This window comes from Phalangium opilio, unplaced genomic scaffold, assembly GCF_054372755.1.
Source record: "Phalangium opilio isolate 3A_F unplaced genomic scaffold, DU_Popi_V2 ptg000077l_1, whole genome shotgun sequence".
Classification (NCBI taxonomy): Eukaryota; Metazoa; Arthropoda; class Arachnida; order Opiliones; family Phalangiidae; genus Phalangium; species Phalangium opilio.
In genome coordinates this window covers 1,652,552-1,724,640 of record NW_028324185.1, presented here as the reverse complement: position 1 = coordinate 1,724,640, position 72,089 = coordinate 1,652,552, and the positions used below count along the sequence as shown (strand labels likewise).

The 72,089-nt window shown below is 39.6% G+C and overlaps 3 protein-coding genes across 3 annotated transcripts; 1 reads left to right on the top strand and 2 right to left on the bottom strand.

The window, feature by feature from the left end:
* Window positions 1-40,763: 40,763 nt before the first annotated feature.
* LOC149656721 (uncharacterized) lies at window positions 40,764-41,399 on the bottom strand. Its single transcript, XM_089844549.1, has 2 exons — window positions 40,912-41,399; window positions 40,764-40,836 (listed from the first exon to the last, which is right to left on the bottom strand). The coding sequence occupies exons 1-2, from the start codon at window positions 41,397-41,399 to the stop codon at window positions 40,764-40,766; spliced, it is 561 nt and encodes a 186-aa protein (XP_089700675.1).
* Window positions 41,400-44,049: 2,650 nt separating this feature from the next.
* On the bottom strand, window positions 44,050-46,275 carry LOC149656720 (uncharacterized). The gene is made up of 4 exons (XM_089844548.1): window positions 45,109-46,275; window positions 44,977-45,054; window positions 44,543-44,856; window positions 44,050-44,491 (listed from the first exon to the last, which is right to left on the bottom strand). The coding sequence occupies exons 1-4, from the start codon at window positions 46,273-46,275 to the stop codon at window positions 44,050-44,052; spliced, it is 2,001 nt and encodes a 666-aa protein (XP_089700674.1).
* Window positions 46,276-47,225: 950 nt separating this feature from the next.
* LOC149656719 (uncharacterized) lies at window positions 47,226-47,861 on the top strand. The gene is made up of 2 exons (XM_089844547.1): window positions 47,226-47,713; window positions 47,789-47,861. The coding sequence occupies exons 1-2, from the start codon at window positions 47,226-47,228 to the stop codon at window positions 47,859-47,861; spliced, it is 561 nt and encodes a 186-aa protein (XP_089700673.1).
* Window positions 47,862-72,089: the final 24,228 nt, after the last annotated feature.

Sequence of the window (72,089 nt, the reverse complement as noted above, 5' to 3'; positions counted from 1 at the left end):
TGTAAATCGATGTCTTTGAACGGGCTTCTATAGCGCGAGCAGCCTGCGTCGCTGAGTGCGTGATCGAGTGGGCTATTGTCAAATCAAATACACTGAACAATACTTATAATGAATTAAACCAAAGAGGAGGGAAATAGGGAGAGAGAATCAGCATAGGCAGCCGTGATCCATGCGTAGTGAGAAGAGGGGAAAATGGACGGTACACCGCGGCTCTTAACGCGCAACTTATTCGCTCACCGTTGACGTTACAGGTTTTCCTCTTTCGGGCTACCAATACTAGAGAAAAATTTCAGTTACGTAGGGGATGACAGAGAGAGAGGCGGTTAGGTCCCCCACCCGCGCGAACGAAGTGCATCCTAAATCTTATCGTACCAGAAATTTTTGTTACTACCCCCACCCCCCTATTTTTTCATTTTTCGGCGGATTTTATAGAGCGCGTTTCCATCCCCGTATTTCCTAGGCCTGTGCGAGTCCAGTTTTTTGGGCTTTGAGTCGAGTCTCGAGTCCTAAAAAAGCTCTTATAGAATCTCGAGTCGAGTCTTTTAACTGTTATCGAGTCCCCGAGTCCTAAAGTCAGCATCAAAACTTCGTCTCAAGCCCAGTGTCGAGTCCTGATAAATTAAATCAAGTCCCAGTCGAGTCCTAATAAATTATTTCACGTCAAAATCAGGGCTAAATATTTTCATATCTTTTATTTTTACTCTTCATTTGTTCAAATATCACAGCTTGGATATAAAAAGTAACATACGTCAATAAACATAATTTTAACTTTTGGTTTTGGTTTTTTCTAGCTGACGTCAAATTTTTGTCCAATCACCTGTCTTCTCTACAATCTAAATCAGTAAAACCCCACTAGATGCCACGCTTTACTAAATTCCGGGTCAACGAGGTCAGGGGAAATACATGGATAAAGGATGAGAGTGGGGAAAATTGTTTTCACGCTAGAGGGTAGGCAACTCCCTATATTCCGAAGGCAGCTTATTCGATATATACTTTGTTACAGCTTCGGTTGTCAGCACGGGAAAATTAAGCCACTATGTAATGTAGGTTTGTGCGTGCTGACAAGAGACGAAAGAAGAATAAATTCTTTATCCTCCTCGAGTCCAGTAGTGACGATTTTTGAGGACTCGAAATTATTCTCAAGTCCTAAAATTTTGATTTTCAAGTCTCGAGTCGAGACTCGATCGAGTACTCGCACAGGCCTGCTATTTCCCTCCTCTTTGTTTAAACTGGGCCCAGTGGTGTTTATATTCTAGCGTTTACAAAAATATCTCATCAAAAAGATGAATACATGAAAAAAATTAATGCCAAAGAATTCATTGCGGAATTCAGTGAAATCGTGTGCATACTTAGGAATTCAAGTGCATTCTTAAAGAATTCGTGCTAATTTTTATGATTTCGAATGAATTCATGCTAATTTTCCGGAATACATTTGAATTCATTAAAAATTTTGGGAATACGCTGGAATTCATAAGAATTCACAAAGTTATTTCGGGGAATTCAGAAAATTTGCCAAGAATTCAAAGACTTTGATCAGAAATTTAGTGTGAATTCATGAAATTTCTTGGGAATTCACTTGAATTCAAAGGGCTATTCTTTATTCGTTGGAATTCACTTGAAAACATGGAATATTTTGTGGAATTCAGAAGCTTGTTTTTGGAATTGTCATTGAATTCAGCCAGTGATGTACACCGAATTCACGAGTTAGAAGCCCCTCGGTTAACGCTGTATAAATCAATGCCATTATAACCAATAATGTGGAGTGAAAGGGTTTCTAACTCAGATGTTATAGATAGTTTCAATAGTATTAATGGTATTTTTTTTCTTTTGTCCAACGCCATATTTTTTTTTCTCGCTCCATTTTTTTTTATCGGAAATCACGGTGGGAAATTTGAAAATGCTAAGACTTGCCGGGCCTCATTCAGCCATTCAACAGCCATTTTGTCCAGGCACTTATAGACATAACTATACATTTGTTAGACTTGAAAACGGTTTTAAATGAAAGGTACAACATTTTACTTGGCGCTAAGCGATTTTCATTAACTTTAAATAAGTCGAAGTGTGTTTAATTTCAAATTTTTAAAACCATTCCAATCTGCGATATTTTAGCAAGGATATTCGCTGTAAAGAGTCAGTTTACGATGTTAGCACGTTTAAAGCCATTTGGTTCAATTTTCGCGGTGCTTGAAAAACAAGGGAACCTTGGCTTGTGTCAACTTACAAGTTGAGTTGGAAAAGGACCCTTACACTAATATACTAAGTTACAAACTGCCTTTGGGACAGTAACAAACAAGGTGATTTAACAAGATTACCGACGACTGGTAATTAAGCTAGATTACCGTCGACTGTAATTAATGTAGATTACCTTCGACTGGTAATTAAGGTAGAATACCGACGAGTGATAATTAAGCTAGATTACCGACGACTGATAATTAAGCTTGATTACCGACGACTGGTAATTAAGCTACATTACCGACGACCGATAATTAAGCAAGATTACCGACGACTGGTAATTAAGCTAGATTACCGACGACTGGTAACTAAGCTAGATTACCGACGACTGGTAATTTAGCCTGATTACCGACGACTGGTAATTAAGTTAGATTACCGTCGACTGGTAATTAAGCTACATTACCGACGACTGGTAATTAGGCCGTATTACCGACGGCAGGTAATTAAGCTAGATTACCGACGGCAGGTAATTAAGCTAGATTACCGACGGCAGATAATTAAGCCGGATTAACGACGGCAGATAATTAAGCCGGATTAACGACGGCTGGTAATAAAGCTTTTTCTCTCCTGTGTTTTCTAAACAATTTTAGTTAATATGAAGACTGAAGTATTATTATTATTATTATTGTTGATGAGGCGGGGCTCACGCCCTAGCACCGATGCCAAAGGCATATTGTGCAACCTCATAATCAGGCCTTGAATAGGCCCGTAGCCGCAGCGTAGCGAAGAATTCGCTCCACCGTAAAAGAGGAGACCCGCGAGGGCTCCACAGTGTGTGAATCAAAATGTTCTAGTCTAAGCGAGGCGAAGAAGTCGCACTCGCAAAGTACGTGAGCGGATGTTTCTTCCTTCTCCTGGCACGACCTGCAGAGGGGGTCGTCAGCAAGACCCATCAGATGGAGGTGCCTATTTAGCCGACAGTGTCCGGTCAGAAGACCGGTGGCCAGCCTAATATCCCATCTGCTGAGCGAAATTAGGTCTCTAGCACGAGACCTGCAGGGACCATTGACTAACTGTTTTGTCTGTCTCTGGCCATCCATGTCATGCCAGAGCTGGTTTTGTATGACAGTCATCCTGTCATGCAGGCTCCGTTTGACATGCCCGTAGGGGATGGGGACGGCCGGCTCCGGCCCCAAGAGCTTGGCCTCCGCGCCCCTTTTCGCAAATCTATCGGCTTGCTCATTGCCATAATAACCGCTATGCCCTGGCACCCAGTACAACAGAACCCTGTTGCAGGACGCCAGTTGCGCTAGCAGATCAAGGCAGCTACGCACCAGTTGAGAGGTAATCTGACACTGGTCCAGCGCATTCAGGGCGGCCTGACTGTCAGAATAGATCCTCACAGTCCGTCCGTTATACCCTTTGTTAATGCAGTAGTCTGCGCAATAACAGATCGCGGCAATTTCCGCTTGGAACACACTAGCAAAGGTGCCCAGGCAAGCAGAAAAACCGACCCTTGTAGTTTGGCAGTAATAGCCGGCGCCAGCGCCGGAATCAGTCTTGGAACCATCGGTGAACCAAATAGTTTCACCCCCAGTGCCAAGAGGCAGCAGGTTAGTCCACTCGGCCCGACTGGGAAAGTGGAAGCTGAATGGCTTAGTGAAATCAAAGCTGGTAACGGTTTTGTCAGAGCACATCGTTAACGACGGCTCAAGTGCAGCGTACTCCCGAAATAGCTTCGTATGGCTGTAATCCCAAAGTCTTGGAACCCAACAGCCATTAATGTGGAGCCTGTAGGCCCCCATGACAGCCTCCTCCTCAATGAAAAGATGAAGAGGTAGCATGTCAAGAAGAACCTCCAGGGAAGCAGTTGGGGTCGATCTCATGGCCCCTGTAACACCAATGCAGGCAAGCCTTTGAAGCTTGCGCAGGGCAGCCTGCACCGTCTTCAGCCGGACCCTTGTCCACCAGACAAGTGCCCCGTAAGATAGTATGGGTCTGATGATCCCAGTATAGAGCCAGTGTACAGCCTTGGGGTTGAGGCCCCAAGTCTGGCCGACTGAGCTCCTGGTCCTCCAGAAAAGCATCTTGGCCTTCTTGATACACCGATCAAGATGCGGCTTCCATGTGAGTCTGCAGTCAAAGGTCACCCCCAGGTATTTCACCTCGGAGGACTTTGTCAGGACCTGGCCAAAGAAGGAGATATCATTGAACAGATCCTTAGTATTCTTCCTCGTAAACGGAACAAGGACAGTTTTATCAGGATTAACGGAAAGGTTAACCGCCTGACACCATTGCTCCACGCTAGAGAGAGCAGATCTCATAAGTGTGGTGACAGTATCCGGGAACTTCCCGGTAAAGACTATTGCTACATCGTCCGCATACCCGAAGCAGCTACAGCCCCCAGCACCCCCGAGTCTCTCCAAGAGTTCGTCCACCACCAGGCACCACAACAGGGGGGAGAGCACTCCACCCTGAGGGCAGCCCCGGCTGGTAGTCACCCCTAGAGAGTCCCCAAGGAGGGACGCCGACACCTCGCGGTCGGTGAGCATGGACTTGATCCAGCGGCCAAGAGTGTCGCTGATGCCAAATCTCTTAACAGCTTCAGTAATAACCGAGCTGGAGACCTTGTCAAAGGCCCCCTCAATATCGAGGAAGACGGCCAGTGAAATTTCCTGAAACTCGAATGCCCTGTCCAGGCAATTCGTGAGGCCGTGAAGGGCCGTCTCAGTTGATTTACCTTTTTGGTAAGCAAATTGTGAAGAAGAGAGAGGAGTTACCGAAAGTACCTCGTCTCTAATGTACCTGTCCACCAGCTTCTCCAGAATTTTGAGGAAGAAGGAGGTCAGGCATATGGGCCTAAATGCCTTCGCCTCGAGGTAGGAAACCTTCCCGGGCTTGGGAATAAAGATGACCCTAGATCGCTTCCAATCACAAGGTATGTGACCGAGAGCAATGCAAAGTCTATAGATTTTGCATAACGGAGAGGCGATGTGGTCTAAGCCCTCCTGCAAAAGCCGAGGGAAGACCCCATCGGGTCCCGGAGACTTGTAGGGCTCAAAACAGTTGACAGCCCAACGAAGCTTGGGAATCGTAACAACCTGCCTGGCTACAAGCCAGTCCTCTCTCTTCGCCCTGTGCAGAACAGGGTATAGAGAGTCAGGGTTTGTAGGATTGATTGGAGTGGAGTCAGGGAAGTGGACCTCCAGCATATGCTTGAGAGTCTCAGCCCCAGACTTAGTGTACACACCCTCCTGCAACTTAATAGTGTTAAGACGATGTGTGTTGTCGTGCGCTAGGATCTTCATGACCCTAGCCGTGGCAGGGACATTGGAGACTTGCTCACAGAAGGTCCGCCAAGAGTCCTTCTTAGCAGCTCTAATGGCCCTGTTGTAGGTATTAAGGGACTGCCTGTATCCAGTCCAGTCTCCCGTGCGCTTGGCTTTGTTGAAGAGCCTGCGCGTGTATTTCCGAAGCCGGCTGAGATCCGCATTCCACCAAGGGACAAGCCTCGAGCGGTTAACGGTCTTGAGTGGGCAGTTCCGGTGAAACGACTCAATGATAGAGCTCTCTAAGTCACCAGCAGCCCTATCAAGTTCGTAAGGTGAAGTGAGTTTAGGGGTGTGACCATCTCCGTAGCGTAGGATAAGGTCTTCCTTATAGCCGGTCCAATTGGTCCGTTTTGGATTGCGTACCTCCGTCCCCGCCGGGACAGAGGTAGTCGCGACAGTAAAGCAGATGTGCCTATGATCCGACAGAGACGGCTCAGTAGACACATGCCAGTTAGACACGGAAGACGCGAGGTTTTCCGTGGCTAGCGTGAGGTCAATGACCTCCCTTCTATTAGAAGTAACAAAAGTGGGTTCATTGTTTTGATTAAGAATATGGAGTTTACAACCAACTAAATATTCTAGTAAATCATCACCTCTCCTGTTGCAGGTAGAACTGCCCCACGTGATGTGATGAGCGTTGGCGTCGCAGCCAATGATTAGTTTGTCCCCTCTCCTTTCACATTGATCGACCAAATTGATCACCTCAATTGTCGGGAGAGAGTCCGCGTCGTGGGCAAAGTAAGCAGAGGCGGCCGTGATAGTCAACTTGGCATTCCCAGTGGCCAGGACTAGCTTCACGGCCGCCGTGTCCTGGGACGTGTACAGCGGTAGAGAGATACAGCAAAGATCCCTCCGAACCAGAATACACGCCCTAGGTCTAGCAGCAGTATGGTCATAAAATAGTGACCCTGCCGCGTCAAGACCGAGGATTTTGCCATGGCATATCCACGGTTCTTGTATGAGGGCCAGATCAAGACCCTCTATAGCAAACCTCCTGCAGAGTACCGCAGAGGCCGCCTTACTATGGTGCAGATTGATTTGAATCGCACGTAGCGTCCCCATGGTCCTTAAGAGAGGGGTTCAGAAGGGACCTAGCTACACCTCATCAGTCCCGAGAGGGCCAGTGGCACCTCCCCCCCTGACAGGCAGGCTCCCAGTCCCAAGATCCTCCCCCTCACCAGGACCACTAGAACGCTCATCGGCTGAACCCCGAAGGGTCCCATCCGATTCTTCCAGTAGGGTGGACTCATCCATGGAAGAACAAACTTCCGAATGAGCCCCCCCTCCCCCTCTGTGCCTAGAGCGACGCCAGAGAGCTCCACAGCGAGATCCCCCATCTCGCTATTCCCACCCCCTGCCGCAGACTCGGCTACAGTGGTTTTAGTGGCTTCCGTGTTCTGAAGGAGTTTGAAGGAACCCTTGTCCACTCCAGTGTAGCCCACGAAGCCAGCATTCTTAATGGCGTCCAGCGAGGAGCCATCAATGGACAGTACCCAGTATCGCACTGCCCTGTCCACGTATGTCCGAATGCACTTCCAGTATTCGGTAGCAAAGCCATCGTTAAGGGCCTTTAGGCGCCGGAACAGCACCGCCGGCTCTTTAGTGATCTGGTCTCTGGTGCGGAACATTACCTTAAACGGCTTAGGGAGTTCGCTAGCCCTCATTACTGAGAGACTGAAGTAACAGATATAAATAAAAACTGTCATTGTAGACAAAGACCGGAAAGTGTGAAAATTAGAATATCTGTTTCTTCAGGCAGTCAATTTTCTAAACTTATCTTTCACACCATCCGGTCTTTGTTTACAATGACAGTTTTTATTAATTTATTGTGACTCAAGGGCCTTATATACCCCAAATTTCCAAAAATTGTTAAACAGGCATGCACTTGAATTCAAACGTCAACAATAGCAATGCTTTAAATGTTTTTAGAATAACGTTTCTTAAATCGATTTAACTAATATTTAGGTAAATTAAAGACGATTAATTTAATAATTATCAATTATATTTATTTGATTATAAGAAAAACCTCTTAATTTCGTCTCGACTTGGAGTAGTTTATTTTAGTTTCCTAAATTGTGATATTTTATCATAAGAAAATAACTCATAGTATGAAACTCTCCATTTAAGCTACCTTAACAGCATTTTCTTCCACATTTCCCGGCGCATCGTGCTTTTCGTAAACCCTTTAGTGTAAGAGCGCTAAATCTGGAAGCAAATGTTGTAGTATTGTAGTATCCCTACAAAGATATATTCAAAACTCCCGCTATTTATTTCCACTATTAACCGCTTATGGCGCCCCAAACTATCTTCCCCAAGTTTTATGAGAAAGTCTTAGAAAACGGGCATTCTTGTTCCGGAGCTGATGAGGAACACTACTTTTGTACCTGATCATCCTCGTATATCATTATCATTAAACTCGTATTTTAGTTGTAAATGTATTTATTATTTAACTCACGTACACAACAAATGGCGACGGAGATGGGATCTCAACACCAACGCAAGTAACTTAAAAATGTCGTTTTAACAGAACTGTTTGGACGAGATCATCTATACGACCACGCGGACGAGGCTTAGACGACCGTCGGTTCGGAACAAGAATAGAAATTCATCAGACACGGTGACTGAACTACAAGCTTTCGCGAACTAATTTTCGCATATAAACGACCCATACTTCACGAAAATCACGGATATTTCGCCAAGGACCATTTATTCTTACACTGGGTTTTCACTGGGCGTTTTTCGTTGCGCAAAAATATCGCAAAATAACGCAAAAACGTAAAATTTGCGGCAGTGGTTTTTGTTGACGCGTGTCGGTTTTCACTGAGTGAAAAACGAGAAAATAAATCCGCAAAGTATGCGAACATTGCGGCGATTGAAGTTATTCTCTTATATTTTATCCCAAAAGATATGGATACTTCATAATTTTTCCTATTAGTAATTTCGTATTGAATTTCGACATATAAATATCACAAAGCCACGTGGTTCTAATTTGTATAATTTCTAAATCACAAGCAAGTACCAACCACGGCTTAGCACATACGCTCAGCGTGTGTAGATTATAAAATGGCGACACAAATCAAAACCTTTACCCGTGTGTTCAATGACGTCAAACCAAGAAAGCCTATGATTGGTCGGTTAGTGCGTAAGAAAAAACGCAAAGGAAGAAAAAATGAAAAATAGAAATAGAGCCTTCGACGGCAAAACGCATATTTCGCAAAAAAAATGGTAAACGTTTTTGCATTTACGCAAAAGTTTGCGAAAAACGCCCACTGAAAACCGAGTGTTACGAGCTTTACGATAAAAGTACGGTCGACCCCTACGCGATAAACGGGCCTTGGTCACAACAAATGAGCAACTTTGGTATCGACTCAACTCAGTACTCGACAACGGGCCTAACAAGTTTACACCGAGCCCGGAACGTGGAAATATCGTCCCTTTCAACCAGCTACACTTGGTAAATCGCCCTACCACTATTCAACTACAAAGGAGATATATCGGAAATCTCCGCATATAGACATGGCAACGGCAGGCATCATCGGTAAATTAAACATATTCGATAACGAACAGGAATCATGGTAGCAGTATTCCGAACGATTAGACGCATATTATAAGGCGAATAAGATCGAGGACGTGGATCCCAAAAAGGCGGTCCTACAAACAATTTTAAGCCCCGAAACTTACACGCTTTTTCGAAATAGACTTCGGCCGGATAAAATCAGCGCGAAGTCCTATGCAGACTTGGTTGATGCGTTAAACAAACATTTCAACGCCACACCTCTATGATGCATAGCACGCCTTGGTTTTCATCGCCGTAACCGCCAACAAGGTGAATCAGCGGAAACCTACATATCAGCTCTTCAATCTCTCTCGGAAAACTGCAAGTTCGATAAACCCGATGAAATGATTGTTGACAAAATAATTTTTGGCATCAATAATGACGCGATGCAACAAAAACTCATAGCCGAAGAAGAGGAAAAGAAAGTGGTTACGCTGGTACGAGCCACCACACTTCTCGTAGTCATGGAGAATGCCAAGCGCAGTCTTGGTGAAATGAAGAATGAAGATATTAACCTTAAGGCTGCACATATGCATACTCCTCGGGAGTACCCTGGGCACACCGAATCTGAGCAACAAGGACGATCTAACGGGCAAAACAACGGCAACAGCAACGCCCTTCACAATGACAACCCTCGCCCGAACCTGAGAACACGACAAAGCAACCAGAGAGATGCAAAACCAATTCCCGACTTCAGTTGTTGTCTTCGGTGTAAAAACGACAACCACAGGGGTTCAATATGTCCCTATATTAATGCTATATGCGGACGATGCAATCTTACAGGCCATCTAGCGAGAGCATGTCTAAATCCACCTCTTCCTATGAAAAAAAAACTCCAACCCTCGTCAATCAAGGTATCGTCCACCGATATCAAATCATATAGGTGACATCGCACCCGACGGAACTTTCGAGCCTGTGGAACTTGATGAATATGATGTATCCATATACCACGGCAACATCGAGCCCGTGGCACTTAATGAGTATGATGTAGACGTATATCACGTTAGAGTGGCGCATGAGCCCCCTTCACCTACATCGCATACCATACACAATGTCGACACAGCTCCATCACCTGACGAGAGTGTTTCACCTCCGGAGGTGATAACGTTGACCGTTAATGGTACACCAATAACGTTTGAACTCGACAACGGGTCCGGATACACGATGATATCCGCACAGGGTTTCAAGCTCATCGGAAGCGAACAGGAGGTTCGCCCATTCTCCCGAACGCTGGAATCATATACGGGCGATGCGATCCAAATCATGGGCCATGCAAACGTCCAAGTATCCTTTGGAACACGAAAGGCCAGTCTACCTATCCTTGTTGTCCAAGGTAACAAGCCAAACTTATGCGGTCGCAAATGGCTGTACTCGGAATTGCAAATCCTCCCCTCAATCAACCAACACGCTGAACACATACACACTGTTCAGAATGCCGATCCGGAAATCGCTGCTTTATTGCAGAAACATTCAGACCTCTTTACGCCAGGGCTTGGCCATCTGTTAGGGGTAAAAGCTCATATCAACATGAAAGAAAACCCTACACCTAAGTATTGCAAGGCGAGATCTATCCCGTACGCAAGAAAAGAAGCCGTGGAAGAAGAACTTCGCCGGATGGCAAAAGAAGGTATTATAGAGCCAGTCAGTTGCTCCGTTTTCGCCTCTCCAATAGTTTCCGTTCAAAAGCCCAACGGAGGGATTCGAACTTGCGCCGACTTTAAAACAACGATTAACCCTCAACTCAACGTGGATCAATATCCCTTGCCCAAAGCAGAGGATATCTTTACCAAAATGGCAGGTTGTAAATACTTCTCAAAATTGGATCTACGGGAAGCTTACAACCAGATAGAGCTTGACGCAGTATCGAAGAAGTACACTGTGATTAATACGACTTTGGGCCTATTTCGATTTAACCGCCTCCCGTTTGGTATCGCATCGGCTTCCGCCATCTTCCAACGGATCATGGAAATGGTCCTCAGCAAAATAGAGCGAGTTACGCCATTTCAAGACGACACACTGGTGGGCGGTTGCACAAAAGAAGAACATCTTCGCTTACTAGACACTGTTCTCCAAACGCTGAAAGATCACGGCTTAAAACTAAAGCGTGAAAAATGCCACTTCCTTCAAACAAAGATAGAATTCTTGGGCCACACCCTGGATGCACACGGTCTACACCCTCAAGAAGGGAAAATGAAAGCAATCATGGACGCACCTGAGCCAGAAAACGTGGAGACCCTGAGATCCTTTTTGGGTCTCTTAAACTATTATTCACGCTTCCTGCCCAACAACGCTACTAGGCTTGCGCCGCTATATCAACTTCTTCAGAACGCTGCGCCATGGGAATGGAATGACGCCCAGCGAGAAGCCTTCAACGCCGCTAAACAATCTCTCAAAACATCGCAACTGTTGCTACACTATGATGTCTCTAAACCGATATCTCTTGCTTGCGATGCCTCTCCCGTAGGACTGGGAGCCGTCCTTTCCCACACTATTGACGGATGTGAGAGACCCATCACATTTGCTTCACGAAATCTAACTCCAGCAGAGAAAAATTATTCTCAACTCGAAAAAGAGGGACTCGCTATCATATTCGCTGTACAGAAGTTTAAGGACTATATCTACGGCACGAAATTTACTCTGTTAACGGATCACCAACCCCTCGTAACACTTCTAGCCGGTAATGAACCCGTTCCTCCTATGGCTGCTGCGCGGATTCAGCGATGGGCTCTGATACTGGCTGCCCACTCATATGAGTTACAGTTCCGAAAGGGGTCACTTAACGCCAACGCGGATGCCCTCAGCCGTTCACCATTGCCAATTAACACCACAAAAACTCCAGTACCCGCAGAATACGTCTTCGCTTTACAGGAAGTCACATCAAACGGACCACTCACCGTTAGCCAACTGGAAGAAGCAACCCGAACCGACACTACACTACAAAAGTTACAGAAATTCCTACGGAACGGTTGGCAACCTTCCATGATTCCGTCCGAATTAAAAATTTATCACGCGCGTCGTGCGGAACTTTGAACTTCCACGGCAATAGAGTCATCATTCCGGAGAAACAACGTAACATCATGTTGCAAGAACTACATGGCTCGCATCAGGGCACCGTGAAAATGAAAGCCGTGGCTCGCTCCCGCTTTTGGTGGCCACGTATCGACCGCGATATTGAGTGCCTGTCCGCAACATGTCCCACTTGTCAAGAACATGCAGCCATGCCACCTAAATCATATGTACCATGGCCAGCCACGACCACGCCTTGGGTACGAGTCCACATGGACTTTGCCGGCCCCATAAAGGGAGTATACCTCCTAATTGTCGTTGACAGCTTCAGTAAATGGTTAGAGGTTTGCGTTACCAAAAGTCAATCGTCTCACGCTGTCATAAAATTCCTTCGGGAATTAATTGCACGATTTGGCATCATGCTACCACTGGTGACAGACAACGGAACCTGTTTCACCAGCGCCGAATTTGCATCCTTCGTTGCAAAAAACGGCATTCACCACATGCGGTCGGCTCCGCACCATCCTGCATCTAACGGTGCCGCCGAACGGAATGTTCGCACTGTTAAAGACAGCCTTAAAAAGCTGTCCCCGAACACTTTTGAAGCTCTAGATGTTCTCACCACTGGCTTCACCATGTACAAGTCGGGCTCATTGGACGAGCGTCTCGCCCGCATTCTACTGAATCATCGCCGTGCACCTACTTCCAATGGACAATCGCCCGCGTAAATGATGTTTGGCCGTACCATTACGTCACTTGTTGACTTATGTCATCCCCAGACCGCGATTTTACGCGAGTCCACAGCATTACCACCTCCCACGAACCGCAACTTCGCACTTCACGACGACGTTTTCGCTTTCAATTTCGGAAAGGGGGGGAAAATGGTTTGCCGGTACCATTAGCGGTATAATCGGAAAAACCATGTATACCGTGAGAACACCACAAGGCGAAATACGCCGTCACAAAAACCAAATACGTCCTCGGTCTGCTTACGATATGGAAAATGGAACCACAGAGTCGTCGGAAATGGAATTCGATATATGGGATTCCGCATTCAAGAAAAACCTAACGCCAAAAACTCCCCCAAATCCACCTCACGTCAGGACATCACCCGGACCTCGGCGTAACACTGTCCCTGCATCATCCAACAGTAACATCCCGACGTTACCACGAACATCGAACCTTGACACACAACATAACGCCATGCCTCCGATCAGTCAAGTGCACAAGGATGTCATATCCCCAACGACAGAAGAAAGACCTTCATAATCTATAGCTACCACAAAAGCCACGAGACAAAAACGCGTACCTGCTCGGTACCTGAATAACTGAAATATGTCACTAAACAAATAGTAACTTACGTGCAATATCAATGTTATCTTAACTCATTATTGTAAACAAACAAAAAGGAAGGCATTGTAGTATCCCTACAAAGATATATTCAAAACTCCCGCTAGTTAGTACCTATTAACAGCTTATGGCGCCCAAAACTATCTTCCCCAAGTTTTATGAGAAAGTCTTATAAAACGGGCATTCTTGTTCCGGAGCTGATGAGGAACACTACTTTTGTACCTGATCATCCTCGTATATCATTATCATTAAACTGGTATTTTAATTGTAAATGTATTTATTATTTAACTCACGTACACCACAAGTATGAAAATGTTCTACGTTTCATACTTATAGGATGCTATATAATATTTTCCTATGAATTTGTTAATAGCATTTTGAATTGGATAACTAAATTGTTAAAAGTTTCAGGAACTCCAAGGTTTTTGAAATTCCAGCATTACCATCTAAAATTCTTTTTTCAGAAGTAAAAGAGTTTGTATTCACTACATTCGTATTATATGTTTTTTAAAATCGAAAGAAGACCCTCTTGCTTCTTTTTTAACTCAAAGAGATTTACAGTGTGTTCAACTCTTTTTAAACTCATTTGAAAACCCCATGTAAACCTTGTTTTCTAACAGTGAACCCTCAATGGTTTGCAGTTTTTTGTACGTACCACTTTTAAACCAGTAATGGTTTGCAGTTTTTTGCACGCACCACTTTTAAAATAGTAATGCTTTATTGTTCTGTATCCACTATTTTTAAACCCTGAATAGTTTTTTTTTTGCATTGCCATTTTTAAACCATCCTTAAGGAGTTATCTTTAGCGGGACTACATTGAAACAATTTTTTTCACAAATCCTTGGTATTTCTTATTATAAACCAGAAACGGTTTATCAAAGTTGTTTTAAACCAGTAATGGTTTGGCTGAGAAAATCATAAATCCTATATAAACCCTTTGAACACCATTATTTTTAACTGTGTTCGTACATAAATCGAAAAATATAAGAAAATTTTAGATTTTATTGTAGTACAGTGATATACTAGTGTGTATATGGCATAAATTCTGAACTCTAACATATTTAAAATATATTGTTATCATGTATATCCACCATTTTCTGAGCGTACATTGATAAAGCTGCTATGCAGCACTTGTTCATCCTAATTGATTTACAAATCTTGATAAGGGACCTTAGTGTATACAATATTTACAAGCATTTGGTGATTTTAATACAGTCAAAGGTAGAGGTCTGCCATTACTCTTTAGTGGAAAACTCATATATATCAATTTATTATGGACAAAAATAATCAAAAACTCTAGGATTTTGGTAAAGTGACCTGGTTTAAAACAAGCTATAAAATCTTGTTTCCACCAAAAATAATTATTGAATATAGAATTTTTCCAAACCGCTCTGAAATCCATAAAAGTACCAGTTTTTTGACGGCCATAACTGAAAATATATTTTCGAACTACTTCCGTAACTATTAAGCTACCCAAATTGCGGTGCCTATTTCTCAAAATATGAATTTTCACGAAGAAAACTCAAAAATAATGTAATAATTTATCAATACATAGAGGTACGCCGTTAAAGCTAACCTTTTTTACGCAAAGCTGAACCTGGTAAAGTTTCTCCTTGGATACAAGCAATGAGGGCACATGGGATGAAAATTAAACGTGCTTCGTGGCTTGAGTAAAGACCAGTGACAGATTTTTACCAATTGACACCTCTCCATGTTTTTCGTAGAATATAAGATCTTAAATAAACTTTGAATTGTTTCAGTACAAAAAGGACATTATCGCTCTCTGCAACTTTGTTGATAAAAATGTACCAATAGGACAAAAGTCACCTTCTCTTCTCACAGAACCTTATGTGTGCTTTACGGAAATAAAAAACATAATGTTAATTGAGAGGCAGCTAGGCGCAGAGTACAAAAATCGGCTTCACCTTGGCTCCGCTGAGTACTTGTGCGAACCAAAAGTACTTACCGCGCTTAAAACTCTACCACTAGAATCCTTCAAGCTCATCAATAGAAGGTTAGTTTCGATGAACCATACCCTAAAAAGCGGCCTGTCCATAATATTTAATTGTATTATCTTGATAAGACTGCGCTCTTTCGTGGAATGTAGTCAAGAAACTCCAATGCTTCGCTCCCTTGAAATGAAATTAGGTTGCAAAGAACAAGGATTTGAAAAGGAAGTACACGCAATTACCTGGAAGGAAATCAGAATGGCCTTTGTAATCTGGGGAGCAATGCTTCGAGGCGCTACTGTCGTGGCCACATTCGAAATGCTAACAATGATCCCGAACACTCGACGAAAAACATTTCCAATGTAATTTACATGAAGTTTGGGACAGTCTGAGTTTGAAACACAATTTTCATTGAACGATTAACATATAACTAGCAACAAGATCTCATTCACGTAAAGAGAGAACGTTCGAGTTTACCTTCGTCTTCGCTACCATCAAGTACTACCTAAGCCCCTCCCTAAAAAAATCCCGCCATTTTATCGATACACTTACACCGCCTGGTGGACTATAAATTCATTATTTATCGAAACTGTCGTTCTCGATCTCGATGTGAGGGAGACCGACTCTAGAATTAGTAGAAATGTTTATTAGAGCAACAGTTGATAGTGCTCGTTATGTCATTATAAATATTAATCAAAAATGTCTTCATTAGAATCAAGACCTAAAAAGTATCGATAAGACTGAGGTTATCACTTGTCTGAAGGATCAGATATTAGTTTTTCTTTTTAATTGAAACTTAAATGCATGCTTAAGAAAAACAACGTTCCGTTACCGTTTTCCGTTGATATAAATTATTTTACTGGCATCAATTTCAAAAATTTACTTATCTCGGATTTTCGACCACAATTCCTCAAGCACTATATAACCCTTTCGAGACAAGCAGGACCTGAGCAAACTATAGCTTAACCTGCTACTAGTACGACCAGGGAGAATTGATGTAAACTGGAGTTGAAATTTCATCATGTGCGACCTGCGGCCCTGAAACTCTCCCATAGTCCCAGTGTGTGTAGAACATAATTATTTCGCTATTATCTGCCAAAATCAATCTTTCTAGGTAGTGCCGCCTCCTCTCTTGAATTTTTCATGATATATTAAAGTTTGAACGAACGAAATTCTAGATTACTATTTTCACTACCATGTCCCTCTGCTAACTTGAAGCAAACTTTCCTCTCTTTTTGCTGCTCATTACCGGTGCCATTCCCTTGACTTTCTGTTCGTTATAACTACTCTCATGAGTTTATTTATTTATTTAATATAAAAAAATGGATTATTTTTCCTTTTGTGCTACTTAGAATTTACAAATGTATATAACGTTGTGCCGTGCTATATCAAATAGTCTCTAACCATTGTTAGAAACTAGAGAGAGAAATTGGGCAGTAACACTGATCATGCCCTGAACTATGAGAAAGAACAATACGACGGTTCACTAAAGTACACTTGATATTACATCAACAAGTAAAAATATTACTGTCCCTATTGAATTTGGCGCCATTGGTTTTAGAAAATTTAAAATTTTCCACTGCGAAGCGTGCCGGTCTCCAATGGGGATGTAACGTCTTTAGGAACCTTTCAACACGGAAAACCATACACGTACTCTCCCAAAAGTAATTAATGTAATGATAAAATGTTTTCGGGGAATGGAATTGTGGTCGAAAAGCCGAATAAGTAAATTTTTGAAATTGATTACCAGTTAAGTTAGCAGAGGGACATGGTAGTGAAAATAGTAATATAGAATTTTGTTCGTTCAAACCTTAATATATCATGAAAAATTCAAGTGAGGAGGCGGCACTACCTAGAAAGATTGATTTTGACAGATAGCAGCGAAAAAATTATGTTCTACACACACATGGGAGTTTCAGGGCCGCATGTCGCACATGATGAAATTTCAACTCCAGTTTACATCAATTCTCCCTGGTCGTACTAGTTGCAGGTTAAGCTATAGTTTGCTCAGGTCCTGTTAGTCTCGAAAGGGTTATATAGTCCTTGTAACTTTTAAAAGGTTGTTGTCATGGCTAAACAGACCGCTATTACATTTTTTTTATTGTTTTATAGGTTGTTTTGACACGTTATCTCCCAAAAGTAATTAATGTAATGATAAAATGTTTTCTGGGAATGGAATTGTGGTCGAAAAGCCGAGATAAGTAAATTTTTGAAATTGATTACCAGTAAAATAATTTATTTCAACGGAAAACGGTAATGGAACGTTGTTTTTTCTTAAGCATGCATTTCAGTTTCAATTAAAAAGAAAAACTAATATCTGATCCTTCACACAAGTGATAACCTCAGTCTTATCGATACTTTTTAGGTCTTGATTCTAATCAAGACATTTTTGATTAATATCTGTTCCTTCAGACTTCATTTTAATTAAGAATGTTAAGAAACTGTTTTACATTTTCAAAATCTGCACTAAGCAGAAACATATATAAAGGGGACCATAACTTTAGCTCAATCAGACATTTATTTATAATGATACTTCAAAAAAAACTGGGAAACGGCTGCCCGCTTTAAAGTAAACGTCCTATTTTCTAACAATATCCCTGTCTTTAAATTAATTGCCATTTTCAATGAACGTTTCCCAATCTTTTCCCTTTGGCCTTTTCTTTCCAACTTTTGACGCGCTTCCGAAGACAACAAAAACGAAAATCGAGAAGCTCTAACTCGGATCGTTTTAAAACAAGCTATTAGTGAATAAAATTTACTAAAGAGTATGTAACTCAATTATTTTTACTTTGAGCGGTTAAAACTTAAAGAAAATGAGAAACAAATATCAAACTCATTTAGATATCCAAGGTTTCAAGCCTGAATAGACGAAAAACTGAATTTGACTGAACATTAATATTGTCGCAAAAGTTCATTTTTGATCTAGAAAATCATGATTTTAAATGCGCCTTGAAAAATTAACATTTTAACTTCATGGCGTCAAAATGCTGTCGACCTTCTGTTTTAGATATCGCTAATGTGCGCGCACACCAAAGTGGACTCTATAATGACTTTAGTAACAAACTGTGATTGCTTCTTGTAAATGCCATTATTTCAAAATGTAATTGTTCTAACTTGGCGTCGAGGGGCCAGCCACTCATTGTAATCAGTGAACGGGACTGCACCCTTAATTGTTTTTCCCAAAAATGATTACGCGTAATCTTTATAGGCCCACTCTTGACAGCCCAAAAATTACAAAGCGTGATCCTTAATAGGTGGACCGGGAATCTGAGAGTGATGAACTCCTCTATTGGCGCTGTTGATCCAAGTCTGCTTTCGTGATTAGAAATGCAAATTTCAACAAAATTATGTCAAACACTAATAAGGATCTGTTTTGACAGGATAATGATGTCAACAAAATGAGTGTGCGGTAATAATTGGACTCTTCAGTCGATTCCGCAGGTAAAACTCGTTTTGACTTCTCATGGTGAGGACACGCTGTAGATACGGTCATTTTGTGACTTTAAATAAATTTGCTGTTGGACAAGGCTTCTTTTATGGTAGAAGAAGTCTATAACGTAAGCGTATTGAGTGAAGCTGCAGACGTAAGTTATCAACAGAGTCGTCTACAGGCTAAAATTTTAGGAAGGGGAGCGCTAGTTTACATGTTTGGACGAATCTACCTTATTCTCAATGCCAAGTCTTAACGCGAGACTTTGGCTCGACAAATCTGGGTCGAGATGATGAGTAGGGCAAAACTAATTTCGCAATACTCCTTGTGGTTTCCAATGCGCTAAGATTGTACAGCACCCTAAAAACGATCTAAGAATATACAGTGACTCGCACGAGGAGTCCGACATTGCCAAAAAAAGCTTACGGGATTTAATGACTTCTTTGATTTAGTGAATTCGGTAAACATTTCGTGATTTCTTCTTTGATTTCGCGATTTTGAAAAAGATTGCGAGATTTTTTTCTTTGATTTTGCTATTTCGTGATTTTATTTGTGATTTTGCCAAATATTTCCGAATTTTGTAGGGCTGTGCGAAAACTCGAATTTTCGAATAGTATTAATTTATTTAGAATCGATTAATCGATTCGACAAATCGAAATTGCCATTTTCAGAAAAACGATTATTTGAATAACAAAACAATTTTTCGAATAGAAAGTCGAATAACCGTTTTGAATATGAAATACAGTTGCCTAAACCGAGAAGTCGTTTCCAAGAGGTTAAAATGTTTTTATACATTTCAACACGCCATACTCAGTCTTAGCGTGGTAATCAGAGAGAAAAAAAAACTTCCATTCTATGCGGGAGCTGCCGTAATTTTAGTCTGCAACATTTTTAAAAAGAAAGACTAATCGTTTTGAAAAGAATATTCGTCTGATAAAACAGAGTATAAAAAAGTTTTTTAAGTACCTGTTTTGAAAAAAACTGGCACTGCTAGGCTTATTAAGAAAACGATTAATCGTTTTGAAACGAATATTTTTCAAAACGAGCACTCGAACTAGATTTTTTGAAAAACGGGTAATATTTGCTTGAACGAGTACTCGATTTCGGATTTCGAATAGGAGATTTATTATTCAATTCGATTCGGTTTGAAAATTCACTATTCGCAAAGCCCTAAAATTTTGTAATTTCTTCAAAGATTCGAAATACTATGTACAAAAATGGGTCAAGCGTCGCTTCGTGCCCTCTCTCCCATAAAACGTTCTGAGATCCCATGCAGAGCCAAGTCTGTCATTTTCTTCTCATTTAATCGCCAAATGAACAGTTATGTTATAAATTAAGTCCTTTTTTTAATTAAAAACCAATATTCTTTGACTCTATATTATTATACATCTTTGTTTGAGTCTACAATATCGTGACCTGGTAATAGCAGGTAACTACCTAATAAACTTGTACATATGGTTATGCCTAAACTCACCTTAGAAACTTGTACAAAGGGTTATGACTTACTCATCTTATAAACTTGTGCATATCCCCTCGACCATAAACGATTCTGTGAATATCCCTTCGATTATTTTAAAATTGGCAACGATTTATTAAATATCCCTAGGGCTGTGCGAGCCTTGATTTTTTGTGTTCTAGCCGAGCCTCGAGCTTTGCTTTTTCGGTTATCGAGCTTCGAGCCAAGCCTCGAGTTTTTTTATCGAGCTTCTAGCCTTCAGCTTCATGTTCAAATTCTGGTTTCGAGCTTTTATTGAGCCTCAAATTTCTATGGTGAGCCTTAACAAGTATCAATTTTACCTCTAAATTTGCAATGATATTCCTTTACACATTCAGTTATTGTCGTTAGTGCGGAGTCTACCCATTCAACCGAATACCATTGGAACGAATCCCATTCGTCCGAAAATTTCTAGCTAGTATATTAGTTTATTTGATTTCGAAGTGGTCTGCGTCCCACCGTAGTCTAGTGGTAAAGCGTCGGATCGTCACACAGAAAATCTTCGTTCGAATCTCCATTAGGAAGGTGAGTTTACTAAAATCGAATTATAAGTATAATTCTGTATAATCGATAATAATCGAATTTAATTTCCTTGCATGTGCTGAATTAGAAGGCGAATTTATAATTCAGCAGTATTAAGGATTTCACAACGAGAAATATAGCATTGTTAGGTTGAGTTAGAAATTGGATGTTATAGCTGGGGTATTTTATTTTCTTTTTTAGGTTAGGTTGGGTTATGTTAGGTTAGGTTTGGTTAAGTTAGATTAGTAATATTTTATAAATCATTTAACAATGTTACGCCTTTTCCAAAATATTGATGTTTAGCTTCATTGACTTTTCAAATAATATGCCTTTTCCAAAACATTACTCTTAAGTTAGGTTAGGTTTGGTTAAGTTAGGTTAGTAATATTTTATAAATCATTTAACAATGTTACGCCTTTTCCAAAATATTGATGTTTAGCTTCATTGACTTCTCCAATAATATGCCTTTTCCAAAATATTACTGTTATGTTAGGTTTGGTTTGGTTAGGAGGACGTCTCTTCCTCTTTGGAGCGGTTATACACTTCAAGTAAGTGTATCCCTTATGGAATGAAAAAATAAATAAATAAAAACCATCAAATTCTACTTTATTTGAGTCTTTTTGGGTATGCAAAATTGGGTTAATTGGAATAGGAGAACTGGGAATTGGGTAAATGGGAATTGGGTGTTTTATTTGGGTGAAATGGGGGGTAACCTTAATTAGTACCCAAAAAGTTATAAGTGCAATATGACCTTTAATTTTTCATATATTTACGTACAAAATATAAAAACATTAATTGCCTAAAACATTTTTATAAGAATAATAATAATAATAATAATAATAATCTAAGCTTGGTCTAGGAAGGGATGTCCACACTAAGTCAACTCGCGACTTATTTACAGGTGGGCCCCTTTACAATGCATAGAGGGGTGGTGGCTAGCCCCTATGCCACAGCTAACCTACAGCGCCCTATACTAACTACTACCGTTAACCTCAGCAAGTTTTGATGGAAAGGAGAAACCGGGTTAGACCGCGGAGGAAAACTCGTTTTAACAAGTGGGGAGAGAACTTGCAAACTCTATGCAGAAGGATTTGTTCCCAGATTTTCACCCGGTGCCACAGTCCGGGATCCTCTTGCTGCGAGGCGAAAGCGCTAACCGCTACGCCACCCCACCTAGATAGAGAGATAACTATATAGGCTTTTTAGACCAAATTGCCGCAATAATTTACCGCCAAATTCGGCTACATTTCGGTCGAATGGGATTCTGTCGAATGGATTTCGGTCGAATAGGTTTCGGTCGAATGGGCCAGGAGCATAATAACGTTATGATTTTTCAAAATAGTAGAAACACGGTTTTTTTAATTCTAAACCTTTGGATTTTCACACCCCTTATAAATGTTTCTGGAAAGTGTTTTAAGCTAAAGAGCTGTGTAGTGTTTGATATGGATTTTAGTGAAACAAACGAGATAGGAAAACAATTTTTTTTACTGTAGTGGGGAAACTGGTGTTGAAGTTTCATCCACATCATCTTTATTTCCAGAAGAGTTAAGTGTAGAGGTTTTAGGAGAGCAGATATACTCGCAAGAAAAACTTAATAGTGTAGAAATAGATAACGTAATAAATTTTGAATTTCCTAAAAAATGTACGAGCGCATGAACGAAGGGAGGATTACTAGTAAAACACTATCAGATAGTTACAGGGACATAATAACAGACGTTGTCAGAGACTATAATCCAAGGTGTATGTGGTATTTTCGAAGCCATTATGCTCCCGACCCTGTGAAGGGATGGATTTTGTTTAGCTGCAATGTGTACTGCACGAGTGCGAAGCCATCTGTGGCCTTACTATTTTTAGAAGTTTTAAAGCCATGCTTAAAAATTCTATTTCTAATATTATCACCATCGAGACACAATAACAATTCCCCAGCTAAGAGGGGAGAGGCGACGTCTTGTAAGGAAGGATTTCATAGATAACCCTAACTTACCACCTTGGAATATGCATTTTAAACTAAACGGGGAAATTTAAAAAGGGACGTGCTTATGGGGAATTTGAAAAGAGGTGTCAGTAATAAAGCCATTATTCGGCAAGTGAAATACGAGGCAAGGAAACTGAAACGCGATGACGAAAATATGCATTCGAGTATAATTGCAAAAAAGAATAACCCGGAAATGAACGGTTACATTAGAGATAAAGGGCGACTCTCCCTTTTTTATAGACTTGCATACAAAATCGTCTGTCGCTATATATCGCGAATATTGCTCCCAAGCCACTATGTACTGGGATGCAACAGGCGGGGTTTGCCAGAAATACGAGGGAAACGTATGCTGTAATACGTAATTAGTATGAGTTTCCCAGACGCGAGTAAAAAATCTATCCCAATACCATTAGCGGAACACCTCACAAGTGATCAGAGTTTAGCCGGTATAAAATGTTGGCTCAGACGGTTGGATAGAGCTCAACAATTCCTTTTAAAACAAAATAAAAGAAAAACTCCAGCACTTATTTCTAGCGACCGAAGTTTAGTCTTAATTTTGTCAGCTTTAGCTATTTTTGACATGGAAACACTCCCATCGTACTTGAAAAGGTCGCTTAGAATCCTGAGGGGATGAGGCCAATGATGAGGACTTAAAAAAAACTATGCTTCATTGTGGTACTTGTCACATGATGAAGGATGGATCTCGCCTGGCTAATTCGAGTTTGAAGCCAGGCTTTCCTCATAGAGTAGGACTATGCGCTCTTAGCGTTTTAATAAATTGCAGGCTTTTGAAAGATTTTGAGAAAATGTTTTACAGTATTGCCATAGTTCTAACTTTGGAATACCAGACTAAACTTTTTATGGATAAAAATTTTCGTGTGTCCAAGAAAAGACTCGCATTAGAGTCGCAACCTGAATCAGGATCACAAACTGAATCGGAAAGTACCGATGACGATAAGTTGATTATTTGACAAATTTAAAAGATAGTCCCGAAGATTATCTAAATTATTGTAGAGAATATATTCGACTAACAGATAGGGAGATGCAAATTATAAGTTCTAATGAATGGTTTGCAGACAACATGGTAGACAAGTATTTCACGATTTTACAACAAAAAAATGAAACAGTTCTGTTTTTGGACACCACCTTTTACCAAGGGGTGCAAAGGCGGTTAAAGTTAAAAGAGAAGGTCCACTTTGAATACATAAAAATAGTATATAACATAGCAAAATTCCAATTAATCCTAATTCAAGTTTGTTTTCATTCTCATTGTATCTTAGCGGCATTAGAGGTAATAGATAATATAACTTGTACAATAATAAAAATAAAGATTTACGATCCGTTTGGGTCGTGCGAATGTAATGAAGACGTAGCGATGGATATAGTTGCAGTCCTTAAACCAATTTTTGAACATATATTTCATTGTATTAAGCATGAATTTATTATCGAACGCGAGTTTTGTCATACATGTCCCACCCAAGAGGATAATTATAATTGTGGTCCAATTATGTGTCTATATGCTAAGTGGGTAGCAACTAGATGTCTCGGTCCTCAAAATATAAAGGATATTCAAAACTGTAGAAATATCATTCTAGTAGAATCTGATTAAGCTTAACCCTATCTTTGTAAGGGGAACCACCTGTAAACAAGCCCAAGGCTTAGTGTGGAAATCCCTTCATAGACAAAGTTTAGATTATTGTTATTAAAGAAATAAGTGCTGATAAAACGAAGCTAGATTAACTGAGGAGGGGTTGTATTAAATTCAATAATGCCGTTCCCCAGTATTCGCGAATCTAGTAGCGTTTCTTTAGCACGCGGGAGACTCTCTAAGGGCATTTGATTATATTTGTGATTAAATGCCCAAGTGTGTCAACCAGCCTTCACGTTGACGAGAGTTGTAAGTACCACTTTGTTTGTATTAAAATAGACCGAGGCTTAGTTCTGATAAAGTTGAACTCCAAACCAACAACCATCTCAATAACCTATCCTTAAATTTAGAAGCTCGACGGGAGAAACATTTCTACAGGCGCTCTTAGTAAATATATGGGTTCATAGATTCCTAGAATTGTGCTTTCCATCAATGTTATTCGGTTTGGAGCTTCAATACTCTGTGCATGGGAAATGCACGAGTACAAGACAAAACTCTTACTATTTTAAACTTTCAAAACGGGAAACTAATAGGTTGACGCTAAACTAACAGATAAACACCTGAAACTACGCCTAAAATGTATTAAGAATACAACATTTTGGTTAATTTCACAATAAAATAATGTTTCCTTATTCTCTAAAGGCTATTCCTGTTATAAACTAAACAGTTTTTGATAGGCTTAACAACATACTTAAATTTAATCAAGATTGTGTGCGCCAATTTTAAGATATTCAACATTTAAATTGAATGTTTCGAAATAATTATAGTCATTTTGCAATTTTCTTAGGTTTCATTGTCTTGATGACTAACTTCCGGGGAGCTTCGTGGTATAAACTAAACAGTTTCTGGTAGAGTTTTATACGCTTAACAACATACGTAAATTTAATCAAGATAGTGCGCGCCAATTTTAAGATATTTAAGTTTTAAAATTAGAGTGCAGCAATGTTCGCCTAATTTTGTTTTCAGTTTTCCAAGTTTGTAAGGCGATTCCTGCTATAAAAGCGATAGTCTTTACTTTAATTCAATAGGCTTGATAACTCATTGAAATTAGATTAACACATACACGGTCAAATTGAAGATATTCAAATTTGAAGGGCTTGTGTTTATATGTTTGTCACCATACTCACGCGCCATCTAGGGAAGAGCAGTGCAACTAATTTGTAATAATTGCTCTTTTAACTAGTTTTAATAGTTTATGTTATTTGAAAATACTCAATTATCATTGTCCGTGCTTCTCTTGTTTATAATTAGCGTGAATTATAGCTTGAAATCTATTTTAAAAGAATTGCTTAGTTAGGTCTGATATCAGGTTATGGCAATTTTTTCCGTCGCGAGGTCCCAAAATTCGACCCCCCCTCTCTCATTCTGCCAAATCGACGCTGGTACGACAGCCTTCTCGATTCTCGAAACGTGTTTCCCATGGACAAGGTCTCCCTGCTACAATCGACCATAGCCCACTTGATCACGCTGGCTGGCTACAGGCGCTCTAAAAGAACCCTCAATCGATCCTAAGAATGAAAATAACATAGGTTCGGTCTAAAATTCAAACCCGTCTGATCATGAGTTAATAATATGTTAGCTCCCTATAAGTTACTCAGGCTCCATAGGCGTAATGTATCCAGCGATTTCTTCTCATTTCGCCCACGCGGGAAAAAATCCGAATGTTGCGCTCTCTCTTGTCGAAAAAATTCCGCTCGCACGGCTCCTCGACCTTGAGTCGTCGGCTGATTTTTCACCAAGGGAGTGTTTTAGACGTGAATGTTTATATATTAACAATATAACATTAAATCATGGCGTTTGTGTCAGTACCGAGACAAAAAAATGCAGGAACTCAATGCAATTTGCCGATATTGATAAAGAATGCTAAATATAAGAGTTGTTATTGTGACTTGAAACCAATTATACAACTGAGCTAAATCCGATCCACTGATCTCTTAACTATTTTCTTAACCGAGGCTACTGAGCGAAATATTCGGTTGCTTAAATAGCTCCGATATCATAGGCTAGCTTACACTACACGCGCTTCTGGGGAAAAACCGGAAAGAAGAGTAAATAAGATTTTCGTTCACATGGCGGCCGCAGAGCGTCGCATATAATTGGGAAGCCGGCGGCGCGGAAGAAAACGCTGGAGCATAAAAATGAATTGCCTGAGTAACTTATAGGGAGCTAACATCATGGACTGATTTAAACATGGGCCGCTGGGCGTCTAAGAAAGGGGATTAGTTTTATCAAACTTTTTGGCCCAAATAGTGCATCCACTGGTTCAAATTTCTTGAATTTTTAATGAGACGTGTATTGAAAGGTTTGATATTATCCTGTTTTAAAGTCTTCAGCTTTAATAGTTTTTTTTATAAAAAATAAAAATCATTACATAGTAGAGAAATTGAAAGAGTTAAAACTGAAGTCCGAATTTAGATTTTTTCAAATTTGAACCAATGGATGCACTATTTGGGCCAAAAACTTTGATAAAACTGCCACTGGTCCCCTCCCATAGACGCCCATATTAAAACTAGACGGGTTTGAAAGTTTAGACCGAACCTATGTGACGCGCCGCATGCGCGAGTTCACATGTAAAAAAAATCGTTTGGAGGGGCTTCTAGAGCACGTGCAGCCAGCGTGAACAAGTTGGCTATGAATCGACCAACATACAGCCCAACTTTCCCGCCAAATTTTAAAAGTGATAGTGCCAGCATTGACAGAATTGAGTTAATGACCAAGGCTTAGTAAAAATTACTTTGAAATTGTTTATTTGAAATAAAAGTTTGCTAAGCGGTATTACACCAATAATAAATTAAAATGATGAAAACATGAGAAAATTAAAATATTAAATTATCCAAAAATAATAAAATGTATAGACTTTAATTTTTTCCAAAAAAAGTTGGTCATAACAACTTTTTTTTATAATTTCATAAACCATACGTCGTCGGAAGTATGGCATGTTTCTCTGCAAAATATAATATGTTAAGAACTTAATATTTAAATGTAGTAAATAAAACTTTAATATTTACTTGTGTAAAAGTTATTTTAGCATTTCGGGTAATATATTTCGCAAATTTGCAAGTAAACATTCCGCAATCACCGTCATTCATATGTTGTGGAATATTCTAGAAATAACAGGGAGTTGATTAACATTAATTGCAAAATTAAATAACAATATATATAAATAAAAAACAATTTAATACTTTTACCGCTTCTAGTTTCCAATCACTCATATCAAATTCAATTTTGCGTTTATCCCTGCTTTCCTCTGCCAAATAATTCTTTAATGCGTTCAAACACTCATTATTATTTTCTCCCATAGAGTCATAGTATTGGATTTTTTGTGACGAAAATCTTATCACCTAAAATAAAAATAAAAGACGTTACATTAAATTGATATCTTATAAGTTATAAACAATATAGAAAAAGTAAATATGCGAGGATGGTACCAGAGTATAAAGCTATTGCCCTATGTTCTTATCAGCATGAATCCGTTCTTGCTGATACGAATATGCCTAAAATTGCGGCACATCGTCACTATCCTTGTCCTTAGCAATGGCGTACCACCATTCTACTTTGACGACCTTAATTTTCCAGGACAACGCCGCTTTCAGTTTCCTCTCTTCGGGTACTTTCATGATAAAATGAGTGGTCCTTAGAATACCCTTTTCGTGTTGACTTTTCCTGGACAACGATGCCTGAGCAGTTCCACCCAGATAACGTATCAATTGAACCAAAGCCTCCATTTCAGCGGGGAACGCGTCAAGTGGACCCAAAGTGATGACGGTGTTCCTCAACGGTAAACTCGTTTCGGCTCCGTTTTCTACGATCATGGGCGCATTTAGATCGTTCGCATTTAAAGGTAGGATTTCCTCCAATTCCACGCACATTTTTAACCAACAAAATGTCGCGTCGGTTGTACTAGTTATCAAATTTCGACTTCCGTGTTCGTGCAATAAAAGAGGAACGACGGTGTAGTCGGATTTCTCTTTAATTCCACCGCCGTATTCTTTAACGAACTGTTCGATTTTATCCCGCGTTACTTGGGCGAAGCCGCAAACTTGAAACGAAATTCCTTTGAAAAGTCGAGTAGTTTCTCTTGTTGTAGTTAACGAATCACGACCTTCGTCTGCCTTGGATATGTTACCTTTCACAACGTTGATAATCTCAGCTTCATCCAAGATTTCACTGGAGAAACCCTTAGGGTTTTTTATTAAGTCGCTGGTAATGACGTGAGTAACTCGCGAACTCATTTTGTCGCAACGCATACCGTTACCGATGTTGATATGTTTGAGAATCTTTGCTAAGGCAATAAAATCCGTCCAAGTTATTGTTGGCTTTAATGCTCGAAATGTCCAGGTTTTCAAATTCAGGTGAGCGGGTTCCGTCATCATTCTGACCTCGATTAGGTGAGAGCGTTCCGTCATCATTCTGGCTTAGGTCAGGTGAGCGCGTTCCGTCATCATTCTGGCCTAGGTCAGGTGAGCGCGTTCCGTCATCATTCTGGCCAAGGTCAGGTGAGCGCGTTCCGTCATCATTCTGGCCAAGGTCAGGTGAGCGCGTTCCGTCATCATTCTGGCCTCGATCAGATGAGCGCGTTCCGTCATCATTCTGGCCTCGATCAGATGAGCGCGTTCCGTCATTACTGTGACCCTCATTTCCTTTGAGAGTTTCACTGGCGCTAATCTCTACCCCCAATGACTTCTTTTTGTTCGAACCACTAGTCTTATCTCCAATCAGGTCCAATTCCATGGTGGTCGCACTCCTTGCATTCGACGATCTACCAGGGATTCGTGTCATTGACAAGACATCAATTGGCACATTTTTAGAAGCTGGTGCTGGGGATGACGTCAACGCTCTCTCGAAACCCTTCACAGCAGCAAGTTGCAGAGCGACAGGTTCCGAAGCAGAGTGGAATTCTAGGCGTGGCAGGACATTCGGCCTTGAGCCAGTTATCGCCTTTGTGGGTCTCGGACTTGGGCTGCGTCTAGGCATCCGTTTCATTCCCATTTCCACGCACTTTATATATCTGCAGTATTTGCATGTATTTCTAGTATCCTAATTGATCAGGCAGTTTTTGGATTTCGAGCACGCGTACTCTTGATGCTTATGCAGGCTGCGTTGAAAAAACGCCTTGCACCCCTCGCAGCTTTTCACGCCAAAGGCTTTGGCGACGGCCTGGTCGCCGCAGACGACGCACTCTGCGGGTGCCTTGATATCGCCCATCTCCAGATAGGAACGCCTATGTAAAGCCAAGAATAGCCAAAGAAGTTACCTATACGTTCATGGCCGTAACATAATACAGAGTTGCCATGGAATTTTCAGAACCAAATTCCCTGACTTTTTTAGGTTTTCCCTGACCTTTCAGGCCGAAATTGTAAATATTTGCACCACGTTTTAAGTGCTTATAACTAAATAAGCTCTCTACATTAAGTTTTCTCATGAATTTGTTGCACCAAAATAAATAGGAAACATTTAACTATAAATAACAGTCTGAGAGACTTTTTAAGGGGCATTTACTTTACAAAAACAATTCTAGACATTTTTAAGTATTGCTCTAGAGTTTTCTGTGTTAAGAGAGGATGAGGACAAACTTTCATTACTCTCTCAATAAAGACATATCCCCAGAAATTTTAACCCACTAAAATCTAATTCCCTGACTTTTCAGAAATTTTTAAAATTCCCTGACTTTTCCCTGATCTTTTCGGCCCATTTTTAAATTCCCTGACTTTTCCAGGATTTCCAGGTACTGTGGCAACACTGTAATAAGTAAGGGGAAGCTAGGCAACGCGTCAAGTTGACCCAAAAAATCAGGTGACCGAGAAATGGCACTATCTAGTATCGGCCCGCGTAACTTTTCCCTCGTCAACTTACAGTTTAGAGAAACAATGGGAAAAACTTCAGAGGGAACGTGACGCTACACTTTAGCTAAATTGGCGCCCCCTTTAGTGGACATTAGCAGGGTGTCAATCGCTGGCTTTGAGAAAATATAATGGCAAATTGTGTTTGTACAATATATACAAACAGTCAACGCGGCATGTAAATTTGACAAAAAATTATTAACCTTTTGATCATTCAATCTAGTTAATTAAACATTGCTTAAATAGCCACAGTTTTCAAACTAGGAGGATTCGTAACAATTACACAAGGATGGAGTCAAAAGTCAAAATATTGTATGAATCCTTCTAGCGTGAAAACTAAGTGTAGATTACAGGCTGAGAAACAGGATTTTATTTTTAAGCTGGCCATATGACCAGTAGAGCCAAAGCACTTTTAATTAAAAACTGGCCACTTGAAATGGTTAAACCTCTGAACGTTTTTAATTAATTAAGTGGTCACAGGGCCAGTACACTAAACCCCAAAAGCATCTTCTTTTTAAAGTGGACATTTGTCCAGGCATTTGCCTCCTTAATTCGCAGCTTGAATTAGATTAGCCGCTCAGCGGGTTTGAACATAGCCCACTCGATCACGCGCTCTCGGTTTCGAAGCCCCCATACCAGAAATATTCTAAATAGAAGTTTGACATTGGAAATAAATATTTTTATTCTAAAAAACCCACAAAGAGAAACTTATTGCGACACACCTCTCAGTAAAAACAAACCTCCACCACCCCCAAGTTAATTTTTCCTCTTCTTTAGAATGTCACGCCTGTTAACAGCATCTGAGCGCGCACGATCGAGTGGTTCATGGTTTGAATGAATTTAAACTGCGGCAAAACACATTACCTACACTTGTATGCCTACGATTTTCAATCTTCTTTTGTAGTATTAAATATAAGAAACATTTATGGACCTTTAAATATAGAGGGGTTGAAATTTAATTGCTAAACATTTATTTAAACAAACAAACTGTAACCGTAAAATTTAAAACTAGGAAAAGGGGCCTCATTTCACGGCTCACAAAGAAATTAAATTAAACTAGTCAATTTAGAAGTTCCCAGGTTACCCGTTTAAAGGACTTATTGTCCATGACTAACTAACTATATTTACCAAATAAACGCAGTGGTAGAATAATAATACTTTGAGTTTATTGAAACAAAAAACACGTCCGAACTCGGAGCGCGAATACTATTGAACTACCCGCAACTGATTACTGACCGTAACTGCCGATAGACTACTGACTCTTTACAGATTGTAGGCGGGGATTTATATCCCCGCAAAAAATGTTTTTTATAAAGGTTGACAGCAATGGCGCTTAAGGTGCCACTTCGGGACAATTTAACATTATACAAAAATAATTGTAAAAAATGAAAAATGAGTAAAGCAGACGACGCGGTTTTTTCCCGGGAAGGAGGTTCTGGCTGTGGACGGTTACAAAACAAAAATTTCCCCCTTTTTTTAATTTTCCAAAATAACATTCCAGACAAACCCATTAAATAAACTTGGGATAATGAATGAATTAGTCTAAGGGACCGTCCATAAACTACGTCACACTCTTAGGGGGGGGAGGGGGTTTGTAAGTTTTTGACGGTCCGTGACGAGGGGGGAGGGAGGGGTCGTTCGATGCGTGACGTCACATTTAAAATTAATTTTATTACGAAGTCAGTAAGAGGTCGATTGACCCTTTTGTTATGGAAGAAAAAACGCAACGTTTCAAAGTCCACCGTGAGAACAACCTCTACAATAATTTAACAAAATTTCTATTCCATCATCGCTTAAATAGTAGAAACTGTAAGCTATGATCACCTACTTACTCGTATGTGTAGCCAATTTAAGCAGCGCATTTAAAATAAAGAGACCCGTTCACTGCAGAACTAGCTACACGTACGCATAAGGACTGCTAAATGTAGTGTCACCTTAAACAATCAAATGTCACTGTTTGTTCGCCACTAGCATTAGTAGGGATGATAAGAATCATCCATGCGATTTAAATGGTTTCGTTTCTTTCGCACATTTTTAAAATCTGAATCCCAAGCTCGATTAGCCTAAGGTTTTCAAGTGACAATGTCGAAAACTATTAAGTGTACCCCTCTTAACGAAGCTTTATGGAAACATTTTGGAAGGTTATAAAAAAGCACATCCAGAGAATAAAGTTCCAAAGCTCAATCAGAGGCAAACGATATTTGCAAAAGCTTAAAACGGAAATGAACTTTGACTTTCAAGTCGAGCAAAAAATTTCTGATTGGAAAAGAAAAAATCTCTTTTTAAATTAATGAAATGAAATTAGTAAATTAAGACAAATCATAGTCCGTTGGGGGGGTTAAAGAAATGTGACGTGGTTTTCAGGGAGGGGTCTTAGAAAACGTGACGAAGCGTGATCTGAGGGAAAGGGGGGGTCAGAAAATGCCATTTTTTGCGTGACGTAGTTTATGGACGGTCCCTAACCTGTTTCGATGTTGGACTAGCTAGGTTATCATTTGATCCTTGCGACTCTCTTTCCGCTTCGTTGCCTCCTATCTCTGTTGATCTAGCAAAGACAAAAAACCGAAAGAAAATCTCTTCAGATTGCTTCATTTTTCTTCTTGCATTTTAGAGTTTAAAAAAAAATAGAACTAAAATCATATTTATAAAAAAAATGTCTATACTGAACTTACTCGTCAAAACTGTCTTCATCATTGGAAGAATCCTACCTATCTTTGGTGTCATTAATTTCGTCTTCAATTTGGGCCAGAACGGTATCCAGGATATCTAAACACTGCCTGACAGGATCTAATTTCGCGCTGCAAAAAAATGACGGGACATTGCTCTTGGTTAGATTCACTTATTTCAGGTTTATATGCTCATTAGGCTTAATTTCAAGTCAAAAGTAGCTCAGAAACTTACTTAATACACTCTTAAAAAAAGTTGTCCAAATTTGGACAAAAGAGGATCCAAATGAATAAACTCTGAGACAAAACGTAACTTTGTCCAAATTTGGACTATAATGTTGCTATCCTAAATTGCACGTTTTTTATGTCCATTTTTGGACTTATCAATCCTAATTTCAACGATTTTTTGTCCATTTGAGGGAAAATAAACCTTCAAAAATGGTCTAGAATCTGTTCAATATGGTAGATTTTTGTACAATTTTATACAACGTTTTGTGCATTAATAACTTGTGCAAATCTGCCTTAAATTTTGTATAATTTTAAACAGAACTATGTGCAATATTAATCATAAATCTGTGCGATATTGATCATAGTTTTGTGCAATATTAATCATAAATTTGTGTGATATTGATCATAGTTTTGTGCAATATTGATCATATTTTTGTGCAATATTGATCATATTTTTGTGCAATATTGATCATATTTTTGTGCAATATTGATCATAGTTTTGTGCAATATTGATCATAGTTTTGTGCAATATTGATCATAGTTTTGTGCAATATTGATCATAGTTTTGTGCAATATTGATCATAGTTTTGTGCAATATTGATCATTGTTTTGTGCAATATTGATCATAGTTTTGTGCAATATTGATCATAGATTTGTGCAATATTGATTATACTTTTGTGCAATATTGATCATAGCTTTGTGCAATATTGATCATAGTTTTATGCAATATTGATAATACTTTTGTGCAATATTGATCATACTTTTGTGCAATATTGATCAAAGTTTTGTGCAATATTGATCATAGTTTTGTTCAATATTGATCAAAGTTTCATCCAGTTATGAACAGAAGTTTGTGCGATTATGAGTGAAATTTTGCTCAATATTGATCATAGGCTCGTCCAATTAAGAACAGGAATTTGTGTAATTATGAGTGAAATTTTTCCCAATATTATTAATAATTTTGTCTACTAAATACTGTATGTGAACGAATCGACAAGTTAGCTCCAGCTTGGGAGGGTCCCTATAGGGTTGTCGAGAAGATATCCCCAGTTTCCTATGTTATCATGGATTTGGAGTCAGGTGCTTTGGCCGGTACTTGGCATATTAATCAGTTGAAACTACTGTTGAACTCAGTGGTCCTCGAAACCCAGGAAATCACGGAGTTTGAAATCCTACCGGTAATACAGGAACTGGAGAACGATGTAGACCCAGGAGATGAACCAGAGCGTGAGTTGGTTGCAACACCGGACGAAAGATCATTTACTGAGGCAGATTCCCGGGACGGTCAGGAAAATAACTGGGATACGGGGCCCGTTCGAGTGTATGACTTGCGGCCTCGTCAAAACCAGGCAGAAGGGGTTGTCGATAGGTCGTCAATCTCGATGGATGTAGAACCGGATGTACCCGTTCCGAATCTTAACATTCCAGTAGATAACGACTCGGTTCCCACCCCGATACCACGGCGGGAATATAATCTCCGACGCCGGGGTCGAGTTTAGGAACAGGAAGAGCAAGGGGTAGACCTAGCGGTGGCAGGTCCTTCCGGGGAGGGAAGGCGGAATCGTGGCATTCAAAAGGACCCGGTGTTGAGGACAGTGGATCAGGATGATTTGTTAATGGCTCCTTTTCGATATGGGTGGAAAAGGGAAATAGTTTTGAGAAAGGATTCCGGAGGTCGAATTGGGGATGTATATTATTACACACCAGAACCGATAAAAGAAAAATTGCGGTCGTACTAACAAATTGCGGCTTTTCTTGGTACCCATCGCGACCAAGCCCGCCTATTAGGCATGCGCAACTTCAGCATGAAGCCCCAACCGTTTGCGTATCCCCCGTTTGAGATTGTTCGCCATGCTCTATGGTGAAGCACGACCAGTCGGACTAAGATTTGATTTCCATTTGCATGGACCTGTCGATTAAAACGTGATGAGACTAACTGTCTATAGTCCACCTTTTTACCTTTTTCAGGCCATGGCCAGTTCACGCCCAAAGACTTATTGGGCCCAAATTTTTGGCCTTATGGAGGCTTCGTCGAGCGACGAAGATGACATCCCGAGCTACACGCCAACTCGACCATTAGTAGCGGAAATTACCGGGGAGACTATACTACCAGAGGTAGTAGGAATTACCGGAGAGATTGAGAACGTGGACGCCGCCCAAGCGTCAGCTACGATATCAACATTGATAGTTGAGATTACCGAGGAAACGGAGGATGTGGCAGGCGCTCAAGCTTTAGGTACTACATCAACCGAAATAACGGGTTTGACTGCCTCCCCTACCCCATCAGTGGAGGAGCAGGCCCTAGTCCTCCCGATTATAAACGATAATTTGACGAACAATGAATATGAAGTGGTGCCACCTCCACGCTACGTGGACATCTTTTGTTCACTCACATGTTACGCTTCCCGGACTGGAACAGAGCTGAAAAATTTTTCCCGGCACGTCCGTGCCCTCCCGTAACGCTTCCCGGAGGGTTTTAAAGGATGTATATCTCACTTCGGTGCCATTCCGGATGAACTCAATGTGGAGTTCATTCAATCCGTCTTAGCAAATTCCGGGGTTCTCGGTGCGGTGGGCATCCCGCCCCTGTACGCTAAGGCGTATTTACAGAACAAGCGCATCGAACAAGATTTAATCAATGCCCTGGCCTTTTCCAAGGGCCGCGCGATCGGCGCCATTGGCTTGGATGCATCCCGGGTCATCGAACTTTGTCCCCCGGAGGTTCAATGTCAGGCGTTTCGGCGCCAGCTGAGCCTCGCCGCAACCTATGACTACCCAGTCTTCGTACAATGCCGAGAAGGGCGACAGGACAAAGACGTCTTTAGAACATGCTACCGCATGCTAGGTGAGGAACTCCCTCCCGGACACGTCATCATATTATTGAATTTCTCCGGCGGTCGTGACGTGCTGACAAATTCCTTGCCCGGTTCCCACGTCTATATCTTGCGCTATCCCCGGCCATGGATCCACAGTTTATGAAGAGATTTCTACATGGTATCCCGGTAGAACGCCTGCTAGCGCAGTCAGGGGCGCCGATGTTTTCCCTGACCCGAGCTTCCCCAGCTGTGCCGTCCCCTGGACTGGCATTGACCGTAATTGAACGGATTGCGCAGGCCAAGGCGTTACCGGTCGCGGAGGTGGCCGCTACCTTATGGTCCACTTCTCAAAAGTTATTCCGGTATTCGGATTAAGCGTTGTTTTCCCGGATTCTCCGATAATTGGGTCATATTGACCATATTTGTAACATTCCCTTTTTTATTGTTTGAGTGGAACCCAGTGTAGTTCCCTCTTTAGGTTTAGACAGTTAATGTTCCCGAAAACGTGGTTTCAGCCACCATCATTATTTTGGATTACTTAAGACCAGCAAAAAAAAAACAACATTAACACACATAATATTCTTTGTTTGTTTTGATTATTTGTATGCCACACTGGCTATTTTTGGTTTCCTTCCCCAAAGTGGGCATGTTCCCTTGTCCCCATCGGGACCTAATAAATATGTTTTCCCCTTGAATCCTTAGTTGTGGTCCATCCGAGTTTTTTGAATTTGGTTCCCTGGTTTTGGGTGGGGCTTCCCTCCCTAATATTTCTTTTCAGATACTCCCAGCGGCCTTACACTGCTGTTTCCCCTTTCACCCGGGGCCGCTGCTTCTTTTTTGCAGAGGGGGAGGATGTAACGGGGAGCCCGTTACCCGGGTTCACCACCAGATGGAGCAAGTTACACCGATACCAGAGTTCCCCGCTAGACGGCCCAGAAAGCTGAACCCTGGACCTGTCGTCTGCTCGCCCTCGGATTGGCTGATCCCCGGAGGCCCGAGGGGATATAATTCAAAGGTAGCCCGGAAATCAGGGCAGTTGGAGGAGTACCGGGCTCAGAAGCATTTAATAATATTTGTTAGATCGATTAACGTTGTTACTTGTTTATTTAATTATTTATTTACTAACGGACTGTATATATAAATTAACCAGATTAATGTTATAATAAATATATTGAGTTCACTAAAATTACGTAGTCGTGTGTTTTCGGGTTTCATTGAGAAGCGCGCTATTACAGCTTTGTGCAATATTGATCATATTTTTGTGCAATATTGATCATACTTTTGTGCAATATTGATCATACTTTTGTGCAATATTGATCAAAGTTTCATCCAATTAAGAACAGGAATTTGTGTAATTATGAGTGAAATTTTGTTCAATATTATTAATAATTTTGTCTACTAAATACTGTATGTGAACGAATCGACAAATTTGATCACAGAAAAAAATTTAATCGTTATGAATATTAAGTACAAAATTTGGCATTTTTACGTGAAATGTTAAACTTGAAATAAACCAAACATTAATCACAAAGACATCTGATTAAAAAAGTTAATTATTGGTGTAGAAATTTTCCTTGTATCGATTTTAAAAACGATTTTTTGTATATACTCGAATGTCTTTTTTAGAGCTGCTTCGTATTTCAGTTGAAAGGCGTAGTAGCCTGCTTAAAGGGAAACGACGCCATGCTCTATACAAACAACTTCAAATATCACTTTTTCTATTTCAACATCGACTAATGATGTAAAGAGGTCTTCATTCTGAAAACAAAGCGTTGGGGTGACCTTTTCTGGATCCTGAAAAATAAAAATAAAAATAAATATTTCGTAGGCGTGAAGTTTATATGAGGGGTTTTAAATATATAAAACTCTTTACTCCAGTCGTGTAAAGATATTTCACTTTTTCTCCAAACGCGCAAGGAAGTAATAGAATGCTAGCTCTCAATTCCATTACTAGAATTGATTTCAGATTTAAAATATTGATTTACACTTTTAATAATTTTTCCTTGCTCACTTTTAAATGCGTCCACTGAGGTCACTTCTTCCTTTTGACGTAGCAGTGAAAGTATTTCTTTGGCATTTGGCCTATTTTTTACAAGATTGAAGATTTTTTTTGCCAAAGGCTCAAAATGATGCTGAAGAACATTTTCAGCTGAAGGCCGTATGTTATGAAGAATATTAGTAGGTAAAAAGTGGGGCATCCAGCTCACCCGGGAGTCGGGAGTCCAGGTTATTTCTATGGGGAGTCGGGAGTTAATGTTATTTCTATGGGGAGTCACGACTCCCAGGTGAGCTGGATGCCCCACTTTGGTATACTATCTCTAAGGAGTTAATGTTATTTCTATGGGGAGTCTTCTTCTATGGGGAGTCAAGAGTTATAATGTTATTTCTATGGGGAGTCACGACTCCTACGAGTTGGATGCCCCACTTAGGTATACTATCCCTAAGGATAGGGAGGGGGTCAGACAGGGGGACAGACAGGTGGTAATATACTTCCGCGTTCTACTAGAGAATGAGTGTCCATAGGTGTATACTTTGCGTACGATCGAACAACATCTGTTTTAATAGGGGGAGGGGGGACATTGAGGAGGAATGTTGTCTGGAAATATATTTCCCCCTGTAAGAGTGATAACAGTTGTTCTAATAAGAGTCTGATGATTGATAACATTATTGAGGGGTATTTTAATTTGGAAGGAAGAATTTCTAGGAATTTCAAAGTTTTATTATAATGTTTTCCAGTTGATTACAATAGGTTTTTTGATCACACTACATTTTGAATTCTTGAATTTCGTTCTGTTCCTTGTGAGGATGTAACTTGGTGATAATTCGGAATTATTTAGTGCATCATCGAATAATTTTAATGGTGATTTACTGGTTTCATTCGTTTTTCCTGCTTTAATTTTAGGCTTTCGAGACACGTTGAGTGATTTTTTCCCCTTTTTCTTTTTTAAAGCTGTTTCAGATGTTGGAGTTCTTGTTACAGCGTTGTTATTAGGTGGGGTTGCCGTCCGTGGCTTAACATTGGGTATTATGTTTAGATTTGGTTGATGTGGTGATTGTGTTGTAGCGGTCGGAATCTGGGATGGAAGGTTATCGACATGAACTACATCTGGTTGCATTTTGCTTTTATTATGTAGGAAATTTTCTAGCAGGTTCATGTATCGTTTAGCCTTTTCCTGGGAGGACATTCCTGTCTCCCTCAATATATCATACATGTCACGATCTAACGCTGTCATTCGATTATCCAACACACTCTTGTTTGACTCCAATTGTCCATATGGTACTAAAACCATAGGTCGTGAGGATGTCATTTTACACCGAGTAGGGCTGATATCCCGTTTACAATGGAGGGTAACAAGGAGCTCAGTAATGGGAGAAAACCCCGTTTTGTGATTTAGAAAGTTCTTTCCGTTTGTCCTTTAGTGAAACTCTCCGCTTTGATAATTTTCTAATTAGGTTTTTATACCGCTTAAATCTATTTTTACTTTCACTGGAAGAACAACGTTCCCTTTCGTTATATTTAAGCAGATTTCACACACGGATTTTATTTGAGGGTTAGAAAGAGGATGAGAAATATCCCTCAAAGGGTGACCGTCTAAGGTGCTGTACCGTCTCATACTGCTGATCATTTAGAAAAACCACCGTCATTTATGTAAAATATCATCGACTCTTTCTCTAGAAAATTAGTTCTCAGCCTAAGCAGATCGGGTGTTTCTTGACGGGTATCTATGATAAGATAGGAGTAAGGTTTCGAAGTAGCGTGGTGAAATGCACTGGTTAAATGTTTGGGGTTGTGGCTATACATCTGATTCGCTAAATATTTTGTTTGCCCCTGATCCCTAGGATTCCGCATTAAAATTATGTAATGGGAGTTCAAAGAAACATCACGCATGATTTTCCCATTTTTGAATAAATTTTGAGAAAGCAATATGACTGATAAACTATTATGATGACAACCTCTAATAAATAAATTTCCGATGTTAACATTATCTTTGGACTCGTTAATTAAATCATCTATTATTATTAAATTGTTAATAGACGGATCGAAAAAGTCATCTAGATTTTGAGGGAGTCCATTGTGAAATTCTACAAGGGGTTCCACTTTCCTCAATTCCTCGAATTTACTCTGATAGGCTCCGTAACAATAGCAAACTCGTTGTATTTTAGGCGTGATGCTGTTCTCAAGGTTTCTTAAGATTTTGAAAACGAATTCCGACTTCCCACTTTGCGAACTCCCTGTAACTAACCAAGCTGAGGGGTGGATAAATTTCAAATACCACGTATCCATTTCATGACCCATAGACGAATGACATGGATTTGAGAGGTACCTATGCTTTTGTAACCTCGTTACTAAAAATCCACGAATTGAAAGATTCGGGGTAACCCAACCATTTAACGTATAATTGAACACCATTCTTCGTTTTTCTTTTCCTTAAAACCTTCTCGATTTTAAACGTGCAGTTCTTAAGATCTTTCCCAACTTTCTGAATTTCATTTTCATAAAAAATTCCCTCAATTTTATCCTCGTTTAAATCTTTTAACCGGTATACAGGCGGAGTCCTAGGGATACGTTCAATTATTCTAAAAAGTTCTTCTGACCAAAATGGTAGATAGCGCTTATCAAACACCCCTCTTGTCTTGCTAATCCGTACAATGTCACCAACATCAAACTGATAATCGGTGGGTGGGGAAAAGTCATGATCGCCGTACAAGTTTAACCACACCTCTTTCGAATTTTTAGAGGATACCATTATTGGCTTCATCTTAATTGCTCTGTGATGCTAGTTATTATAGGCGGAAGTAAGTTTATCTAAGATATGAATGTATTTCCTAGAACCCGATTTCGTAAAATATCTATACATACGTGCCTTTAACGTTCTTATTAATCTCTCACAAATTGATGCCTTTGTATCTGTACTTGTAGAGTACAATTTCATTTTTCGAGAATGGATGAATTTCTTAAAAGTTTGGTTGTAGAATTCACTCCCCCTGTCTACGTGAATGAGACGTGGGACTCTATTGTTAGAATTGGAAAGTATGCACTTAAATGCCTTAACAAGCGTCACGCCTTTCTCATTTTTCAACGCCTTTAAAAATGCGTATTTACTGAAAGTGTCAACACATACTAAGATGTAATTGTTACCCCTGTTTTCGCGTGATAGGTTTCTTAGATCCATTAAGTCTAATTGCCAAATTTCATCTATTCCAAACACTAAAGTACGATTTCGCTTAAATTTGTGAACAACTGGTTTATGAAGGGTATACACATCATTGTGCTTCAAATAATCCTTCACGTTTTTTAGAGTTACTTTTATCCCATTATCCTTAGCGGATCTATATAGTTGGTTTACACCAGCGTAGCTTCCGGCGTTTGCTATATCATGGTGTAGTTTCTCGAGTTCAGGAAATTTCTTCATTTATGATTTCTTCTAGTTTTATGTAAAATACGAGGTGTTTTTGAACTTAATGTTCTTAATAAGGACTTATAAGAATCCAAAGAAATACCCTTCACCCCTCTACGTTTTCTAGTTTTTCTAGCTGCTTCTAACCTTTCCACGACTTCAAGAGGAATGACTAACGTTCGCCTCATCCTCCTCCCTTGAAATGCGTCCCTCAATTAATTAGTATCACATTATATACAAGATACCTAGAACTAATTACCATAACGTTATATACAACTACATTAAAATATGACAAGTGATTTTTTTTCTCAAAGCAAGAAATAAACCATATTTTATTAATGATCCATAATTTCATATATTTTCCTTTAACCATTTTTTTACATTTTCCAGCGAATCATCGCAATCAGAATTTCGCCATTCATGACAAGGACACTCGCCCCTAATTGTATATTTGAACCCTCCACAGTGTTCGCAAAAGTTTCTCACGTCCAACAGTCGACGGGATGTAGCTCGCGTGGCCATCCAAACCACCTTTTTCGTCTGACTTAAAACGCATCGTCGAAATTTCACGCAGTTCCGAGTGGTGCAGAAATAATCTAACTGGCCGTCACCAGGCATATGTTTAAGCCCCCCTCGCAGTGAGGGCAGAGGAGACTACCTGTTCGAGGAACAGGCGCGAATCCATGTTTTTTCAGGGTTTCAAGAGTGTCATTATCATTTTCCATGGCCCTGAAACTAGATTAATAAAAATTCCAACACCACCACCACCACCATCAGAAACTACAATAACCTGGTCAATTTGAAATAGTGTTATTTCTAAAGAGGGGGGGATTTAGTTTACAGAGATAATGGGACTAAAGGGGGAGGGGGGGGAATAGCGAATTAACCACCTCCGAATTAATAATCAGCGAATTCATCCGTAATTTTATAATGGCCAAATGCTAACGTCGTAATTCCGTCCTTTAAAACATATCGTTTTGAATCAAAGGAATTTAAGCATTGTTTTTTTGATGGATTGTAAAAAGTTTATGTTTTTGGCTCGTTATGCGAATAATGTCCGTCGTAGTGTTTTTCTTAAAAACAAACACTTTTTGTAATCCTCATGACGTACATGCCTTTGAATCATTCTTTTACATATGCCTTTAGCTGTTTTCTTTTCACCCGCGAGGGATTTAATGCTATACATTTTTGGTTTAAGACCGCAGAAGGAAATTATTGGGATGGAATTTAATTCATCTTTAAACACACCCAACCTCTTCTTGTTAGACTCACTGAATAAGAAGTGGTTTTTTGGATAATCGGAGGTGTCCAATTTATCCATATGTTCCTTAAAATCCCGATATACATCCTCAGTTTGAATAGAATACAATAAGGAATCTGTATCCGTGAAATTTAGCAAAGCTCTATTGTTGTACTTCGCTTTGATAAAATCATAGTGGAATTTGTACATAGTGAGTTTTGATAATTCTAGAACACAGAAACCGGTATAAATGGGGCGATTTAAAACTAGCTTCTTCTTAATCATATGAACACCGACAAGGTTTTCATTAAAAACAGTAATTCTCTCAAAAGCTGGAGAGGCTGTTAGTTTCACCATTCTTGCGGGTGTATGGACTAGTTCGAAATTTACCCTACATCTTAGATTTTCCATTGTTTTCCCGAAAACTGAATTATTCAATAATTTATATAGATCTTTCTCAAAAGCGTTATTCGCACTCTTCCTTTTTAAGGTGTTAAAGTCAATATATTGCTTCAACCATTTCCCTTGTCTAAATTTAAGAGCTTTATGAATTACCCTAAGTTTCATCCCGAGTTCTAAGTAGTATTTTAAGTTACTGTAATGAACTACGTAATATTTTTTATCATACAAGTTAGGTACCAGCTTGGGGAATTTTAACTCCCCTTCACTCCCTGTAGCTTCTAGAATATCTTTCGATAATGGTGAGAGTTCATCGTAGCTAGTAATTTTTTTCTCGGGTGCGAGGGGATAATCATTGTGTAGATCATGCATTTCGGGAGGGTATTCGAGATCAACTTGAAATATGTATCCCGTCTCTGAATCATCAGGTATATTTCTAATTTCATCCATAAGCGATTTTAGCTCATCATTTTTAACCCAAGAAAACGAATCTATAGGCAGTGGTTTTGACATAGCATCGCCGTACAGGTTATTACAATCTTCAAAGAAATAAAATATTTTACAGCAAATCTGTTTTTCATTAATAGTCCACCCTTATTATCGTACCAAGATAGTTGGTTGGTTTAGAAGGGTCGTAAGATTCAGCAATGTAAGGGTTATTTGCCTCCTAAAAATTTATGGGAAATCACAGATACTCCCCCTCTTACGCCAGATTCAATAAACAGATGCATGTCTGGATCTTTAAATAATTCCAGTTTCACCTTGCTCATTTTGAGAGCAGCCATCCATGACAACCCCGGTCCGGTATATGTTCTGTAGAGGGGTGAAAGGTTGGGGGGGGGGGTTATACTACGTTAAAGCAAAAATATGAGGGGTAATATACCTATTACAATCAATTCCGTAGTTATCGCTAATCATCGACCTAAAATTTTCAAATACATCCGCCAATTGGAGTGTATCAGCTTGCACGTAAAGATCATGATAATCACCTAGGAGTTAGAAATTTCAAAATTACTTGAAATTACTTCAATTTTTTAACTGAAGAGAGCGGTCTATACCTAAAGTTTTCAATTGAAACACACTCCACACTTTAAGTGCATGATTATAATCCTCATCGCTAATATTTTCTCCTGTCAGTCTGTTAAAAAACTTATCCTTTGAGGGTAATCTGGTTTCGTTGAATTTTTCAACATCACTTATGTAATCGTAACAGTAAACCTGTTTACGTAGTAGTAACTCAGCCTTCTCCTTTTCATAAACTGAATTTAAAATTTTGAAGGAGGCTAAACCACCTTCCGCTAAATTTTCTACTAACGTTTGTAAACTACTCGGCATGAATCTATACGTATCTAAAAACCTTAAATTCCCTAAAGAAAAGGAGATATAGGTCTCGGAATTCGATGGGATACATTGTATACGCTGGTTTTTATACATCCTTATTTTCTGCATTAAAAGATGACCATCATACCTACGAATTATGTATTAGACGCTTATAATAATAAGTGTGAGTATTAATTACCGCGACATATTATGAAGTAAAACGGGGATGTAGTTAGGCAGACGAAGCTTTAAATTACACGATGAATGTGCACTACCCCTATATTCACCAGTTATGTGCGAGTGATCGCGAACAGGTTGGTTGTTTAAATCATCAACATAAAGTTCACCACATATGTAACAAGTTGTAGAAAGTTGGAACGCGAGTTCCTGTTGAGGGGATAAAGTTATAGGTACAGGATTACTGAGTTTCTCCTGTATAATCTCATCCTCCACTAGCAAGGAATCGATGTATTTTTCTTTCCCCTCTATATGTAACGGGTTTAGCCGGAACACCTATATCGAACCTTAATCTATAAATAAAACACGTCGGAGTTACCTGAATTAAAAATATCTACCATTAGACGGGACAACGATGTAAGAAAACCCTGAACAAATATGCTCCGAAAGTTTTACTGTAGCAGAAAGAGATTTTTCACATAAATCCGCTTTCGCCAGTACCGATTCAAAATCGGCGTATATCGACCATGGAACCTAAAAATATTATGGGTGAAGATACGGTCTTTCAAAATAATCGACGGAGTTTACTTTTTCTTGAAGCTCGTATTTATCGAATTGTAATATATTGTCTTCAGGCATTTCGATCTTTTGTGGTGAATAAACCGAACACTCCTTCACATGTTCATCACACCTTACTTTCGCATTGATACCGCTAAATCGGTGTAGACAATATCTACAATAAAATGAAGGTCCCTTGTGTCTCGCGAAACCGGATAAAAGACGGTCAAGATCGTCAATTACACAGTAATGTTTCATTTTTCCTTCACCGAATAGTAGTAGGTCAATTTGTCGTCCTTTTTCGCATTTATTGTCAGAGATGTATAGTGGGAATATATTTTCCTCATAACCAAAGACATTTATAGAAAGATTATTTAATTCCTCAAACTTTCTAAGTCTCACGGAGTTTAATTCAAAGGGGAAGGTTATATTTGAAGTATTGAGCGAGAGTTCGTATCGTTTATATTTAGAAACCCGTTCTTTGTTATGCCCTGACACGGGATGTAGTTTAGCTAAGATACTCCAAAGAAAGCACTTATCGTCTTTGTTTTGAATGTTTATAAAACACTTTTTAGCAGAAAGTTTTTTTGGTAATTTAATGTACGTTCCACCTATAAGAGGTTTATACGAACAAATGTTCAATTGAATATAAATTAAGTTTTTGATTTTCCACCCTGACCCCTGATTTTCAAACGCTTCCATTGAGTTTAAAATTTTTACTATGCATCTCGTTAATTGACCGTGGATTGCATCCATCATCATAGTGGTTTGGGTTAAACTGCGGAAATATGGTTCACACTCTACTTCATCTGTCGAGTTCGCTAATTGTCTATAAAATTTGACTTTAGCAACTAAATACCACTTAATTCCCTTTTTCTCCTTTAAATGTTTTTTAAGATAGTTAATTATTTCCCCTCTGTACTCGTTTATCAGAGATATAAAGTCGAGCGCGTCATTACCGTCAAAACGCGCCAAGAAAGCAGCACCCCCTAAAACGTTCATTGTTTCTATTCGAGGGTCGGTGTTCAGCTGTGTATTCGAGTTTTGTTGGGAGGTACTAGGAATAGGGGAAGAGGGGTGGGAAGACGTTTCTGTTGCAGGTGCATCCGCTGTTACCGACTGTGAAGTTCTCGAGGTAAATGGTACCGAATGTGTTGCAGGGGAAGATAAATTTGAGACTTCGGGGTGTTTTTTCATGTGCCTTGTAAAAAGATAGTGCCGTTTAAAAGTTTCCCCGCAAATTTGGCAAACTAAAGACGTCTTTTGATGAGTTTCTCGCTCATGCCGTAGACGGTTACAGTCTTCTTTAGTCCCATTATCTCTGTAAACTAAATCCCCCCCTCTTTAGAAATAACACTATTTCAAATTGACCAGGTTATTGTAGTTTCTGATGGTGGTGGTGGTGGTGTTGGAATTTTTATTAATCTAGTTTCAGGGCCATGGAAAATGATAATGACACTCTTGAAACCCTGAAAAAACATGGATTCGCGCCTGTTCCTCGAACAGGTAGTCTCCTCTGCCCTCACTGCGAGGGGGGCTTAAACATATGCCTGGTGACGGCCAGTTAGATTATTTCTGCACCACTCGGAACTGCGTGAAATTTCGACGATGCGTTTTAAGCCAGACGAAAAAGGTGGTTTGGAAGCCACGCGAGCTACATCCCGTCGACTGTTGGATGTGAGAAACTTTTGCGAACACTGTGGAGAGTTCAAATATAAAATTAGGGGCGAGTGTCCTTGTCATGAATGGCGAAATTCTGATTGCGATGATTCGCTGGAAAATGTAAAAAAATGGTTAAAGGAAAATATATGAAATTATGGATCATTAATAAAATATGGTTTATTTCTTGTTTCGAGAAAAAAATCACTTGTCATATTTTAATGTAGTTGTATATAACGCTATGGTAATTAGTTCTAGGAATCTTGTATATAATGTGATACTAATTAATTGAGGGACGCATTTCAAGGGAGGAGGATGAGGCGAACGTTAGTCATTCCTCTTGAAGTCGTGGAAAGGTTAGAAGCAGCTAGAAAAACGAGAAAACGTAGAGGGGTGAAGGGTATTTCTTTGGATTCTTATAAGTCCTTATTAAGAACATTAAGTTCAAAAACACCTCGTATTTTACATAAAACTAGAAGAAATCATAAATGAAGAATTTTCCTGAACTCGAGAAACTCTACCATGATATAGCAAACGCCGGAAGCTACGCTGGTGTAAACCAACTATATAGATCCGCTAAGGATAATGGGATAAAAGTAACTCTAAAAAACGTGAAAGATTATTTGAAGCACAATGATGTGTATACCCTTCATAAACCAGTTGTTCACAAATTTAAGCGAAATCGTACTTTAGTGTTTGGAATAGATGAAATTTGGCAATTAGACTTAATGGATCTAAGAAACCTATCACGCGAAAACCGGGGTAACAATTACATCTTAGTATGTGTTGACACTTTCAGTAAATACGCATTTTTAAAGGCGTTGAAAAATAAGAAAGGCGTGACGCTTGTTAAGGCATTTAAGTGCATACTTTCCAATTCTAACAATAGAGTCCCACGTCTCATTCACGTAGACAGGGGGAGTGAATTCTACAACCAAACTTTTAAGAAATTCATCCATTCTCGAAAAATGAAATTGTACTCTACAAGTACAGATACAAAGGCATCAATTTGTGAGAGATTAATAAGAACGTTAAAGGCACGTATGTATAGATATTTTACGAAATCGGGTTCTAGGAAATACATTCATATCTTAGATAAACTTACTTCCGCCTATAATAACTAGCATCACAGAGCAATTAAGATGAAGCCAATAATGGTATCCTCTAAAAATTCGAAAGAGGTGTGGTTAAACTTGTACGGCGATCATGACTTTTCCCCACCCACCGATTATCAGTTTGATGTTGGTGACATTGTACGGATTAGCAAGACTAGAGGGGTGTTTGATAAGCGCTATCTACCATTTTGGTCAGAAGAACTTTTTAGAATAATTGAACGTATCCCTAGGACCCCGCCTGTATACCGGTTAAAAGATTTAAACGAGGATAAAATTGAGGGAATTTTTTATGAAAGTGAAATTCAGAAAGTTGGGAAAGATCTTAAGAACTGCACGTTTAAAATAGAGAAGGTTTTAAGGAAAAGAAAAACAAAGAATGGTGTTCAATTATACGTTAAATGGTTGGGTTACCCCGAATCTTTCAATTCGTGGATTTTTAGTAACGAGGTTACAAAAACATAGGTACCTCTCAAATCCATCTCATTCATCTAAGGGTCATGAAATGGATACGTGGTATTTGAAATTTATCCACCCCTCAGCTTGGTTAGTTACAGGGAGTTCGCAAAGTGGGAAGTCGGAATTCGTTTTCAAAATCTTAAGAAACCTTGAGAACAGCATCACGCCTAAAATACAACGAGTTTGCTATTGTTACGGGGCCTATCAGAGTAAATTCGAGGAATTGAGGAAAGTGGAACCCCTTGTAGAATTTCACAATGGACTCCCTCAAAATCTAGATGACTTTTTCGATCCGTCTATTAACAATTTAATAATAATAGATGATTTAATTAACGAGTCCAAAGATAATGTTAACATCGGAAATTTATTTATTAGAGGTTGTCATCATAATAGTTTATCAGTCATATTGCTTTCTCAAAATTTATTCAAAAATGGGAAAATCATGCGTGATGTTTCTTTGAACTCCCATTACATAATTTTAATGCGGAATCCTAGGGATCAGGGGCAAACAAAATATTTAGCGAATCAAATGTATAGTCACAACCCCAAACATTTAACCAGTGCATTTCACCACGCTACTTCGAAACCTTACTCCTATCTTATCATAGATACCCGTCAAGAAACACCCGATCTGCTTAGGCTGAGAACTAATTTTCTAGAGAAAGAGTCGATGATATTTTACATAAATGACGGTGGTTTTTCTAAATGATCAGCAGTATGAGACGGTACAGCACCTTAGACGGTCACCCTTTGAGGGATATTTCTCATCCTCTTTCTAACCCTCAAATAAAATCCGTGTGTGAAATCTGCTTAAATATAACGAAAGGGAACGTTGTTCTTCCAGTGAAAGTAAAAATAGATTTAAGCGGTATAAAAACCTAATTAGAAAATTATCAAAGCGGAGAGTTTCACTAAAGGACAAACGGAAAGAACTTTCTAAATCACAAAACGGGGTTTTCTCCCATTACTGAGCTCCTTGTTACCCTCCATTGTAAACGGGATATCAGCCCTACTCGGTGTAAAATGACATCCCCACGACCTATGGTTTTAGTACCATATGGACAATTGGAGTCAAACAAGAGTGTGTTGGATAATCGAATGACAGCGTTAGATCGTGACATGTATGATATATTGAGGGAGACAGGAATGTCCTCCCAGGAAAAGGCTAAACGATACATGAACCTGCTAGAAAATTTCCTACATAATAAAAGCAAAATGCAACCAGATGTAGTTCATGTCGATAACCTTCCATCCCAGATTCCGACCGCTACAACACAATCACCACATCAACCAAATCTAAACATAATACCCAATGTTAAGCCACGGACGGCAACCCCACCTAATAACAACGCTGTAACAAGAACTCCAACATCTGAAACAGCTTTAAAAAAGAAAAAGGGGAAAAAATCACTCAACGTGTCTCGAAAGCCTAAAATTAAAGCAGGAAAAACGAATGAAACCAGTAAATCACCATTAAAATTATTCGATGATGCACTAAATAATTCCGAATTATCACCAAGTTACATCCTCACAAGGAACAGAACGAAATTCAAGAATTCAAAATGTAGTGTGATCAAAAAACCTATTGTAATCAACTGGAAAACATTATAATAAAACTTTGAAATTCCTAGAAATTCTTCCTTCCAAATTAAAATACCCCTCAATAATGTTATCAATCATCAGACTCTTATTAGAACAACTGTTATCACTCTTACAGGGGGAAATATATTTCCAGACAACATTCCTCCTCAATGTCCCCCCTCCCCCTATTAAAACAGATGTTGTTCGATCGTACGCAAAGTATACACCTATGGACACTCATTCTCTAGTAGAACGCGGAAGTATATTACCACCTGTCTGTCCCCCTGTCTGACCCCCTCCCTATCCTTAGGGATAGTATACCTAAGTGGGGCATCCAACTCGTAGGAGTCGTGACTCCCCATAGAAATAACATTATAACTCTTGACTCCCCATAGAAGAAGACTCCCCATAGAAATAACATTAACTCCTTAGAGATAGTATACCAAAGTGGGGCATCCAGCTCACCTGGGAGTCGTGACTCCCCATAGAAATAACATTAACTCCCGACTCCCCATAGAAATAACCTGGACTCCCGACTCCCGGGTGAGCTGGATGCCCCACTTTTTACCTACTAATATTCTTCATAACATACGGCCTTCAGCTGAAAATGTTCTTCAGCATCATTTTGAGCCTTTGGCAAAAAAAATCTTCAATCTTGTAAAAAATAGGCCAAATGCCAAAGAAATACTTTCACTGCTACGTCAAAAGGAAGAAGTGACCTCAGTGGACGCATTTAAAAGTGAGCAAGGAAAAATTATTAAAAGTGTAAATCAATATTTTAAATCTGAAATCAATTCTAGTAATGGAATTGAGAGCTAGCATTCTATTACTTCCTTGCGCGTTTGGAGAAAAAGTGAAATATCTTTACACGACTGGAGTAAAGAGTTTTATATATTTAAAACCCCTCATATAAACTTCACGCCTACGAAATATTTATTTTTAATTTTATTTTTCAGGATCCAGAAAAGGTCACCCCAACGCTTTGTTTTCAGAATGAAGACCTCTTTACATCATTAGTCGATGTTGAAATAGAAAAAGTGATATTTGAAGTTGTTTGTATAGAGCATGGCGTCGTTTCCCTTTAAGCAGGCTACTACGCCTTTCAACTGAAATACGAAGCAGCTCTAAAAAAGACATTCGAGTATATACAAAAAATCGTTTTTAAAATCGATACAAGGAAAATTTCTACACCAATAATTAACTTTTTTAATCAGATGTCTTTGTGATTAATGTTTGGTTTATTTCAAGTTTAACATTTCACGTAAAAATGCCAAATTTTGTACTTAATATTCATAACGATTAAATTTTTTTCTGTGATCAAATTTGTCGATTCGTTCACATACAGTATTTAGTAGACAAAATTATTAATAATATTGAACAAAATTTCACTCATAATTACACAAATTCCTGTTCTTAATTGGATGAAACTTTGATCAATATTGCACAAAAGTATGATCAATATTGCACAAAAATATGATCAATATTGCACAAAGCTGTAATAGCGCGCTTCTCACTGAAACCCGAAAACACACGACTACGTAATTTTAGTGAACTCAATATATTTATTATAACATTAATCTGGTTAATTTATATATACAGTCCGTTAGTAAATAAATAATTAAATAAACAAGTAACAACGTTAATCGATCTAACAAATATTATTAAATGCTTCTGAGCCCGGTACTCCTCCAACTGCCCTGATTTCCGGGCTACCTTTGAATTATATCCCCTCGGGCCTCCGGGGATCAGCCAATCCGAGGGCGAGCAGACGACAGGTCCAGGGTTCAGCTTTCTGGGCCGTCTAGCGGGGAACTCTGGTATCGGTGTAACTTGCTCCATCTGGTGGTGAACCCGGGTAACGGGCTCCCCGTTACATCCTCCCCCTCTGCAAAAAAGAAGCAGCGGCCCCGGGTGAAAGGGGAAACAGCAGTGTAAGGCCGCTGGGAGTATCTGAAAAGAAATATTAGGGAGGGAAGCCCCACCCAAAACCAGGGAACCAAATTCAAAAAACTCGGATGGACCACAACTAAGGATTCAAGGGGAAAACATATTTATTAGGTCCCGATGGGGACAAGGGAACATGCCCACTTTGGGGAAGGAAACCAAAAATAGCCAGTGTGGCATACAAATAATCAAAACAAACAAAGAATATTATGTGTGTTAATGTTGTTTTTTTTTTGCTGGTCTTAAGTAATCCAAAATAATGATGGTGGCTGAAACCACGTTTTCGGGAACATTAACTGTCTAAACCTAAAGAGGGAACTACACTGGGTTCCACTCAAACAATAAAAAAGGGAATGTTACAAATATGGTCAATATGACCCAATTATCGGAGAATCCGGGAAAACAACGCTTAATCCGAATACCGGAATAACTTTTGAGAAGTGGACCATAAGGTAGCGGCCACCTCCGCGACCGGTAACGCCTTGGCCTGCGCAATCCGTTCAATTACGGTCAATGCCAGTCCAGGGGACGGCACAGCTGGGGAAGCTCGGGTCAGGGAAAACATCGGCGCCCCTGACTGCGCTAGCAGGCGTTCTACCGGGATACCATGTAGAAATCTCTTCATAAACTGTGGATCCATGGCCGGGGATAGCGCAAGATATAGACGTGGGAACCGGGCAAGGAATTTGTCAGCACGTCACGACCGCCGGAGAAATTCAATAATATGATGACGTGTCCGGGAGGGAGTTCCTCACCTAGCATGCGGTAGCATGTTCTAAAGACGTCTTTGTCCTGTCGCCCTTCTCGGCATTGTACGAAGACTGGGTAGTCATAGGTTGCGGCGAGGCTCAGCTGGCGCCGAAACGCCTGACATTGAATCTCCGGGGGACAAAGTTCGATGACCCGGGATGCATCCAAGCCAATGGCGCCGATCGCGCGGCCCTTGGAAAAGGCCAGGGCATTGATTAAATCTTGTTCGATGCGCTTGTTCTGTAAATACGCCTTAGCGTACAGGGGCGGGATGCCCACCGCACCGAGAACCCCGGAATTTGCTAAGACGGATTGAATGAACTCCACATTGAGTTCATCCGGAATGGCACCGAAGTGAGATATACATCCTTTAAAACCCTCCGGGAAGCGTTACGGGAGGGCACGGACGTGCCGGGAAAAATTTTTCAGCACTGTTCCAGTCCGGGAAGCGTAACATGTGAGTGAACAAAAGATGTCCACGTAGCGTGGAGGTGGCACCACTTCATATTCATTGTTCGTCAAATTATCGTCTATAATCGGGAGGACTAGAGCCTGCTCCTCCACTGATGGGGTAGGGGAGGCAGTCAAACCCGTTATTTCGGTTGATGTAGTACCTAAAGCTTGAGCGCCTGCCACATCCTCCGTTTCCTCGGTAATCTCAACTATCAATGTTGATATCGTAGCTGACGCTTGGGCGGCGTCCACGTTCTCAATCTCTCCGGTAATTCCTACTACCTCTGGTAGTATAGTCTCCCCGGTAATTTCCGCTACTAATGGTCGAGTTGGCGTGTAGCTCGGGATGTCATCTTCGTCGCTCGACGAAGCCTCCATAAGGCCAAAAATTTGGGCCCAATAAGTCTTTGGGCGTGAACTGGCCATGGCCTGAAAAAGGTAAAAAGGTGGACTATAGACAGTTAGTCTCATCACGTTTTAATCGACAGTATGGATTTTAATGGAAATCAAATCTTAGTCCGACTGGTCGTGCTTCACCATAGAGCATGGCGAACAATCTCAAACGGGGGATACGCAAACGGTTGGGGCTTCATGCTGAAGTTGCGCATGCCTAATAGGCGGGCTTGGTCGCGATGGGTACCAAGAAAAGCCGCAATTTGTTAGTACGACCGCAATTTTTCTTTTATCGGTTCTGGTGTGTAATAATATACATCCCCAATTCGACCTCCGGAATCCTTTCTCAAAACTATTTCCCTTTTCCACCCATATCGAAAAGGAGCCATTAACAAATCATCCTGATCCACTGTCCTCAACACCGGGTCCTTTTGAATGCCACGATTCCGCCTTCCCTCCCCGGAAGGACCTGCCACCGCTAGGTCTACCCCTTGCTCTTCCTGTTCCTAAACTCGACCCCGCCGTCGGAGATTATATTCCCGCCGTGGTATCGGGGTGGGAACCGAGTCGTTATCTACTGGAATGTTAAGATTCGGAACGGGTACATCCGGTTCTACATCCATCGAGATTGACGACCTATCGACAACCCCTTCTGCCTGGTTTTGACGAGGCCGCAAGTCATACACTCGAACGGGCCCCGTATCTCAGATATTTTCCTGACCGTCCCGGGAATCTGCCTCAGTAAATGATCTTTCGTCCGGTGTTGCAACCAACTCACGCTCTGGTTCATCTCCTGGGTCTACATCGTTCTCCAGTTCCTGTATTACCGGTAGGATTTCAAACTCCGTGATTTCCTGGGTTTCGAGGACCACTGAGTTCAACAGTAGTTTCAACTGATTAATATGCCAAGTACCGGCCAAAGCACCTGACTCCAAATCCATGATAACATAGGAAACTGGGGATATCTTCTCGACAACCCTATAGGGACCCTCCCAAGCTGGAGCTAACTTGTCGATTCGTTCACATACAGTATTTAGTAGACAAAATTATTAATAATATTGGGAAAAATTTCACTCATAATTACACAAATTCCTGTTCTTAATTGGACGAGCCTATGATCAATATTGAGCAAAATTTCACTCATAATCGCACAAACTTCTGTTCATAACTGGATGAAACTTTGATCAATATTGAACAAAACTATGATCAATATTGCACAAAACTTTGATCAATATTGCACAAAAGTATGATCAATATTGCACAAAAGTATTATCAATATTGCATAAAACTATGATCAATATTGCACAAAGCTATGATCAATATTGCACAAAAGTATAATCAATATTGCACAAATCTATGATCAATATTGCACAAAACTATGATCAATATTGCACAAAACAATGATCAATATTGCACAAAACTATGATCAATATTGCACAAAACTATGATCAATATTGCACAAAACTATGATCAATATTGCACAAAACTATGATCAATATTGCACAAAACTATGATCAATATTGCACAAAAATATGATCAATATTGCACAAAACTATGATCAATATTGCACAAAAATATGATCAATATTGCACAAAAATATGATCAATATCACACAAATTTATGATTAATATTGCACAAAACTATGATCAATATCGCACAGATTTATGATTAATATTGCACATAGTTCTGTTTAAAATTATACAAAATTTAAGGCAGATTTGCACAAGTTATTAATGCACAAAACGTTGTATAAAATTGTACAAAAATCTACCATATTGAACAGATTCTAGACCATTTTTGAAGGTTTATTTTCCCTCAAATGGACAAAAAATCGTTGAAATTAGGATTGATAAGTCCAAAAATGGACATAAAAAACGTGCAATTTAGGATAGCAACATTATAGTCCAAATTTGGACAAAGTTACGTTTTGTCTCAGAGTTTATTCATTTGGATCCTCTTTTGTCCAAATTTGGACAACTTTTTTTAAGAGTGTATTAAGTAAGTTTCTGAGCTACTTTTGACTTGAAATTAAGCCTAATGAGCATATAAACCTGAAATAAGTGAATCTAACCAAGAGCAATGTCCCGTCATTTTTTTGCAGCGCGAAATTAGATCCTGTCAGGCAGTGTTTAGATATCCTGGATACCGTTCTGGCCCAAATTGAAGACGAAATTAATGACACCAAAGATAGGTAGGATTCTTCCAATGATGAAGACAGTTTTGACGAGTAAGTTCAGTATAGACATTTTTTTTATAAATATGATTTTAGTTCTATTTTTTTTTAAACTCTAAAATGCAAGAAGAAAAATGAAGCAATCTGAAGAGATTTTCTTTCGGTTTTTTGTCTTTGCTAGATCAACAGAGATAGGAGGCAACGAAGCGGAAAGAGAGTCGCAAGGATCAAATGATAACCTAGCTAGTCCAACATCGAAACAGGTTAGGGACCGTCCATAAACTACGTCACGCAAAAAATGGCATTTTCTGACCCCCCCTTTCCCTCAGATCACGCTTCGTCACGTTTTCTAAGACCCCTCCCTGAAAACCACGTCACATTTCTTTAACCCCCCCAACGGACTATGATTTGTCTTAATTTACTAATTTCATTTCATTAATTTAAAAAGAGATTTTTTCTTTTCCAATCAGAAATTTTTTGCTCGACTTGAAAGTCAAAGTTCATTTCCGTTTTAAGCTTTTGCAAATATCGTTTGCCTCTGATTGAGCTTTGGAACTTTATTCTCTGGATGTGCTTTTTTATAACCTTCCAAAATGTTTCCATAAAGCTTCGTTAAGAGGGGTACACTTAATAGTTTTCGACATTGTCACTTGAAAACCTTAGGCTAATCGAGCTTGGGATTCAGATTTTAAAAATGTGCGAAAGAAACGAAACCATTTAAATCGCATGGATGATTCTTATCATCCCTACTAATGCTAGTGGCGAACAAACAGTGACATTTGATTGTTTAAGGTGACACTACATTTAGCAGTCCTTATGCGTACGTGTAGCTAGTTCTGCAGTGAACGGGTCTCTTTATTTTAAATGCGCTGCTTAAATTGGCTACACATACGAGTAAGTAGGTGATCATAGCTTACAGTTTCTACTATTTAAGCGATGATGGAATAGAAATTTTGTTAAATTATTGTAGAGGTTGTTCTCACGGTGGACTTTGAAACGTTGCGTTTTTTCTTCCATAACAAAAGGGTCAATCGACCTCTTACTGACTTCGTAATAAAATTAATTTTAAATGTGACGTCACGCATCGAACGACCCCTCCCTCCCCCCTCGTCACGGACCGTCAAAAACTTACAAACCCCCTCCCCCCCTAAGAGTGTGACGTAGTTTATGGACGGTCCCTTAGACTAATTCATTCATTATCCCAAGTTTATTTAATGGGTTTGTCTGGAATGTTATTTTGGAAAATTAAAAAAAGGGGGAAATTTTTGTTTTGTAACCGTCCACAGCCAGAACCTCCTTCCCGGGAAAAAACCGCGTCGTCTGCTTTACTCATTTTTCATTTTTTACAATTATTTTTGTATAATGTTAAATTGTCCCGAAGTGGCACCTTAAGCGCCATTGCTGTCAACCTTTATAAAAAACATTTTTTGCGGGGATATAAATCCCCGCCTACAATCAGTAAAGAGTCAGTAGTCTATCGGCAGTTACGGTCAGTAATCAGTTGCGGGTAGTTCAATAGTATTCGCGCTCCGAGTTCGGACGTGTTTTTTGTTTCAATAAACTCAAAGTATTATTATTCTACCACTGCGTTTATTTGGTAAATATAGTTAGTTAGTCATGGACAATAAGTCCTTTAAACGGGTAACCTGGGAACTTCTAAATTGACTAGTTTAATTTAATTTCTTTGTGAGCCGTGAAATGAGGCCCCTTTTCCTAGTTTTAAATTTTACGGTTACAGTTTGTTTGTTTAAATAAATGTTTAGCAATTAAATTTCAACCCCTCTATATTTAAAGGTCCATAAATGTTTCTTATATTTAATACTACAAAAGAAGATTGAAAATCGTAGGCATACAAGTGTAGGTAATGTGTTTTGCCGCAGTTTAAATTCATTCAAACCATGAACCACTCGATCGTGCGCGCTCAGATGCTGTTAACAGGCGTGACATTCTAAAGAAGAGGAAAAATTAACTTGGGGGTGGTGGAGGTTTGTTTTTACTGAGAGGTGTGTCGCAATAAGTTTCTCTTTGTGGGTTTTTTAGAATAAAAATATTTATTTCCAATGTCAAACTTCTATTTAGAATATTTCTGGTATGGGGGCTTCGAAACCGAGAGCGCGTGATCGAGTGGGCTATGTTCAAACCCGCTGAGCGGCTAATCTAATTCAAGCTGCGAATTAAGGAGGCAAATGCCTGGACAAATGTCCACTTTAAAAAGAAGATGCTTTTGGGGTTTAGTGTACTGGCCCTGTGACCACTTAATTAATTAAAAACGTTCAGAGGTTTAACCATTTCAAGTGGCCAGTTTTTAATTAAAAGTGCTTTGGCTCTACTGGTCATATGGCCAGCTTAAAAATAAAATCCTGTTTCTCAGCCTGTAATCTACACTTAGTTTTCACGCTAGAAGGATTCATACAATATTTTGACTTTTGACTCCATCCTTGTGTAATTGTTACGAATCCTCCTAGTTTGAAAACTGTGGCTATTTAAGCAATGTTTAATTAACTAGATTGAATGATCAAAAGGTTAATAATTTTTTGTCAAATTTACATGCCGCGTTGACTGTTTGTATATATTGTACAAACACAATTTGCCATTATATTTTCTCAAAGCCAGCGATTGACACCCTGCTAATGTCCACTAAAGGGGGCGCCAATTTAGCTAAAGTGTAGCGTCACGTTCCCTCTGAAGTTTTTCCCATTGTTTCTCTAAACTGTAAGTTGACGAGGGAAAAGTTACGCGGGCCGATACTAGATAGTGCCATTTCTCGGTCACCTGATTTTTTGGGTCAACTTGACGCGTTGCCTAGCTTCCCCTTACTTATTACAGTGTTGCCACAGTACCTGGAAATCCTGGAAAAGTCAGGGAATTTAAAAATGGGCCGAAAAGATCAGGGAAAAGTCAGGGAATTTTAAAAATTTCTGAAAAGTCAGGGAATTAGATTTTAGTGGGTTAAAATTTCTGGGGATATGTCTTTATTGAGAGAGTAATGAAAGTTTGTCCTCATCCTCTCTTAACACAGAAAACTCTAGAGCAATACTTAAAAATGTCTAGAATTGTTTTTGTAAAGTAAATGCCCCTTAAAAAGTCTCTCAGACTGTTATTTATAGTTAAATGTTTCCCATTTATTTTGGTGCAACAAATTCATGAGAAAACTTAATGTAGAGAGCTTATTTAGTTATAAGCACTTAAAACGTGGTGCAAATATTTACAATTTCGGCCTGAAAGGTCAGGAAAAACCTAAAAAAGTCAGGGAATTTGGTTCTGAAAATTCCATGGCAACTCTGTATTATGTTACGGCCATGAACGTATAGGTAACTTCTTTGGCTATTCTTGGCTCTTACATAGGCGTTCCTATCTGGAGATGGGCGATATCAAGGCACCCGCAGAGTGCGTCGTCTGCGGCGACCAGGCCGTCGCCAAAGCCTTTGGCGTGAAAAGCTGCGAGGGGTGCAAGGCGTTTTTTCAACGCAGCCTGCATAAGCATCAAGAGTACGCGTGCTCGAAATCCAAAAACTGCCTGATCAATTAGGATACTAGAAATACATGCAAATACTGCAGATATATAAAGTGCGTGGAAATGGGAATGAAACGGATGCCTAGACGCAGCCCAAGTCCGAGACCCACAAAGGCGATAACTGGCTCAAGGCCGAATGTCCTGCCACGCCTAGAATTCCACTCTGCTTCGGAACCTGTCGCTCTGCAACTTGCTGCTGTGAAGGGTTTCGAGAGAGCGTTGACGTCATCCCCAGCACCAGCTTCTAAAAATGTGCCAATTGATGTCTTGTCAATGACACGAATCCCTGGTAGATCGTCGAATGCAAGGAGTGCGACCACCATGGAATTGGACCTGATTGGAGATAAGACTAGTGGTTCGAACAAAAAGAAGTCATTGGGGGTAGAGATTAGCGCCAGTGAAACTCTCAAAGGAAATGAGGGTCACAGTAATGACGGAACGCGCTCATCTGACCGAGGCCAGAATGATGACGGAACGCGCTCACCTGACCTTGGCCAGAATGATGACGGAACGCGCTCACCTGACCTTGGCCAGAATGATGACGGAACGCGCTCACCTGACCTAGGCCAGAATGATGACGGAACGCGCTCACCTGACCTAAGCCAGAATGATGACGGAACGCTCTCACCTAATCGAGGTCAGAATGATGACGGAACCCGCTCACCTGAATTTGAAAACCTGGACATTTCGAGCATTAAAGCCAACAATAACTTGGACGGATTTTATTGCCTTAGCAAAGATTCTCAAACATATCAACATCGGTAACGGTATGCGTTGCGACAAAATGAGTTCGCGAGTTACTCACGTCATTACCAGCGACTTAATAAAAAACCCTAAGGGTTTCTCCAGTGAAATCTTGGATGAAGCTGAGATTATCAACGTTGTGAAAGGTAACATATCCAAGGCAGACGAAGGTCGTGATTCGTTAACTACAACAAGAGAAACTACTCGACTTTTCAAAGGAATTTCGTTTCAAGTTTGCGGCTTCGCCCAAGTAACGCGGGATAAAATCGAACAGTTCGTTAAAGAATACGGCGGTGGAATTAAAGAGAAATCCGACTACACAGTCGTTCCTCTTTTATTGCACGAACACGGAAGCCGAAATTTGATAACTAGTACAACCGACGCGACATTTTGTTGGTTAAAAATGTGCGTGGAATTGGAGGAAATCCTACCTTTAAATGCGAACGATCTATATGCGCCCATGATCGTAGAAAACGGAGCCGAAACGAGTTTACCGTTGAGGAACACCGTCATCACTTTGGGTCCACTTGACGCGTTCCCCGCTGAAATGGAGGCTTTGGTTCAATTGATACGTTATCTGGGTGGAACTGCTCAGGCATCGTTGTCCAGGAAAAGTCAACACGAAAAGGGTATTCTAAGGACCACTCATTTTATCATGAAAGTACCCGAAGAGAGGAAACTGAAAGCGGCGTTGTCCTGGAAAATTAAGGTCGTCAAAGTAGAATGGTGGTACGCCATTGCTAAGGACAAGGATAGTGACGATGTGCCGCAATTTTAGGCATATTCGTATCAGCAAGAACGGATTCATGCTGATAAGAACATAGGGCAATAGCTTTATACTCTGGTACCATCCTCGCATATTTACTTTTTCTATATTGTTTATAACTTATAAGATATCAATTTAATGTAACGTCTTTTATTTTTATTTTAGGTGATAAGATTTTCGTCACAAAAAATCCAATACTATGACTCTATGGGAGAAAATAATAATGAGTGTTTGAACGCATTAAAGAATTATTTGGCAGAGGAAAGCAGGGATAAACGCAAAATTGAATTTGATATGAGTGATTGGAAACTAGAAGCGGTTAAAGTATTAAATTGTTTTTTATTTATATATATTGTTATTTAATTTTGCAATTAATGTTAATCAACTCCCTGTTATTTCTAGAATATTCCACAACATATGAATGACGGTGATTGCGGAATGTTTACTTGCAAATTTGCGAAATATATTACCCGAAATGCTAAAATAACTTTTACACAAGTAAATATTAAAGTTTTATTTACTACATTTAAATATTAAGTTCTTAACATATTATATTTTGCAGAGAAACATGCCATACTTCCGACGACGTATGGTTTATGAAATTATAAAAAAAAGTTGTTATGACCAACTTTTTTTGGAAAATTTAATATTTTAATTTTCTCATGTTTTCATCATTTTAATTTATTATTGGTGTAATACCGCTTAGCAAACTTTTATTTCAAATAAACAATTTCAAAGTAATTTTTACTAAGCCTTGGTCATTAACTCAATTCTGTCAATGCTGGCACTATCACTTTTAAAATTTGGCGGGAAAGTTGGGCTGTATGTTGGTCGATTCATAGCCAACTTGTTCACGCTGGCTGCACGTGCTCTAGAAGCCCCTCCAAACGATTTTTTTTACATGTGAACTCGCGCATGCGGCGCGTCACATAGGTTCGGTCTAAACTTTCAAACCCGTCTAGTTTTAATATGGGCGTCTATGGGAGGGGACCAGTGGCAGTTTTATCAAAGTTTTTGGCCCAAATAGTGCATCCATTGGTTCAAATTTGAAAAAATCTAAATTCGGACTTCAGTTTTAACTCTTTCAATTTCTCTACTATGTAATGATTTTTATTCTTTATAAAAAAAACTATTAAAGCTGAAGACTTTAAAACAGGATAATATCAAACCTTTCAATACACGTCTCATTAAAAATTCAAGAAATTTGAACCAGTGGATGCACTATTTGGGCCAAAAAGGTTGATAAAACTAATCCCCTTTCTTAGACGCCCAGCGGCCCATGTTTAAATCAGTCCATGATGTTAGCTCCCTATAAGTTACTCAGGCAATTCATTTTTATGCTCCAGCGTTTTCTTCCGCGCCGCCGGCTTCCCAATTATATGCGACGCTCTGCGGCCGCCATGTGAACGAAAATCTTATTTACTCTTCTTTCCGGTTTTTCCCCAGAAGCGCGTGTAGTGTAAGCTAGCCTATGATATCGGAGCTATTTAAGCAACCGAATATTTCGCTCAGTAGCCTCGGTTAAGAAAATAGTTAAGAGATCAGTGGATCGGATTTAGCTCAGTTGTATAATTGGTTTCAAGTCACAATAACAACTCTTATATTTAGCATTCTTTATCAATATCGGCAAATTGCATTGAGTTCCTGCATTTTTTTGTCTCGGTACTGACACAAACGCCATGATTTAATGTTATATTGTTAATATATAAACATTCACGTCTAAAACACTCCCTTGGTGAAAAATCAGCCGACGACTCAAGGTCGAGGAGCCGTGCGAGCGGACTTTTTTCGACAAGAGAGAGCGCAACATTCGGATTTTTTCCCGCGCGGGCGAAATGAGAAGAAATCGCTGGATACATTACGCCTATGGAGCCTGAGTAACTTATAGGGAGCTAACATATTATTAACTCATGATCAGACGGGTTTGAATTTTAGACCGAACCTATGTTATTTTCATTCTTAGGATCGATTGAGGGTTCTTTTAGAGCGCCTGTAGCCAGCCAGCGTGATCAAGTGGGCTATGGTCGATTGTAGCAGGGAGACCTTGTCCATGGGAAACACGTTTCGAGAATCGAGAAGGCTGTCGTACCAGCGTCGATTTGGCAGAATGAGAGAGGGGGGGGTCGAATTTTGGGACCTCGCGACGGAAAAAATTGCCATAACCTGATATCAGACCTAACTAAGCAATTCTTTTAAAATAGATTTCAAGCTATAATTCACGCTAATTATAAACAAGAGAAGCACGGACAATGATAATTGAGTATTTTCAAATAACATAAACTATTAAAACTAGTTAAAAGAGCAATTATTACAAATTAGTTGCACTGCTCTTCCCTAGATGGCGCGTGAGTATGGTGACAAACATATAAACACAAGCCCTTCAAATTTGAATATCTTCAATTTGACCGTGTATGTGTTAATCTAATTTCAATGAGTTATCAAGCTTATTGAATTAAAGTAAAGACTATCGCTTTTATAGCAGGAATCGCCTTACAAACTTGGAAAACTGAAAACAAAATTAGGCGAACATTGCTGCACTCTAATTTTAAAACTTAAATATCTTAAAATTGGCGCGCACTATCTTGATTAAATTTACGTATGTTGTTAAGCGTATAAAACTCTACCAGAAACTGTTTAGTTTATACCACGAAGCTCCCCGGAAGTTAGTCATCAAGACAATGAAACCTAAGAAAATTGCAAAATGACTATAATTATTTCGAAACATTCAATTTAAATGTTGAATATCTTAAAATTGGCGCACACAATCTTGATTAAATTTAAGTATGTTGTTAAGCCTATCAAAAACTGTTTAGTTTATAACAGGAATAGCCTTTAGAGAATAAGGAAACATTATTTTATTGTGAAATTAACCAAAATGTTGTATTCTTAATACATTTTAGGCGTAGTTTCAGGTGTTTATCTGTTAGTTTAGCGTCAACCTATTAGTTTCCCGTTTTGAAAGTTTAAAATAGTAAGAGTTTTGTCTTGTACTCGTGCATTTCCCATGCACAGAGTATTGAAGCTCCAAACCGAATAACATTGATGGAAAGCACAATTCTAGGAATCTATGAACCCATATATTTACTAAGAGCGCCTGTAGAAATGTTTCTCCCGTCGAGCTTCTAAATTTAAGGATAGGTTATTGAGATGGTTGTTGGTTTGGAGTTCAACTTTATCAGAACTAAGCCTCGGTCTATTTTAATACAAACAAAGTGGTACTTACAACTCTCGTCAACGTGAAGGCTGGTTGACACACTTGGGCATTTAATCACAAATATAATCAAATGCCCTTAGAGAGTCTCCCGCGTGCTAAAGAAACCCTACTAGATTCGCGAATACTGGGGAACGGCATTATTGAATTTAATACAACCCCTCCTCAGTTAATCTAGCTTCGTTTTATCAGCACTTATTTCTTTAATAACAATAATCTAAACTTTGTCTATGAAGGGATTTCCACACTAAGCCTTGGGCTTGTTTACAGGTGGTTCCCCTTACAAAGATAGGGTTAAGCTTAATCAGATTCTACTAGAATGATATTTCTACAGTTTTGAATATCCTTTATATTTTGAGGACCGAGACATCTAGTTGCTACCCACTTAGCATATAGACACATAATTGGACCACAATTATAATTATCCGCTTGGGTGGGACATGTATGACAAAACTCGCGTTCGATAATAAATTCATGCTTAATACAATGAAATATATGTTCAAAAATTGGTTTAAGGACTGCAACTATATCCATCGCTACGTCTTCATTACATTCGCACGACCCAAACGGATCGTAAATCTTTATTTTTATTATTGTACAAGTTATATTATCTATTACCTCTAATGCCGCTAAGATACAATGAGAATGAAAACAAACTTGAATTAGGATTAATTGGAATTTTGCTATGTTATATACTATTTTTATGTATTCAAAGTGGACCTTCTCTTTTAACTTTAACCGCCTTTGCACCCCTTGGTAAAAGGTGGTGTCCAAAAACAGAACTGTTTCATTTTTTTGTTGTAAAATCGTGAAATACTTGTCTATCATGTTGTCTGCAAACCATTCATTAGAACTTATAATTTGCATCTCCCTATCTGTTAGTCGAATATATTCTCTACAATAATTTAGATAATCTTCGGGACTATCTTTTAAATTTGTCAAATAATCAACTTATCGTCATCGGTACTTTCCGATTCAGTTTGTGATCCTGATTCAGGTTGCGACTCTAATGCGAGTCTTTTCTTGGACACACGAAAATTTTTATCCATAAAAAGTTTAGTCTGGTATTCCAAAGTTAGAACTATGGCAATACTGTAAAACATTTTCTCAAAATCTTTCAAAAGCCTGCAATTTATTAAAACGCTAAGAGCGCATAGTCCTACTCTATGAGGAAAGCCTGGCTTCAAACTCGAATTAGCCAGGCGAGATCCATCCTTCATCATGTGACAAGTACCACAATGAAGGATAGTTTTTTATGTCCTCTTCATTGGCCTCACCCCTCAGGATTCTAAGCGACCTTTTCAAGTACAATGGGAGTGTTTCCATGTTAAAAATAGCTAAAGCCGACAAAATTAAGACTAAACTTCGATCGCTAGAAATAAGTGCTGGAGTTTTTCTTTCATTTTGTTTTAAAAGGGATTGTTGAGCTCGATCAAACCGTTTGAGCCAACATTTTATACCGGCTAAACTCGATCACTTGTGAGGTGTTCCGCTAATGGGATTGGGATCGATTTTTTACTCGCGTCTGGGAAACTCATACTAATTACGTATTACAGCATACGTTTCCCTCGTATTTCTGGCAAACCCCGCCTGTTGCATCCCAGTACATAGTGGCTTGGGAGCAATATTCGCGATATATAGCGACAGACGATTTTGTATGCAAGTCTATAAAAAAGGGAGAGTCGCCCTTTATCTCTAATGTAACCGTTCATTTCCGGGTTATTCTTTTTTGCAATTATACTCGAATGCATATTTTCGTCATCGCGTTTCAGTTTCCTTGCCTCGTATTTCACTTGCCGAATAATGGCTTTATTACTGACACCTCTTTTCAAATTCCTCATAAGCACGTCCCTTTTTGAAGTTTCCCCGTTTAGTTTAAAATGCATATTCAAAGGTGGTAAGTTAGGGTTATCTATGAAATCCTTCCTTACAAGACGTCGCCTCTCCCATCTTAGCTGGGGAGTTGTTATTGTGTCTCGATGGTGATAATATCTTCAAGAATTTTTAAGCTAGGCTTTAAAACTTCTAAAAATAGTAAGGCCACAGATGGCTTCGCACTCCGCCCTCGTGCAGTACACATTGCAGCTAAACAAAATCCATCCCTTCACAGGGTCGGGAGCATAATGGCTTCGAAAATACCACATACACCGTGGATTATAGTCTCTGACGACGTCTGTTACTATGTCCCTGTAACTCTCTGATAGTGTTTTACTATTAATCCTCCCTTCGTTCATGCGCTCGTACATTTTTTAGGAAATTCAAAATTTATAACGTTATCTATTTCTACACTATTAAGTTTTTCTTGCGAGTATATCTGCTCTCCTAAAACCTCTACACTTAACTCTTCTGGAATTTTTAATTTTTTCTCGCACCCGCTCGATTTTTACCCTCAACACGCGCCTTTGAAAACGCACCGAGAATGAAATGGTCAAACATGCATTTTTTGAATACATTTATATTAATAAAATAACATCAATATCATTAATAAAACTTAGCAAAACCTTTCCGTTAATTTTACATAATTTTCCAAGTCTTCAAAAGTTGAATACTAAACAAAGACTGAGATTTTATAATAAAGCCAGAGTTAATGCGAGTGACCAATTAGCAACTGACACCTCACATGCATTATTCCGTGATTAAAAGCGCGCTCTGAAAGGTTTTGTTAAGTTTCATTAATGATTTTGATGATATTTTATCAATTTAAATCTATTAAAAATGGTTTTCTGACCATTTGATTCTCCCTTTAACTTTATGGGCACACTTCGAATTAGAATAGAATACGTTTGAAGTTTCGGCAAGGAGGCTTCCCACAACGGGGGTTCTATGGACAAAGCCAATATTTTCAAATTTTTAACAGTGAATGTAACAGTAGTAACACTGGTTCTACACAAGGATAAGGTCATAAACCCTATTTTAGGAAAACCCTCAACCTATTTTTATTTTCTTTTTTCGTATCCTACGAAAACAAATATCTACCAAAGTGTACATAGAAAGATAGATAATTGATATATTATTGATAACTATTTTATCTCTTTGGAGCTCCTAACATGTTTTATAGGTTATTTTTCTTTAAATACTTACAATGCTACATTAAAAGTTGTTAAATAATAGGGGAACGTAGCCAGGAATCACCACACACAGGAGTTTTTTTTAAATTAATTTTGTTGTCAAATAATGGTTTTTCTTTCATTCATTTCGTTAAAAGTATTTTTCGTTTTTTTAAGCATTACAACCAAATATAATAAAACTATATCAAATTAAAGCATAGGAATAGGCCTATCTACAGCTGTTTAAAAACATTTTACAGAGTATTTACAATTCTCATATTGTATGCTAAAAGCTCAAAATGTTGAGAGACCACCATTTCGGGAAAGCTCTTGACCGTAATCTTCCGGGGGTTGGAATATGGTCATGGTGTACCGCTAAATATTTAGTACCATTCACAATCCTTTTCTAATTGATTGAAGAGATCGTATTTAAAAAGGCATTATTTAAAAGTCTGCTTGGTTTAGTATAAACCAAAGGTTTTTTAGCCGGGACGTATTTTTGACATATTTCATAGGATGAAGGGGCTTTAATTAACTGTTTATATTTAGGGAAGGGAAGAGTCAAGAAAATGTTACTTAAGAGATCGTATTTTGGTACATGAACCCTATTTCAGCATAATTTAAGGTTGTGTAAATCTGTAATTGAAGGCATTTCTGTAATTTTTGTATAGGGAAAAGATTATTTAAACAGGTTATATTTCCTCAGAATGTGAAATAAGTATGAAATTGTTCCTCCTAGGGGGATTCAGAACAATTTGTTAATTGATTAAAGAGTGGGTATTCTTCCAAATTTTTGCCTTTCGTTACTATAGGTGGAGTTTGTGTTAGGTTTTGCGTTACTTACAGTTGAAAAACTCCACACGCTTTTTTTTATAAAGTTTTGTTATAAATCGTTCAATATATATTTATTTCGAAACAATATCTTTAAACCCCAATGGAGAGAGTATTCGGTGTGAAGGAGATAGGAGTATTTAAATTTGGTGAAATTCCTGTTAATTTTTATATTGTAATTTCATTGTAGAAAGAAATTAAGAAATGTAATCATTAATCACGATTTAATTATTCTCCATTGGAAAACTGGAATATTCTTCATTCGAAGTTATTGGGGGATGGTACATAGTTAATAAAGGAATTGAATAGCCCATCGAAAAATATCAGAATTCAAGGAATGTCAGCAAAAGGGGCTGAACATAATTAGGATTTCCTAGAACTGCCTTTAGGAAGTGAAATCGACTGAATTTTTTAGCAATCGAAAATGAAAATTCACCCAAAAACCGTGTATCCGCGAAACCAGTATATTTATAGCGAGAATATGTATGGGTTTATTTCACCTTTCCCGCTTTGACCATGGAAGATCCATTTCAATGAGGGAAAGGAACGGGGGTAAAACCTCTCAGCCTCCATGCCCTCCAACCTGAAATCTTGGTTTCCATTGGCTGAAATTATTAAGAAGGGACATTTGTACAAAACTTCGGGAACTCTCGATTTCTATTGGCCAAAAGGATTTTCGATTTTGCTATAAAAGCAGCTGTTTCCAGAAAACTCGACACACTTCTTAAGTTTCCTGTCAACAATTTACTGAAGATCGAGGAGCTAAACCAAAAATGTAAGTTTTATTATTTCTCTTGTGAAAATAGAGTTAAATAATTTCGAGGTGTCCAATGAATCGTTTGGGCCATTCTCTGCGCTAGAACTTTGCCGCTAAAACAGTTCTAGCCAAGTTTAGTCCTTCAAAACTTAAGACCCTCGCCGCTTCGATTTTTAAACTATAACCCTTTAAACTTGGTAAAAAGTTTAGGCCTCGCTCTGTGCTAGACTTTTGCCGCTAAAACAGTTCTAGCCAAGTTTAGTCCTTCAAAACTTAAGACCCTCGTCGCGTCGATTTTTAAACTATAACACTTTAAACTTGGTAAAAAGTTTGGGCCTCGCTCTGTGCTAGAATTTACGATGAAACAGTTCTAGCCGAGTTTAGTCCTTCGAAACTTAATCATACCATCGCGTCGATTTTTAAACCATAACCCTTTAAACTTGGTAAAAAGTTTTGGCCTTGCTCTGTGCTAAAACTTACGATAAAACGGTTCTAGCCAAGCTAAGTGTTATTAATAAAGTTCTAGGCCCCGCGTCTAATCTAAACCGTGCGACCATCGTATCTTTTACAACTTCGAAATTTCCAATTAAGTTATTTTCTAATGAAAGCATTTTAAATAAACTTTTTCAGGATGCATTTGAAAGAGCTCACTGAATTTATTAAAGTCTTAAAGCAGTGTAACTGCCCGAGGCTGAATTGGAATGAAGTGCTCGCCGCTCGTCGTCCCGAATTCATAACGACTACCTTCACTGAAGTGACCCCGGCTCGCCACGACGCCTACCCGGCCCGCCATGACGCCTACCCGGCCCGCCACGACGCCTACCAGGCCCGCCACGACGCCTACACGGCCCGCCACGACGCCTACACGGCCCGCCACGACGCCTACACGGCCCGCCACGACGCCTACACGGCCCGCCACGACGCCTACACGGCCCGCCACGACGCCAACCCGGCCCACCACCACGCCTACCAGGCCTGCCACGACGCCTACCCGGCCCGCCACGACGCCTACCCGGCCCGCCACGACGCCTACCCGGCCCGCCACGACGCCTACACGGCCCGCCACGACCCCTACACGGCCCGCCACGACGCCAACCCGGCCCGCTACGACGCCTAACAGGCCTGCCACGACGCCTACACGGCCCGCCACGACGCCTACACGGCCCGCCACGACGCCTACACGGCCCGCCACGACGCCTACACGGCCCGCCACGACGTCTACCCGGCCCGCCACGACGCTTACCCGGCCCACCACGACGTCTACCCGGCCCACCACGACGTCTACCCGGCCCGCCACGACGTCTACCCGGCCCGCCACGAAGCTTACCCGGTCCGCCACGAAGCTTACCCGGCCCGCCACGACGCTTACCCGGCCCGCCAAGCCAAAGCCCAGAGAAAGTTTCATTGGTGAAAGAGACCGTCAACTGCAGCGAAAGTTGTTGAAAAAATTGTAGAAGGAGAAAAAGAACTCAGCAAGGGTGCGTCGGTAGTGTACCTTCCTGCCTTTGAAAAAGAGGTTACTATCGACGCACTCTTGACTGAGTTCAAAAATATGTTTGAAGATAACAATACTCTTCCTCGTAAAGTATTTTACTATTGTGAAAAAGCTAATTTCTCCCTATATTCTTATGGGAAAGTCGCCCACAAGAGTATAGGTCAGTGGCCAAAATCTTTGGAAAAGTTGAAGGAAAAGGTGGAGAAAGAGAGTAAAGTTAAATTCAACGCAGCTGTTGTCAATCTGTATAAGGATGGCAATGATTGTGTTGGATGGCACTCCGATGATGAAAATGGGGTTCATTCAAATATTGCCTCGTTATCTTTCGGCTTAGAAAGGACTTTCCTTTTGCGTCCGAAAGGTAAAACCTGTGCTACCACTTCGGTTAGTTTAACCAGTGGATCCTTTTTTTTTAATGAAGGTGGCGTGCCAAAAAGATTGGGAACATTCTGTTCCCAAAGACACAAACCCTGAACTGAAAGAAAGGATTAATATTACTTTTCGATATATGGGGGAAATGGATGTTAATTCTGTAACAGACTATCCCCCGTATATCGGAAAGTAATATTTTAGTACAGGGAAGCAATAGAAGAATAAACTTCATTTTTGTTATCGGATACCATCGAGCACAATCATTGTCATTCATATACAGATTTATTTATAACTTTTATTTATTTAACTTTTGGTCACGGATCTATACTTTATGGGTTATTTCCCCAAAAGAGCATAGGGGGAAATTGGCATTTTTCCTTCCAGAAGTAAAATACTTTTATGAATGTAAATAGCCCAAAACTAACTACTATTTTCTTGTACATATATGTTATTATTATGATTAATAATAAAATTTGAATTGAATGAAATAAATGTTTAAATCTGATTATATTGATTTCAGTAATTTCTTAAAAGTCTTAAATCCCACAATACATAAATTTTTCGCTTAAAAACATACTTAATTTTACTTGCAATTTTCTAAGGTTTGATTGTTTAGTTGAAAAACATCCGGAGCGCTTCCTGCTATACACTAAACAGTTTCCAGTAGAGTTTTATACGATTAACAACATACGCAAATTTAATCAAGATCATGCGCGCCAATTTTAAGATATTCAACATTTAAGTTGAATTTTACTGAAATAATAAAAGTCATTTTGCGATTTTCTAAGGTTTGATTGCCTAGATGACCAACTTCCGGGGCGCTTCCTGGTATAAACTAAACAGTTTCCGGTAGAGTTGTATACGCTTAACAACATACGTAAATATAATCAAGATCGTGCTCACCAATTTTAAGATATTCAACATTAAAGTTGATTGTTACGAAATAATAAAAGTAATTTTGCAATTTTTTAAGCTTTGATTGCCTAGATGACCGACTTCCGGGGCGATTCCTGGTATAAACTAAACAGTTGCTGATAGAGTTTTATGCGCTTAACAACATACTTAAATTTAATTTATCGCCTTTCAGGTCACTCCACCAGATCCGTTTAATTTCGCGTGCCCTAGCGATTGGCCTGGGGGGAAGAGACGATTCGAACGTTTTCGGCGTGTTTCTGGCCTCAGTTCTAAAAATGAGGAAGACTGAGGAAGACTAAGTAAATGCACTAATATATCTAATGGGCGACAAGGCTGACGACATCTTTGGATCATTTGGCCTTTCGGCAGCAACAGCCAAAGACTTCAAAGCAGTTCTTGATACATTTGAAAGTCATTTTATCATCCGCCGTAATGTCATTTACGACCGCGCAAAATTCAACAGTCGAGTTCAAACGTGACGAACGGGGAAGGGGTAGATTTCTTAAACAGATATTGCATCCATTGGAAAAAGTGGTTTTCCTGAGCGGCCATTCTTAAGAACAAACAAATGAAAATTCCCCAAGCTGCAAATCAAGTGTTTCGGCAGATCCGAAGCAATTCTGTGACAGCACCGATGACAATCCTTCACGGTCCTTGTCCTCGTCTTAGGACGTCCTAAGTGAAAATAACATCAACAATGATCAAGATGAAGTTGAGTCAACGGAAGTCAATTTTTCACATCCTGATGAACTGGACGATCATTCAGCCCATCCTGATGAACTGGACGATCATCCAGCCCATCCTGATGAACTTGTAACCAATTCACTTACAAAGT

Bases quoted from the DNA above. Each gene is read 5' to 3' on its own strand.
- LOC149656721 (XM_089844549.1), bottom strand. From the start codon at position 41,399: ATGAAGAAATTTCCTGAACTCGAGAAACTACACCATGATATAGCAAAC. The intron at 40,837-40,911 runs GTACTCTACAAG...ACGTATGTATAG, and splicing joins CATTCTCGAAAAATGAAATT to ATATTTTACGAAATCGGGTT.
- LOC149656720 (XM_089844548.1), bottom strand. From the start codon at position 46,275: ATGAAAAAACACCCCGAAGTCTCAAATTTATCTTCCCCTGCAACACAT. The intron at 44,857-44,976 runs GTAAAACTTTCG...GGTTCGATATAG, and splicing joins AAAAATCTCTTTCTGCTACA to GTGTTCCGGCTAAACCCGTT. The intron at 44,492-44,542 runs GTAATTAATACT...CATAATTCGTAG, and splicing joins TTACTTCATAATATGTCGCG to GTATGATGGTCATCTTTTAA.
- LOC149656719 (XM_089844547.1), top strand. From the start codon at position 47,226: ATGAAGAATTTTCCTGAACTCGAGAAACTCTACCATGATATAGCAAAC. The intron at 47,714-47,788 runs GTACTCTACAAG...ACGTATGTATAG, and splicing joins CATTCTCGAAAAATGAAATT to ATATTTTACGAAATCGGGTT.